This window comes from Equus asinus, chromosome 24 (genome assembly GCF_041296235.1).
Source record: "Equus asinus isolate D_3611 breed Donkey chromosome 24, EquAss-T2T_v2, whole genome shotgun sequence".
Lineage (NCBI taxonomy): Eukaryota > Metazoa > Chordata > Mammalia > Perissodactyla > Equidae > Equus > Equus asinus.
The window spans coordinates 21679221-21751309 of NC_091813.1; the positions used below are offsets into that span (position 1 = coordinate 21679221).

Below are 72089 nucleotides of genomic sequence, written 5' to 3' on the forward strand. Positions count from 1 at the left end.
TCTCAAACACAAGGGCCCCCAGTTTTAAGTCTCTTGCTGTGACTTCTTATCTATATACAGGGCCCCTTTCATCTTTACCCCAGTCCATTGGACAATTTACTTTCATTTGCGGCCAATGCCACTTGGTGGTTTTTCATCAATTTCGGCCAATAAATGCCTACAATATATTATACTATATTTAATTGCACTAGGAAATTGAACTTTGATTACAATTAAGTAGAACATATCAAATATAATGTCATTACAGCATAAGTTGGTCCAGCATCTGTGTTAGATTACATTATCCAAACACGTGAACCAGTCAAATTTCTGACTTGGCCATCCCCTGCAGGCAGTGACCTGCTGTGTTTTGTCTTGCCGGTTGAAGTCTGTCATTTTGTTATTGCTCTCACTGTCAGTGGATCATCCTTACAAGTCCATAAATGCTATTGGACTCCCAGTAGTTTCCTATATTTCTTATCTGTTACATTATTCCAAAATAAGATATTACTTAAAAAAAAAGAGAGAGAGAAAGAGAAAATGAACAAATGAAAAAAGAAGGCTGCTCTTACAGAAACTCACAAACCATTTTCAATCAGGATTTAGGTAATAGCTCAAATCCTAGCCCAAAAATAGTTCATTTTGTTTTTAATAAATTGTAATTCAAACTAAATTGTGTTTCAAAACAACTTGGCTCTAGGAAGAAACTGGGTTTGTTTCAAAGGTCCAGAAACACTAGAGATCAGCTGTCCGTATTCCTTTAACCTTATTGCAAGGCCGCCTTGGTTAATGCCACAGCTTCCTTATTATTCATAGCTTGGGAAAAGTCAATGGCTGACACGGAAACAGCTGAGTGTATTGTTCTAAAATGAAGTGATTAAATCATGAGGTTGAGGGTTAGATGTAGGAACCCTGGGGATGGATATATTTTCCTAGTTCTTGGCACAGATTCTTCCTATGAGAACTTATAACAGTTCCTTTAAAAGCAGCCTACACTTCATTTGATGTGACCATAGTAAACACTCTTCAAAGTTGAGCCTCAGGGGGAAAAAAAAGTAAATAGTTAACACAGATCTTTGCTGAGGAATTATAAGGGACTAGAAAAATGAGGATCATAACACCCACAGTACGTGTACGTTTATGTCATGGCTTTGGGGAAATGGTCCCCTAGTGCTGAGCAGAGAAGGAATAAGCACAAAATTGTGATAGAGGGCCAGGCTGGGAGAGCAAACTGGGCAGAATTAAATGAGAAAATACATGTAAACATGTCATAGAGCATGCCTGGCATTTAGTAAGCACTTGATGTCAGCTAATTCTTCTGCAGGAGCTGGATTGGAACCTAATGCTTAGGAATGGAAGCCAGCAATGGCAGAGGGTGGGGCCAGGAATCAGGTGGCACGCCTCCTAAGAATCAGGTCCCTGGGGGTTTGAATGATGCTCCCAATCCCAGGCTGTGGGGAGTCTTCTCTCAGGGCATCCAGATTGAGGCTCAGGCAAGTTTTAGCGGATTCTCATTCCTGCCTGAACTCAGAAGCAGGTATATCCTGCATCTCCATCCTCCAACTAGCTCCTGGTAAGGGGTGACACCATGTGCAAATACCTACTTGTAGATCTGGAGCTGCTGGGGTAGAAATAGGGACTTTTGGTCCCTAGGACAAAGAAGCTTACAGTACCCCTTTGAGAGGACTGCCCCTGTACAAAGCTGGCAAGTTATTCACGATCTTCCTAACATGAAGGATCTCCAGAGTTAGAGAAGGATGGTTCAGGGATGGCAACATCTTCCTTATTAAAACACCACATAAAACCCTCTAAATAAGTTCTGAGTCAAGTTCTCTCAACAGGATATCTTAAAGAGAACCCCTAGCTGGCAGGAGCTGGCCCTATCGGCACCTCTGACCTTTCACCTGAGCACTGCCTTTCTCTATGGTCTGTCCACTTTGATTACCTCTGTCATCACTAATTCTGGTGCCCAGTAGCCTCTCTACATTGTTGGCCTGTGTGTAACTGCAGACTTCCTTTGTTTCGTTATTCTTAGCAAAATGGATACACGTAGCATTTTAAAAATTAATGTGATTGAATACTAAACAAAAATTTAAAAACAGTGATTACAGGCAAGATGCCTCACATAAAGTCACACTTCCAAAGTGCAAGTTCTTTATCCTAAGATGAACATGATACAGCCCCCAAAAGCTATGAAATGTCCTGATCTGGGTCCTCCTCCCACCACCTCATCCTGCCTGCTACTTGGTCAAAGTTTTCTAGCTCCATATTTTTTCCTAATCTTTCCAAATGTGGTAAATGTTTAAACAATAGGTTGAAATAGATAAGAAGGGAACTTATTATCAAGGAGGTGAAAAGATCTGTTTACTGAAAACTATAAGACATTAAGGAAAGAAATTGAAGGAGACACAAATAAATGGAAAGATATTCCATGTTAATGGATTGAAAGAATTAGTATTGTTAAAATGCCCATACTACCCAAAGCAATCCTCAGATTTAATGCAATTCCTATCAAAATTCCAATGGCTTTTTTCACAGAAATAGAAAAAACAGTCCTAAAATTTCTGTGGAACCACAAAAGACAGCCAAGAGCCAAAGAAATCTTGAGAAAGAAGAACATCATGCTCTCTGATTTCAAACTCTATTACAAAGCTATAGTAATCAAAACAGTATAGTATTGTCATAAAAACAGACACATAGATTAATGGAACAGAATAGAGAGCCCAGAAATAAACCCATGCATCTATGGTCAATTAATTTATGACAAAGGAGCCAAGAATATACAATGGGGAAAGGACAGTCTCTTCAATAAATAGTGTTCAGAAACCGAGACAGACACCTGCAAAAGACTGAAACTGGAATCACTATCTTACACCATACACAAAAATCAACTCAGAATGGATTAAAGACTTGAACGTAAGACCTAAAACCCTAAAAACTCCTAGAAGAAAACGTAGGCAGTAGGCTTCTTGACATAAGTCTTAGTGATGAATTTTTGAATCTGACACCAAAAACAAAAGTAACAAAAGCAAAAAAAAAAAGTGGGACTAGATCAAATTTAAAAGCTTTTGCACAGCAAAGGAAACCATCAACAAAATGAAAAGGCAGCCTACTAAATGGGAAAAAATATTTGCAAATCATTTATCTGATAAGGGGTTAATATCCAAAATATAGAAAGAACCCACACAACTCAATAGCAAGAAAAACAAAATCTGATTAAAAAATGGGTGGAAGATCTAAATAGAAATTTTTCCCAAGAAGACATAGAGATACCTAACAGGTACATGAAAAGATGCTCTATGTCATTCATCATCGGGGAAATACAAATTAAGACCACAATAAGATATCGCCTCACACCTGTTAGAATGGCTATTATCAAAACAGTAAGACATAACAAGTGTTCACAAAAGTGTGTAGAAAAGGGAACCCTTGTGCACTGTGGTGGGAATGTAAATTGGTGCAGCCCCTAAGCAAAACAGTATGGAGTTTCCTCAAAAAAATTAAAAATAGAACTACTATATGACCCTGCAATTCCACTTCTGGGTATTTGTCTGAAGAAAACAAAAACACTAAGTTGAAAAGATATATGCACCCTCATGTTCATTGCAGCACTATTTACAATAGCCAAAACATGGAAACAACCTAAGTGTCCATCGATAGATGAGTGGGTAAAAACATTGGGGTATAAATATATATAGATACACACACACACCCCCACACACACACACACACTGGGATATTATTCAACCATAAAAAAGAATGAAATCTTGCCATTTGCTGCAACATAGGTGGACCTGGAGGGCATTACGCTAAGTGAAATAAGTCAAACAAAGAAAGTCAAATACCATATGATCGCTCTGATGTGTGGAGTCTAAAAAAACAGGCTCATAGATACAGAGAGCAGATTAGTGGTTGCCAGAGGCAGGGGATGGGAGAAATGAGTGATGGGGGTCAAAAGGTTAAAAGAACATTAAAATTAAAAAAAAAAGAAAAGATGACCTATTTCAACCTGGGTGGTCAAGAAAGACCTCTCTATAGAGAAGATAATTAAGCCAAGAACTAAAGGATAAGGGACAGCTAGCCATGACAAGTTGGAGAAAGAGTGTTCCTGGCAGAGGGAACAGCTTGTACCCAGGCAGACAAGAATCTAGTGTCCTGGAGGAGCTTAAACGATTCTATGGAGCCAAAGCATGTTGAGGAAGGGAAAGAGAGCATAAGATTAGGCTGGAGAAAAAGTCAAGGGCTAAATCTTGTAGGCCATGGTGAGGAGCTTGGATTTTATTATAAGTGCGAGAAGGCACTGAAGGCTTTGAGCAGGAGGGTGACAAGAACTGTTTTTCGAGCTGTGGGTCACAACCGATTAGGGTCACACAATCATTTTGGTGGTCTTGCCCAGTCAGAGTGAAACAGAATGATGTACAATAGAAAATGTGAGAGGCCGTCGTACCAATTCCTGACATTTCCTTTCAGCTTTTTGTGCTTATACATACAGATATGCAAGTACTAGATTGTGCTGTGAAGTAGATTTATCACTCTGCACAGTGATCAAAACAGCCACTGGCCTACACTAAGGTGGTGACAGTGAAGGCAAAAAGAAGAGAAGATCCATCCATGTAAAGATGTCTTCAAATACATGGAGACTGGAAAAGATGATCTTAGAAAAGTCATAAAGAGAGACGAGGCAGAGTTCTGTGATACATTTTAAGTATTATATTCCTATATTCATACCCTACCTATTCTTTAAAAAATTATTTAAAATAACTTATGCAGAGTAAGAATACAGTGATTGTACCATTTACAGGAAAATGACAGAAAATCCACCATTTTTTTTGAAGGGTACGTATAAAAAGAATTGGGACATAACCTGATGGTCACCAGTAGGTCTTTCTCTCACCTTTCGGCTAGGCATTACTTTTCTGTGTCATTGATAGATCTCTATCAACGAGTTTATAAATAAGCTCAGGATATTTACAGAACACTTGCACTTGGAGGAGGAAATATTAAACTCTGTGTCTGCTCAGACTTCATTCCTTTCGAGAGAGAATGTCCCTCGGTCTTCTGAGGTTCCAAGTCTAGCTTTGCTGAGCTTCACCACACAGTCTGATCTATGCTTGGTTTATTGTATAAAGTCACCACCATACAACTAACTGTTCAAAAACTTGCATCATCACTACAGGGAGTAATAAACACATATAGCCTTGGGTCAGTTGCCATATTTCTGTTGTATTTTCTCCGGTGTGGGGCCTCATGGCCTCTCTTAGAGAAAGGCATCTGAATGGATCTCTGTCCAGATCTACTTGAACAGCTCAGGTTTGAACTGCTATTGGGGATAAGTCTCTAACCTGACAAGAAATAGATCTATAATAAATCATCGCTGAAATTCAGAAACTTGCCTTGGAAAGAAAGGTACGTGTCATGGGCAATTAGCAGATGCAGAAATGCTTTAATTATAAATCCTGCCCTTACCTGAGGAACTTTATATTATGCTGACGAGAGGCTGAATCTAATAATAAGCCTTTTCATTTTACATACACATACACACACACCCACAGTCTATGAACATGTTAAGACTCATATGTTCAAACAACCTATTTACAAATTGCTAGATGAGACCAGCATTAACTCCCTACTCTCTCTGCCATTTGAACAAAGCAAGTTTACTATTTCATCACCTTTCTTCTTCTTGGGATCCTAAAAACATGCCTTTCTCCCTTCCTCCTATCGTGCTTTGAGGTAGGTGACAACTGAAGACTGTAGTTGTATTTTAATAGTTGACTCCTAATGATCTCCAGAGCCAAAAGAATGAATCTCTAATTGTAGAAAATTATCTTCCAGTGGGAACTACTGTGTTGCTATTTGAGATGCCCTCCTCATGGCTTCTCAAACAGGACCACCCAGGTGACTAACTGCATATGCTGAATGTCCATACATTTGATAAAGCCACTCGGAGAGCCCCTCCTGACCTGACTAGTTGTGCTGCTGCCTCTACTGTAAAGCCATTCCTGTGTCAGATGAACCACAGAGTTTTAGCAAGTAACAAGCTGAAGACCGGGCAGCATCATAATTTTCATTCTGTTTCTTCCTTCTCAAACCTCACAAGGTTGGACCTTTCTGCAGAATTTCAGTTTGGTTTTTATTACTCACTGAGGAAGTCTGGTATATATAAAAGCTTCCTCTTAGCATAGATAAGACTAACCGGCTAACAGTTCTTTGGGTAAGTAGGATTAATTATCAGGAAGCTGTTGATAGTTCATTGCTGACCTGTAAAAATCTAGTTAAGAATGAGGTCAGCTAAAATAATGGATCCATTTAAAGTTTGGGTCATATAAAACGTCATTAAGGATCACATTATTTCAGCAAAGAAAATATTGCAGAGAGCTTTCCTCTTAAAAGAAAATAGTTTTTCTGCTGGAGAGCTTCCAAACCACGCCGTTGCAAAACCTAAACACTTCAAACCATTGAAAGCTAATGTTTAACTGCCTGGTTCTGGTTGTCTTGAAAACCCTTTCTCCCTTGGTAATTGATTTTTGTTGAAATCCAGGTGTCATTTTGCTTTTAATCCCAATTATGTTCCTTATGCTGGGTGAAGGTACTTTCATTGCCAGGGGTTATTTTTTTACACCCTACATAATGTAGAGCACACTATCCCTGCTCCGTGTGATTAGGAGAAGTAGCAATCAGCATTTTACTAGAGTTGGAGAAAACTGTAAAGAGCAGGGCTGCCCAAGGCATGATTGTGAAATGCCTGAAAGTTTTAAAGCCCTTGCCTCCTAATTTGTCATTTAACTCTTTTTGTGCCCTGATCCCTGTGAAATTTTGTTCAGCCAAGAGCTTCAAGACCCCTCTAAGCATCGGTTCCCTCCTCTTTCGGAGGATGGACTGAGACCACGCAGATGTAACACAGGGCCTGATAAATAGTGGATGTTCAGAAATTGTCAAGTCATCCTCATCATCCTCCTAAGCCTTAGGACTAAGGGATACTTATAGTGATTTACGATGAAATTGCATGTAAGAATGTTTGCTTTTAATCACTTCATTCGTGAAGATTGGAAAACTTTCCAAATCCAAAGTAGTATATCTCTAATTCTGACAGTTTAGGCCCCATAGGAGGTGGAGAGGAGATGGGTAGCAGGTTGATGACAGCTGCCTGCTCACTAGACTGGCCACGTCAGAAAAACGATGGTAGTGTGAGTCAGGCACGGGGGCCAGGTGGTGTGTGGGATCTGAGCGCTCACAGTGGAGCTGGACCCCAAGTCCTGGTTCAGTGCCAGAACCACTCCCCCGGCAGCCCACAGGTCTCAATTCCTCCACCGCCCTCCTGCCACCAGCCCTTCCCGGAAGAGTCTGATTAGTCAGTGCATTTTTAAGTGCTGTAGTGGCAGGGGCAGATCCGGGATTTGTGAGATCTGAAATGTATACAATTATGGGGTCCCTCTTTAATAGAAAGAGTGCAAAATAATAGATACGAGTGTGATGTGACTAATCTGAATAAGAAAAGAAAAGGCATCACAAAGTATACATTTACAAAGCTGACAAATACCACAAACATCATAAAATCCGTAAAAAAAAAATCTGTCTTTTAATTACCTTCCTGACACACCTTATAGTGTATTTTTCCTACTTTTTTTTTGGTTGCGTACTCTGATTGCTCCCTCAGGTACTTCCTGATGGGAGAGAACTGAGTTAATCCCGCAGAGATGAGAAACAAAACTTTGCTTACAAGTTTTCATGTAGGATGATTTGAAGAACTTTCCACAAATGAGCTTCTGGCTCTGAACATTTCAAACCTTTTTTCTCCTCTACTCTCCACATACTGCTGGCACTGTAGGACATCCTTGTATTGCATTTCAGTCTATAACTCTGTGTCTTCATTCCATGACCCCAAATGAGTATGCAGTGGGAATATTTCTGAAAGTATTCCTGCATGAGGACAGATAGCAAAACTTAGCTATACCTGAAAGTGACTGCAATCCACATAAATACAGCCCACTAAACCCAAACTAAGAGGATTCCCAGTTCGATTTCCCATTAGTGAAATACCAAAAATGTCCACAGCCAGTCTGACACAACCCAGCGTGAAGGGGCATGGAGAGGAGCTTGATATGGAAAGAGAGAGTGGTCTTAGTTCATTGTGGTTAAAATGTTTTACTTTTTCAAGTTTTACAAAAATATATGCCTGAGCAAATGAGAGTCCCTGAAGATTTAAACTTCTTTAGCTTCACAGGAAATCCACCTCTTCACAGAGGGATTATCCTAACAGAATTCTGAGGATACAGGAGAGGTCCTACCCGCCCACACTTACGGAAAGAGCTCTTTTATGCTGAAGTACTGGGTAACCTAAAAACGCTTATATATATATGTAATAAAAAATCAGTATTTTTCCTAAAGTTCTTTGTGCCCAAGCATGAGGCAATCTCAGAGGCTGGATTCACGACATCTGGCTCCTTGGGGAATGGGGAGGAGTCTGAGTTGGCTTCTTCCTGGACCATGAGCATCCTGGTTCTCTCCTGTCCCCTCCTTCAGCGCTGCCCAAGGCAACCTGAGGAAGCAACCTAGACTATGTTAAGAAATTTTTTAATCTAGTTCAAAAATTTTAATTGTATGATTCTTTCAATCCTAACTCTACTCTGCCACTAATAAGCTGTGTGAGCTTGGACAGATTAGTTCGCCTCTATAAGCCTCAGCTTTCTCATCTATAAAATGGCAATAATAATACCTTCTTTGCAGAATTGTGGAAAGGATTAAGAGGACAGCATAGACTTACTACTTGGCACACCTAGTAGATGACTAAGATATTGTGGCTATTATTCCCATTGTCCACATTTCGAGTGGTAACGATAAGAGAAGAACCAAGAGGGGAATATTGGACAGCCAGGCTCCAGATGTAGCAAACACAGCATGGAAGGTCAAACTCTATAAATGCGAACAAGGCTGCTTTCGGTTTCAGCTTTTCCACTTTGCCCAGGGCCCAGTAGCAACACAGTGAAAGTGACCATGGCAACACAACAGCCACCACGTACTCGATGAACAAGATAATAAACATGAGGCTTTTAGGAGGCAAGAGTAGTTCATATCTGGCTCAGAGCTTCCTCCTGACATAGGCTTCAACTCTGAAATTGCATAAGATTTGGGAAATGTTCCAGCCTAAGATAGTTTGATATTTGAACAATAATAGCAAAATGCCCCTGGTAATGGCTGTGAAGACCTGGAACAGAGAGCCTGGCGGGTAGTAGGGGCTCTGTAAAGGGGCTCTGAATTTAACTCAAGTGATCTATCCTCAGAGGGGCTACGCACTGCTGCTTGGCCATGGCAGAGGCTCTGAGTAGCTGAGACGTCAGGTAATTTCAGGCAGCAGAGCACTGTCATTAGTGATTGACTGCAGCCAGACCACACTGGGCCTCAAGCCCCAGCTCTAGCACTTAACATCTTCACAACCTCGGGTGAGCTACTTAAATTCTCTCTCTCAGTTCCCTCATTCTAAAGTGAGGATATTGAGTACCTCATCGGACTGTAGTGAGTATTAAAATGAGATAATATTTCTGAAGGGCTTTAGAACAGTGCCTAGCACATTACAAATACTCGATAATGGCTAACTCTGATGTCAAATGGGAAGTTGGTGGAGATATCCAGCAGGTATTTGGTTTTGTGGATCTGGCACTCAGAAAAGAGAGAGTAATTAAAGATATAGATTTTAGATTTTCTAATTGTATTAGTTTCCTGTGGCTGCTGTTTAACGTGGGGTTTAAAACAACAGAAATTTATTTTCCCACAGTTCAGGAGGCCAGGAGGCCAGAAGTCCAAAATCACTGTCAAAGGGCCAAAGTCACAGTGTCAGCAGCCCATGCTCCCTCTGGATGCCCCCCAGGAGAATCTGCTCCTGCCGCTTCCAGCTTTGATGGTTGCCGGAGTTTCTTGGATGCAACCACATCATTATAATCTCTGACTCACATCGTCTTCTCCTCTGCTGTCTATGTGAAATCTCCTCTCCCTCTCTCTTATAAAGACACCAGTGATGGCATTTAGAGCCCATCTGGATAATCCCGAATAATCCAGGATAATCTCCCCATCACAAAACCATTATCGTAATCACATCTACAAAGATTCTTTTTTCAAATAAGGTAACATCTGCAGGTCCCAGGGATTGGGACCCAGTATCTTTGCAGGCCATTGGTCACCCTACTACACTAGTTAATATATGATACTGTAAGACATGGGTGAAGATGAAATTATAAGGAGAAAAGAAGTGTAAACATAGAACCCTGGAAACCATAACATATAACAAGGGAGCAAAGAAAAAGGAGCCACTATAGGGAAGTGAGAAGGAGAGAAGAGCAGCTAGAGAAGGAGACAGCTGGGTAGGGACTGAGGGGAGGGTTTTAGAGTCCAAAGATATAGTAGCTTCACAAAGGACAGCATGCCGCAAACACTTCAGAGAGTCGAGGGAAGTGCTGAAAAGGAATCATTGGGTTTGGCTATTAGGAAAAACATCCATAAATTTAGCCAAAGTGGATTTATTGGCTAGGTAGAGAGAAATCCAAATTGTGGGATTAAGTATGGAGTCACTCACCTCTGTGATACAGTACTTTGTGCTTCGGCAAAGGTGGGAGGGAAAATGATACAAACACACATCTTGACAAACCACTGTTCCACCCCACTCTTAATTGTATTTTCTTTGGATTCCTGACAACAAAAGCTCATCAAAGGCCCTGAGCTTGCCAAGGTGGATATGGCCCATGATTAGAAGGGGAAGGCACTGCCTCCTTCCCATGTAAATCTGTTTGCTCTCCAGCTTGAGAGAAGTCAATGACAAAGGCTTATTCATCCTTACAATTGCTCAACCTATTCTCTCTCTAAGGTGTTACTGACTACAGTAGTTAAGTAGCGATGTTTTTAATCCTTGTACTCTTTTGCCATATCTTCAAAAGGACTCAACACATTAAAGATAATTTTAATATTTTCCTAATATATAAACATTATTTAGCCTCTCAACAATCTTACAGATCACAGTGTGCTAGACATTATACTAGGGATAATATAAGATTAAGATAATATTAATAGCTAACATTCTAGTGCCTTGTATGTGATAGGCACTGATCTAAATGTTTTACATGTCAACTTATTTCAATAATTTGATGAGAAAGGAGACACTAGTATGATACTAGTAGTATTGCCCCTGTTTTATGCAGGAGGGAACTGAGGTGCAAAGATAAGGAAAAGTCACAGCTAGGAAGTGTGAAGTGAGGATTATCTGGGCCTGTTCTCTGAACTACTATGACATACATATTTTTCAGCATCTGCAAGAAAACATCTCTAACATGCTTATTTTGGGCAGAATTATACAAAGAAGCTTTATTTCAAAATGATTAAACAAAAATCATGTTTTGATTTTAAGAAAACCTCATAATACCACAAATCCTTATCCATTATTCAAATTCATATTTACAGAGTACCTACTATGTACTAGGCACTGTTCCAGAAAGTGAACTTTCAGAAATGAACAAAACACCTCCCCTCGTGTACAAGTGAGCTGGCTCCATCTTTTAATTTCATGTGATAATCACCACCACCACCATAGAACCAGAACACTCCCCTAACCGTGTATAAGAGAACAGCTTTGAATCATTGGAAGAATTATACTGTGGTAGAAACTATCAGTACTCACTGTGGAAATCATCTTTCTGGGGAAAATTGTGCTATACTGAACCATAGGTGAAAAATTACAGAAGAAGAGTGGAAAATCATACAGGGAGAATTTTTTCTTGCAGCTGACTGACCTTTCGAGCATCTAAATCAATAATCCAGGTTCAGAGAGGCACTGTCTTCACGATATTGAGCAACTCATTTGATGTTTCCGGATGTGTTTCCTGAGGATTGTATAACCTGACATCTATGATCATTTCAGTCTGACTTTCTCTGATCCTAAGTAACAAATATGAGGAGTTCAGAGGAAGCTGTAGGGCTCTGCATGTTCCACTTCCCGCCCACTCACAAGCAGAAATCTAGGTGGCCGGGCCCGGGCTTCCGCAGCAGAGCAAACGGAGCCCCAGAGCTCTGCAACCTCTTCCTCCCACACTCTGTGATACCCCCTTCCTGTCAGAATTTATCCTGGGAACTCGTTTGTCCTTTATCCCAAAGGAAAACTCAAGACTCCCTCTTCATCCCTCATGCCCAGGCATGGTTGCCAGGTAAAATACAGGATGCCCAGTCAATTTAACTCGACATCTTGTACTTTCATTTGCTAAGTTTGGCAACGGAGACTAGGTCTCTCAACCCCTTAGGAGAAAAGACCATAATAACCAGGAAGACTTCCTTTGTTGAACTGCAATCTCTCCTTCCTTAATACTCCCTATTTTACTCCTGGCATGTGATACATTTTATTTGATTGCATTTTGGTTTTTTTATTCTCTGTTCCCCCCCGCCCCCCCCAGGGTGAAAGTCTCACAAGACTACAAATATTTATCTGCTTTGTTTGTGCTCTATCTCCAGTGCTTACAATAATGCCTGGGACAGAAAACATTTGTGAATGAATCTGTAAATTGTGTCTATTCATTTGATGTCAAAAATGATATTGCCATTTTGATAAATATTATAGGTAAATTGAATAATAATAACTAATCACACAAATAGCTGATATTTATTGAGCATATAATGTGTACCAGGAAAAATGCTAAATAGTTTGTATGGATTAACTCACTTAATGCTCACAAAAATCCAGTGAGGTGGGGTCTGGCCGGTGGCACAGCAGTTAAGTGTGCACGTTCTGCTTCAGTGGCCCAGGGTTTGCCGGTTTGGATCCCGGGTGCGGACATGGCACCGCTCGGCAAGCAATGCTGTGGTAGGTGTCCCACATATAAAGTAGAGGAAGATGGGCACTGATATTAGCTCAGGGCCAGCCTTCCTCAGCAAAAAGAGGAGGATTGACAGCAGATGTTAGCTCAGGGCTAATCTTCCTCAAAAAAAAAAAATCCAGTGAGGTAGGAAGTGTTATCCCCATTTTACAGCTGAGCTAACTGATATTGAAGAAAAAAAGTGACTTGCCCAAAGTCACACAGGGTAACACTGAGATTCAAACCCTGCAGCCTGACTCTCAAGTGCGAGTTCTTTACCTGAGTCCTTTCCTTGAAAAGAATGCTTTTATCTAGGGACACTAAAAATATAAGAAAGGGATTAAATGCTCACACAAACTATTAAAATCTTTTCAATGAATAAATTACTGTTCCAAGCCAAAGAATTTTGTTTAATGGATCCCTGTATGTGAAGTAGAACCTGGATATGGACAAATTAAGACATTTTTATGTAACAGACAGACTTAAGCCATGTTAAGAGAGCATTTTGGTTGGAGGGGAAGATGAGGGAGTGAGGTCATGGCTGCTCATGTTCTTTTCCTCACTCTGAAGCTCAGACTCTTGACTCCAGTAGGCACCAATATGTAACCGGCTAAGATACCATATATCCACTGAGGATGTTTGTTATGACTTTATAAAGATGGTGAAGTGATTTGTAGGTAAGAACTGAAGCCACCGCAGATTGTAGGATAAAAACAATTTTCATTTTACTAACAATTAGTTTGAACACAGATACATACAATTCTGGATAGGACCTGGTTTAAATTTCTAGTTCTGCTTCACTAAGGAACAGGCTATACCCTTTACCACTGACATGAAGGGAATCCCCTCCACTCCTACCCATTCAGAAAGCCCTTTTCTTCCCCCTTTTTGTTGGCTGTTTTTAGTTCACACTGCTCTGTGCTGGGTTTCTTTTCCTGTATCCAGACGCTTGCTATCATTTTCACATTACTCTCAATCTCTGGTAAAAGATTCCAAGTTTGTGTTATGGACTCTCTATTTTACGGTTTGAAGACTAGCACACTACACCATTACCCGGACCCCAGTAACAACACATGGAAGCAGTTAGCAAGGCTGTTACTAGTTAACTATTACTTGCTCTTTTATGGACAATGCTTTGCTGGTCTCCTCCCAAGCATCTAACCTAAAGATCAGCCGTCTACAGCGGGCAGGCAAAATCCAGCCGACAGGCTGTTTTTCTATGGCCCCAGTACCTAGGAATGATTTTTACAGAAAAATGTTTGCAATCAGTTAGATGATAAGGGAACAGTAAGAGGGTTCAACCTCAATTAAGTAAAATGTCATACCAAAACACCCTAATAATCCATTCTTCTCATTAGCAGACATATTACGAAAACAATTCTACTCAATTATTATTATTATATTTTTGATTTTGTTAATAAAAATTGTGGAAATTTGTTTTCTATTTGTGATATAATATCTACTTATTATACCCAGTTTGGCCTCTTGGCCCACGAAGCCTCAAATATTTACTCTCTGGTCTTTTACGGGAAACGCTGATGATCCTTGGTCTGATCTTTTGTGTTGAGACAGCATGATTCCACAAAGGTCAGTTGGTAATTATTTTTAAAAAGAGAGCAACTACAGTTTCACCAATTCTAACTTTATATGTAATTTAAGTATGCTATTTTGTGGCATCATTTTTAAAATTCATATTTATTTGCCACACACAGGGTTTTGTTTTATCTTTTTTTAGATTGTTGTTATTATTTTTCATTTTCAAAGGATGCTCACATTTTCAGCATGTTTGTTAAGTTCCTGTTATCACAATTGACTAATTGTTACTAAAACGTTCCATTTGGCAGCTTGTTTGTAGTGGGTGTCAAATAATATCAGCGCAGTGTTAAAAGATAATTCAGAACATCTAAAAATGTGTGTCAATAAACACAATCTAGAAAGTCTTTTCATTTGGGATCATCTCTTGCTATCCACAGCAACAGAGATGTTAATGATTTTTTTAAAAAAATATTTTCCAATTGACTATAATCTCATTTTAGAAAAAAAAAATATTTTAAATGAAGAAAACTTGCTGAAGAAAATTGCATGAATGTCCACTCATACACCAAAGGAATCTCTTGAGCCGACCCCAAGAAAAGTATGAAGCGTCCTTAGTGGAACTATAAAAACACAGTTGTAATTTTCTCCCTATTAAACATTTCTTTTAAAGCTGTCCCTTTTCTTCTTGGTAGACCTTGAATAAGCAGGGGGAAGATGAATGCATGGGAGTGGCTGCATCTCTGAAGCTGTCTCTAAAGGCCATCACTGGATTTAGCCAAGCCAGGTTTGTGGAGCAAATACGTTCAACCTGGACCTCAGGTTGATTATTCATCATTTGCTAATCCACTCAACACACCTTCACTGAGAGCTCCTTGAGAGCACTAGGACAACAGTTTCTTCTTCAAAGGAATTTATAGTTAATCTAATCCTATTCCACCAGGGTTAACCCTAGGAGAAACTATAGTTCAGGTAAATATAGTTAGCTGTCTCACTTTGTTTACCTATATTGCCTTCACCTTTCGAAGTTACCAATATCATTATCCCTTAGATACTAAAGATATGTAGCCCAGCCCTGCCACTCCTGCCTTAGCTTCTGGAAGTCAGAACCTACTCCCTGACTCACAGCCTTCCCTATGGCTCTGATCTCTAGGCCATCCCCACAGCACCCAAAGCCAAGATTCCCCTTTTACTGCCCCATTTTACCTCTTTCCCATCTCATTCCTTCAGGATCAGATTGATTCTAAATAGTCAACTAGCACTTTACAAAGTGGACTAACTATTCAGAATTCTAGATGCTAATAATAGCAAACATTGATCAGTTCTGGTGCTTACTTGGGCCAGGCACTGTTCTATACATTTATCCAAATTAACTCATTTTCCTCTCATAGTAACCTTATGAAGTAAGCACTCATGTCATTCCACATTTTGAAGATGAGGAAATAGGTACAAAAAATTTCCATAACTTGCCCAAGGCTGCTGTGCTGTGAAGTGGAAAGGCCAGAAGACAAACTCAGCCAGTCTGGCCTGTAGCCCCTACTCTCTCCATTGCCTCTAAGAAGTAGATCATATACAGGTTTTAAGAGTTGATCAGCCAGAGGCAGTCTTCTAAATTTGGCCTAACCCTGGACAAAGACTACTCTGAGGAGGGGACTTTTGAGCTGATCATGAGGAAACAGGCAGCCTTCCTTGAGGTAAAGGCAGTTTTAGTAAAGAACATCCTACAATGGTCAGTGTTGAACCTGGAGTCTTTGAAGGAAAAGTTTGCATTCACAAGAGAGGCCAGTTTCTTGCAAAGTTGGAAATGAGCAGCCTTTTAGGCCTCAGTGCCCTAACCTGGCTCACCTTGTTCCTGTGGCTGGTCCTCCCCGTGGGGCCCGCCTGGGGGGCTTTTTCACAACAGCAACAGGACGAATCCAAGGCCAGGTCGTAGGCAGGTGAAGAGTCACCAAGTTGAACCAAGGACTTGTGACATGCCCACTTCAGTCAGGGGTCAAGTCCTTCAGAGAAGTCCACTCCTTTGTCACATCAGGAGAAACAGGCTGGAGACAGAAGGCCAATTTTCAAGTTTTCTGAGATACAAAATCCTTGAAGTGCAGGTCGTGTCATGTCAGACTAGGCCACTGAGGATGAATATGTGAATAAATTCAAACTGCCAGAATGGGTTTTTAGTTTTGACTTTTGTGTATGTGCTTGTCCTCCAGAAGCTGTGTAGAATGTGTCAAAAGAAGCCTTCACTTGTGGGCTCATACTAGATAAGTGATGGCAGACAAGTTGTAAGAACAGCTTCCACGGCATTCCTGAGCGTTCTTGTATCCCCTTCCTGCTCCTTCCAATGAGCTCTGGGGCTGACTGGCTTAGATTCTGGAAAAACAGAGATAACTTGGCCCCCCCATATGACGGAGAGTAGCTTCACGTACCTTCAAGGACAAAAATCTATGCCCCACAGCAATATGGCAAAGATAAAGACCAGATGAATTCAGTTACTGTCGCCAGATGCCAATCATTCCTCCCTGTTTTTGAGAAAAAGTTTTAACTTCAGAGCTGGCTTTTCAGGTTTTGACCTTTCATCTCACACACAGTTCTTTACTGCCCACCCTCTTGTTTTTAACTGATATTTGATGTTTAACATGGATAAGCTAAGGAGCAGGATCCTGATGTGTTTCACTGAGAGGTTTACTTGTTTGTTTGTTTTGTTTTTCTACTTGCAGACACCAGATTCCATTCCCCATAAATAAAGCAATTAAGGAGATTATTAGAAATAGATTTTCCAAGATGTTAGTTGTGGCAAGAAACTTTCAGAATTATCAGATATTCTGTGAAAATGTGCTTTATGTCCCAATGCACAGGACAGTATCTGCCAACACTTTTAATTGTGAAGAAGAATTTTGATTAGAGATAAAAAGTGATTAGAATTCAAGTCAATATATTAATAGGCTCTATATTAGATTTTGATGAGAGTGGAGTGAAGGCCCAACTGGACTGAGAGATTTCTAATAGGAAAGGCTTTAGGTGACGAGGCCAGATGCCACACTTCATGTTCTAGACTTCATCAGAGTTCTTCAGGGAACTTTAGAGGCGATAGGAAGAGAATTCAATCAGTTGGGTTAGTTCTATCTAAAGAAATAATCAATCAAGCCAGGGTTTTCTCCTTTGTTTTGCCATCTATATTTTTAAGAGACTGTAAGGGTAATATATTAATATAGTATTTCACAGTGTATCACTGTTTTTAAAGATTTATGTTATCTCATTAATAAACAGTAAATTATCAGAAAAGAAATAGAAGGAATAAAAAGTTAAAGCAATAAATAATTGCCAATATTTATTGAGCTCTTATCCTTGCCAAGCCATATTCTAAGTGTTTTTCACATGTGAATCCATTCCATCTCACAACATTAGGACATCGGATACCCTTCTTGTTTCAGTCATACAGGCAAGAAAACAGACTTGCCCCAGGTCACAAAGCCAATAAGTAAGAGGTCTGGATTCAAGCCCAGGCATTCTGGCTCCAGAGCCCACACTCTTAGCCCCGACACTACCTGCCTAGTTTTTAGTTCCAAGATACAGACTGATGAAACAGATGGAATCAGTATCCCAGGAGTATTTTATTCAACTTAAAGTCATTTTTTGGTAACTAACAAGCCTTAATTTAGGTTTATACGACATAGCATGAAGAGGAGAGTTGGTAATTGTCTTGTTTATTCATAATCATATGATTTTAGAGCTCAAAAATATATGGACCATCTAGCCAACTCTCTCATTTTACTGATAGAGAAATTAAGAGACTGGACTAAAGTCATACAGTTAGTTAGTAGCAGATCAGATACTAAAATTTGGGCTTCCTATCTTCCTATTTTCCAGTTGAGGGCTCTTCTTCTGCTCTGTTCTGCTGTACTGTTTTATTTTGTACTCTTTTACCAACCTGTCACTATTTCTCCGACCCTCCAGCCCCTGGCAACCGCTTGTCTACTCTCTGTTTCTATGAGTGTAACTTTTTTTTTTCAGATCGCACATGTAAGTGATACCAGGCAGCATTTGTCTTTCTCTGTCTGACTTACTTCATTAGCATAAGGCCCTTAAGGTTACCCATTTTGTTGCAAATGGAAGGATTTCCTTCTTTCCTCGTGGCTGAACAATATTTCATTGTATATATGTATGTATATACACCACATCTTCTTTATCCACTAATCCACTGATAGGTTGTTTCCATATCTTGGTTATTATGAATAATGCTGCAATGAACATGGGAGTGCAGATATCGCTCCAACATTTTGTTCTCATTTCCTTTGGGATATATACCTAGAAGTGGGATTGATGGACCATATGGTAGTTCTATTTTTAATTTTTGAGGCAGCTCCATACTGTTTTCCATAGTGGCTGCACCAATTTACGTTCCCACCAACAGCGCTCAAGGGTTCCCTTTTCTCCACCTCTCTGCTAACACTTGTTATCCCTTGTCTTTTTGATGATAGCCATTCTAGTAGGTATGGTGTGATATCTCATTGTGGTTTTGATTTGCATTTTCTTGATGATTAGTAATGTTGAGCATCTTTTCATGTACCTGTTGGCCATTTGTATGTCTTTGAAAAAATGCCTATTCAGTTCCTTTGCCCATTTTTTAATCACATTGTTTTTTGCTATTGAGTTGTATAAATTCTTTATATATTTTGGATATGAACTCTATATCAGAAATATAATTTACTGATATTTTCTTTCATTTAGTAGGTTTTCTTTTCATTTTGTTTGATTTCCTTCGCTGTGCAGAAGCTGTTAAATTTGATGTAGTCCCATTTGTTTATTTTGGCTTTTATTGCCTTTGTTTTTGGTGTCAAATCAAAAATCATTGCCAAATCCAGTGTCAAGGAATTTATCCCATGTTTTCTTCTAAAAGTTTTTAGTCTCAGGTCCTACATTTAGGACTTTAATCCATTTTGAGTTCATTTTTGTGTATGGTGTAAGATGGTGGTCCAGTTTCATTCTTTTGCATGTGGCTGTCCAGTTTTCCTAACACCATTTGTTGAAGAGATTGTCCTTTCCCCATTGTAGATTCTTGCCTCCTTTGTCGTAAATTAATTGACCATATATATCTAGGTTTATTTCTGGGCTTTCTATTCTGTTCCATTTGTCTATGTGTCTGTTTTTATACTACTACATATTGTTTTGATTACTATAGCTTTGTAATATAGTTTGAAATCAGGAATCATGATTCCCCCAGCTTTGTTCTTCTTTCTCAAGATATCTTTTGCTCTTTGGGGTCTTTTGGGATTCCATACAAATTTTAGGATTATTTGTTCTATTTCTGAGAAAAATGCCATTGGAATTTTGATAGGGATTGCACTGAGTCTGTAGATTGCTTTGGGTAGCATGGACATTTTAACAGTGTTCATTCTTCCTATCTGTGAGCATGGAACATCTTTCCATTTATTTGTGTCTTCTTCAATTTCTTTCATCAATGTCTCATAGTTTTCAGTGTGTAGTTCACCTCCTCGGTTAGATTTATTCCTAGGTATTTTATTCTTTTTGATGCAATTGTAAATGGGATTGTTTTCTTAATTTCTCTTCTGATAGTTCATTATTAGTGTATGGAAGCACCACTGACTTTCCTATGTTGCTTTTGTATCCCTCAACTTTATTGAATTTGCTTTTTAATTCTAACAGTTTTTTGGTGGATTCGTTAGGGTTTTCTGTATATAAGATCACGCCATCTGCAAATAGGGACAGTTTTACTTCTTCCTTTCTGATTTGGATGCCTTTTATTTCTTTCTCTTGCCTATTTGCTCTGCTAGGGTTTGCAGTATTATGTTGAATAAAAGCAGCAAGAGCGAACACCGTTGTCTTGTTCCTGATCTTAGAGGAAAAGCTCCAACTTTTCGCCGTTGAGTATGATGTTAGCTGTGAGCTTGTTATATATGGCCTTTATTATGTTGAGGTGTGTTTTCTCTAGACCCAGTTGGTTGATATCCTACTGGATTCTAATAATGACAACAATGAGTGTTCACAATGTGTTGTGTCAAGCCATTGATTTATCTTTTCTTATTTAATCTTCCCCAAAATCCTACTAGTTTTTTCACACTCATTTTATAGATGAGAAGACATATGGCCTACATGTGTATAATCCAAAGCCCATGCTATTAACCTTTACTTTAATAGCATCCTATGTACCAGATTTGTTACTTAATTTAGATAAGTTGAGACCTAAAAGATTTTTGTTTAGTTTTGTTTCAAGTTATTTCGTGTAGCTCTCTCTTCAATTCACTCAGTAGTTGCCCATCTCTCTGTAAGACTAAAGTGAGAACATTTGTATCCTATGCTATCTGTTTGTCTTTCTTGTTTACACAAGAAAAGGGAATGCAGCAAAAGGTTCTACAAGCTGAAAAGCTCTTCTAAGTGAAAATCCTTTCGAAAGGTACTAGAACTTATTTTTAGTTTCATGATTCCTTTCAAGATCCATTGTTATTTAGAAAGCAAATTTTAGGAGCAGAGCTGTACGTCTTCTCTATGTGCAGTAAAATCCAGCCCATGTCACGTGTGCTTTTCAAACACATTAATCTGGCTGCCATTATGGAGGAAGAGGGAAATCCTTCAATTTGCTCTGATTGCTGCATGAAGAGTAATAAAATGCCAGCCCGAATTAAGAGGCAGTGCAGAATTCTGATAACATTTGCAAATAATGCAGGCTTGTTTAATTCTACTTTTGGTTTTGTTGTTGTTCTTATTGTTTTGTATTCTCTCACTCCCATTGCCCAGTTCAATTAACTGTTCATCAAATCATCTACTGATGAGGCATTTCAAAATGAGCTGCAGGCTGGTGCTTTTGGCTTATAACCCAGGGGAATGTAAAAGGATTCTTTAACATTAAATGCAAATTAAAAATAAACTATTGTGGATTATTCTCTGATTGATAAATAAGTAAATAAGTGATAGTGAAAATAATAATTTGTATTAATAAATTAATATCAAAGTGCAAATTATCTGAGCAAATGAAACTCTGAAGAGGAAGTGAAAAAGGAACAGTGCACACTGAACATTTAAACTAACTTTACATTGACAATTCTCTATTAATATTTAAGGAAAAGAAAAACACAGGCAAGGGGCTGGACCCATGGCCAAGTGGTTAAAGCTCTGCGTGCTCTGCTTTGGTAGCCCAGGTGTGCAGGTTCAGATCCGGGGTGTAGACCTACTCCACTCATCAGCCGTGCTGTGGTGGTGACCCATGTAGAAAGTAGAGGAAGAGTGGCACGGATGTTAGTTCAGGGCTGCTCTTCCTCAAGCAAACAAGAGGAGGATTGGCAACAGATGTTAGCTCAGGGCAGAACTTCCTCACACAAAAAAATAAACACATGCAAAACTCAACAGTCATTCATTTCCAGAACTCTATATTTACTAGGAGCCCTCTGAGTCAATTACATTTGTTTGACCAAAGTCAAATGTTGATTTAACCTTTATGACATTTCATGCTCTGGGTGTAGCTTCACCACCCCCACAATCCCATCTAAAAAGCAAATATAGGGTAATATATTAAATAAATTACATCTTATAAAATAATTTTATACTTGTTACAAATCATTCATTATTCTTAAGCCAACACATATTACACATCTTCACACCCACATTGTATAACTTGTTAAATAACATTCAAAAGGTGTAACGTGAAGAAAATTTTAAGTACATTTGTAAAAATGAAAGATTTTTGCCAGTTTTGAACATGTATCTCTTAGCAATTAGGAACATGCTTGTATTAGTTAACTATAAATAAACCAAAAAAAACCCCCTAAAAACTGGAAGTATTCTGTGTTGTGTGTGATTCAACTCTGTGACCACCAGACTGGATTGATGATTGTTTCCTTAGCATGTGGACAGCTTTTTAAATGCTTAAATGACAGTTTGCATTTTAAACTACGTTCCCACTTGATAATGGCTGTTAATGCAATTGCTAAGCATAACATCTTTGCTTAATTTCAAGATTTGAGAGTCTCTTTAGAATAACTCTAACTCACATCCAGGACTTCATGTAAACTTCAGGAATGGGTCTTTAAATCTGGAGAAGGAAATTTCATAACTCTGCTGGTCTATTCTGGTAACAAGCTTTGGAAGACTGTATTTTCCTAAAGGCTACAATAGCCCCCATCCTACATGCTCTACTACCGTGTGTCCCCCCTCTCAAATCTGTGCTGCTTATGGTTTATTGGTAACTATCAGAATGCAGCAAAGTGATGCACATGACTTCCAAGGCTAAGTCAAAAAAGCCAATGCAGCTTTCGCCTTGCATACTGGCAAGCTTGCTTTGGGAGCCTCGAGTTGCCAAACAAACGTTTCAACAATCCTGAGACTTACCCCAGTGAGAGGAAGCCCTGGCTGCGTGAAGAGACCACATGTAGCTGCCCCAGTCAATTGCCCAGCTGAGATGTCAGTCAATATCCAGCATCAAGCACCATATATGTGACTAAAAGAACACCTTGAGATCAAGAATGTCCAGGAAGAATTTAATACGAACTACATATATTATTATTTTTTTTTTTTTTTGAGGATGATTAGCCCTGAGCTAGCTACTGCCAATCCTCCTCTTTTTGCTGAGGAAGACTGGCCCTGAGCTAACATCCATGCCCATCTTCCTCTACTTTATATGTGGGATGCCTACCACAGCATGGCTTTTGCCAAGTGGTGCCATGTCCGCACCGGGTCTGAACAGGCAAACCCTGGGCCGCCGAGAAGCAGAACATGCAAACCCAACCGCTGCGCCACCGGGCCGGCCCAACATATATAATTTTAAATTTTCTATTAACTACATTTTAAAAATTTTGAAAAAATACGTGAAATTCATGTTAATGTATATTATTTCACCCAATATATCCAAATGTTATTTCAATATACAAATTACTGATAGTTTAAATTCTTTTTTTCTGCTAAGTTTTTGAAATAGTGTGTGTGTGTGTGTAGAGCACAACTCAATGCAGACTAGATATATTTCAAGTACTTCAGTAGCCACATATGCTTAGTGCCTACTGTATTGGACGGTACAGCTCGAAATGATGCCGGCTTGCAGTCGTCAGTTCCCCCACCTCCTTGCCCCAGCATAGAGCCTTGCCAGCTGAGTGCTAGACCACGTGGAGGCCTCTCCATGGCTCTGACTCACAAGATTTGTATCTTAAGCTGCTACATTTTGGGATAATATGGTAAGCACTAATAGTGGAATGTAGGTACCCCCGGAAATGTTGGTTATGAGAATAGATGTGGTTTTGCCCCCTGATCAAGCTTAATTATTTTAGAGAAAGGTTAAACCATGGAATCCTAGAGGCCCTGAGCAAAGCCCTTAAAGAGTTTTTACTCCACCATCGCAGCCAGTGCCCAACTGCAATCATCCACCACAAAGGCTCTACTGATCTTTGCCTGGTTATTTACAAGTTTTACCTCACAAGAAAATGTACTCAATTTTTGAGCAACTTTGACTTTTTGAAATTTTTCTTTATATTGAATAAAAAATGACCTTGATAATTTCTCTTCAGCAGTTCTATGCTGGCCCCTGGAGCTATGTGTCTAATCTGTCTGATAGAACAGCTGCTCAGAGCTTTGGAGGCAATGAACATACTTTCCCTGTCCATATCACCCACCCTCCACCACCACTACCAATATTCATTTTTCCCGACTGAATATCCAAAATTCCTTCAGTTTCCCCTCATAAGGCGTAGTTTTCAGAACTTTAACCACTAGAATGAATTCTTGGCAAATCTCTACTTTATGACTCTTCAATATAATACTCAGAATAGAATATGTGCTCCAGATGTGGCCTGCCAATATACAATTCAATAGGATGCTTAGTCTTGTTCTAGATAACGTATTTTCATGAAGGTAAGTTAAGATTGCTACTCTGCAAAGGTGTCTTAATGAAGACAGGGCTCCTTCTATCTAACACACATAGTCCCTTAGCTGCATGCAGTGCGTTAATATATCTTAGGAGGAACCCAGGACTTAAAATCAGAAGACCTGACCTTGAGGTCAGTCAGCAATTTACTAGATGTGTGACTTTGGGCAAGTTGTTTATACCACCTGAATTAGAGTTTATTTATTTATTAAAAAGCGATAATATAGGAATATGCCATTATTTGGTAGGTATTGACTGGAATAAGTATGTGTAAATGATTTGCAATCTGTGAAAATCTATACCAACATAAAGCTCTTTTATTATTAATATCAACCTAACTGGACGCTTATTTCTGTTAAACTTTATCCTCCTGGTTTCAGCTCACCATCACAGCTCATGGAGAACTTCCCTTAAAATGTCACTCATTCTGGTTTAGTAATTCAATAAACATTTGGTAAGCCTTAGAAAGTCTATCAAACTTGAAAAGTCCCGAGCTCATCCATCAACTGCCCACAGGTACGTTAGAGTCTTTTAATCAAGAGGAATGATTTGATCTAAGACTTAAGATGCTGTTCTTTGTATCTGCTGATCCAGAACCCTGGATCAGGCTGCCCAGAGCAGCAGTAGCAGCAGTAGTAGCAACAGGTAGACCCAACTCCACCTTAGGGGCTGGTACAAGGAGGCCACCTGTATAGTTTTCGGTTCTATTCCAAAGCTCTAGCAGTCAAGAGTGAGGCGAACACCTAGCAGAAAGAAAAGTCTTTTTAATTAGTGAAGACAGTCGATCTAGAGACTCTGGGGCTCGGATTTGTGGGGCAGTAAGCAGTTAGGGGTCAGGAACTTAATCGTGGAGAGGGTTCCACTCTTTTGCAGGGCTTCTCGTGGCACCAGATGAACAAGTTGCAACATTTGGACTTATCACGCCAGTCTGCAATATACCCCACTGAAAAAAAGCCCAGAGAAGCACATTTTTCACTCTCTTTCCTTTTGCTTCATTTTGTTTTTAGTCTCATACAATAATATCTATATAAAGTATAGAAACTTTATCTAAATTTACTGTAGATAACATGGTAGAGAATGATAAAGTGTCTTTTAGATATGATGTGGCATAGATATATTACTGATTTCTCCTTGTCTGTAGCTCATATACACATGGAGGGACCTTAAGGATCATCTAGTATTACACACTCATTTTACAGAAGACAATTGAGCTGCAGTGGGTTACTTAAGACTCACAGCAAATTAGCAGCAGCACAGAATACAATTTCCTATCCAGTGAATTTCCTCTATGTCCTACTGGTTAAGCAGCTAAGGAGTTAAGCAGCTGAGAAGGTGACAGACACACATACACACACACAATCACACACTCACGCATATAGACATGAAGTTGGAGTGTGAGAGGAACTGGGACCAACATCACTTCTAATCTGACTCATGGCAGTTTCTCTTTGTAAATGGGAAATGGATGGACTAGTTTTGTATTTCTGGTTTTTTTTTTTTTAAAGCTGCGGTGAACTGATTGAAATTATTTAATGGATCCACTCTCATTATGCAGACACAGTCTTAGTTTCATGTGGTGTCCTAAAACTCCATCAATGTTACAGAAATATCGAATCTTACATGACTCTCTTCTAAGTGTGAGGTTGAAAATAGAATTAACAAAGAAGAATGAGAGCCAATTGTGGAAGGTTTTCCAGAGGACGTAGCTCTTTAAGGGGGTAAGAATAATGCGTTGCTGTAGAGAATGGTGGGTAATATATGAAGTAAACAGCATCTAAAAATATAGACGTGGAAACAATCAAGTGGTATGAATGAGATGGCAGACAAATAGTCTTGCCTGAGGTAGGGGGCAGACATGTGGAAAACTAGTGGAATGGCATGTGAAAAGGCGGTCGTTGGTGCAATGTTTTCACACTATCTGGGTATGTTAATATGAACAAGCCACCTCTGTGCTTCTTGCACAGGGCAGTAATTCCAAGAAGAAAACAGTTTGGGGACACTTTATATTTGTAGTATCTTGTGGGGCAGGCTTCAAAGTTAAATGCATACCTCCCAAACATGGAGTTGGTTAGGAATAATTAACACCAGGGCTATTGTACAAAATGAGAGCAGAAGAGCTCACACTTCACTGAGTTTTTCCATCTAAATCACTCTGTAAAACTCAAAGCAAGTACTTAATTTGAAATACCCTGTCAGGAACTATATTTGCTGTGCATTTATTAGCATTTCTCAGTTTACCAAGCACATTCACAGATATTGTTATATTTGACTCTCTCATCAACCTGTGACTTAGGCTATTACGACTCACATCTCACAGCTGGACAAAGCTCAGCCTTGAGAAGTTCATTGAATTGCCCGAGGTCACTCAGCATATAGGTGTCAGTGCTGGAGTTCAGACCCAGGTTCTGACTCCAGGTTAAGTTTTCTCTCAACTGAATCATTACAGGGAATAATCATGGGCAACTCCTTGGGTTGACTTCCTGTGGAACAAAGTCTTCCTGGCAGAAGACGTTTCTGTTCAGGTGAGGGAGACATTCCCTACTCCTATAAAGAGTTAAATAAATATTAGAACCAGAACCTTCTTCTCTGAAGGACACCTTTTTTTTTTTTTTTGATGAGGAAGATTGGCCCTGAGCTAACATTTGTGCCAATCCTCTTCTATCTTGTATGTGGGACACTGTCACAGCATGGCGTGATGAGCAGTGTGTGTAGGTCCACATTTTTTAATCTGTTTGACTGCTCACACGGGAAAGTCTGCCATAAACATCAGGGCAATAATCATATGAGTGCAAAGTTTATGTTTATAGGAATTTGGAATTTTTATGATTCTCTACGTGGATTGGAAATAGAAACTTGAAGCATTGGCTTAATATGACATAAGAGATTTTGACCTTTTTGTTTTCTGGGGAAGATAAGTTATGGAGGCAACAAAATGTTTGGATTTACTTTTTAATTGGCTTTTCTAGAATAATTAATTGTACCTTTGCATTAAATCTTCAGAAATTGCTGTGTTGCCTGTAGTTTTATGGTTTTACATCTTCTGAGGCAGAGACGTTATTGAAATATCCCTTGCTGCTTTATATTTTAGTGCTTTAGTTTCAGTTTCACTTCTAGTCAATTGATACTATTTTTAAAGATATACTAGAGTCATTTTCTCCACTACTGTGTCAACGCAATTTCCTTTTTTTATGTTGGGGTGAGGAAGATTGGCCCTAAGCTAACATAAGTTGCCAATCCTCTTCTTTTTGCTAAAGAAGATTGGCCCTGAGCTAACATCTGTGCCAATCTTCCTCTATTTTATATGTGGGACACCTGCCACAACATGGCTTGATGAGCAGTGCATAGGTCTGTGCTTGGGATCCAAACTTGCAAACCCTGGGCTGCTGAAGCAGAGTATGCAAATTTAACCCCTATGCCATCAGGCCAGCCCCTGAAGTTTCCTTTTTGTTTTTACTTTATTTACTTTATGTGAGATGCTTTTTGCTTTGTTTACTCAAACACGTTCTTATTTATTTTGTGCTTTCTGATAACTTTTTTTCCTTGCCCAGTGACTATTACTTTCAAAATTCACTAGTGTCAGTTTTAAATCAATTTTTAAAAAGAAATACAAGTATTGGTTTAAACTCCTGATATTTCTTTCAATGCGGCATATCCTGTCACTTATGTAACCGGCTTGGTGACCAAGCGGCTTTCTCATAGTCTCTCCAAAGCAGGTGTTTCCCCAGGACTTGATTTTTCCTCAAAGAATCAAAGGTGACTAAACAGAAATCTTATCAGGAGAAGAAAATGGTCATTATATAATTCTTTTTAAAGGAATGATAATTCGCATTACTGGCAGTGTAAGAAAAGTCTGTTGATAACATTGAAAAACTTGGAATATTGCCGTTTTGATTGACACTACTGCTAGACAGGGGTAAGCAGTATTTACGCAGTCCCAGAAACTTCAGTTCTCAGGCTGAATCTAAAAATAAAATCCAAAAGGTCTATCGATTTTTATTTCTTTAATTCTCAGGCTGGTATTTTAAAAAACATTGAAAGATAAAATTGGCTTTTTGATAATAGCACTATAGTTCTAAATTATACGTCCCACTTAGAGAAATATACTCTGAGGACAAAACTTTGACACAGAGCTTAGCGATTTAAGGTCTGTAATATCCTGCATTTGTAGAGCATATTTAATTTACAAATATTGCTTTAATACTGGTAGCAATCTTAACAGGTTTGCAAAGAGCATACAGTATTAGTCCCAGTTTAAAGCGATGAGAAGTGAAGATTATAGGGGCTGAACAACTCGCCAAAGGACAGACAGCTAATTAGAGATCCAGGTCTCATGTTAGTGGCCCATATTACTTCTTTTTCTTTTTCTTTTTCTTTTTCTTAGGAAGATTAGCCCTGAGCTAACTGCTGTCAATCCTCCTCTTTTTGCTGAGGAAGACTGGCCCTGAGCTAACATCCATGCCCATCTTCCTCTATTTTGTATGTGGGACGCCTACCACAGCATGGCTTTTGCCAAGTGGTGCCATGCCCACACCGGGATCCGAACCAGTGAACCCTGGGCCGCGGAGAAGCAGAATGTGCAAACTTAACCGCTGTGCCACCAGGCCGGCCCCATGCTCATATTATTTCTACTATTTGTGTCGAACCATTTTTAAATTGCTGATACTAGTACATTTTTCGACCAGTTAAAGGGTAAATTTATATGGTCTCTCAAATACGTTTCCTAGAATGAACATTAGTTGCAGTTGTTTTTTTATTGGGGCGGAGCAGGGGGAGATGCAGTAGAGGAAATAGGTTTAAATTTTATATATTTGCTAATTAGTTTGAAAATTTTTGGCAATCTTATGACTTCCTGTGCCTTTTCCTTCTACAAAGCAAGCGTTCAATTAGTTAATTGTGATAATTATTAAAGCTAAGATGAAAATATTTTCTTAAGTGAGGTCTGGATGTTTACAGTATGTGTGCTGGGTTTAGCTACACAGTAATAGAGAGTAAAGTGTTTTAATAAAGGTTCGACCTCAAGCAGATTTGACAACAACTTTCTGGCCCAGATATCTCTGAGCACACTCAGCCATCCGTCTTTCAGAGCATCAGTAGGTCTGTATCACTCCAGAAAATATCAAAGAAACAATTCAGTCATCACTTCTGGATAGAGTCAATCTGAAATGTGATTGTAAGGAAGTAAAAGCATCTATTTTAAGGTCAAACTTTATTATCAAAGCAGTTCATGCTATGCCAGAAAATTCCAAAAATTATAAACCTATGGGGTTTAAAAACTGGTGATGAGGAAGATATGTCATTGACTTATGTTATCAAATGAAATATTTAATCCAAATACCCACTTTGTACTCTGATCTTCGTGAAAACAGTTTATTTCTTTCTATATCTGAGATTCTCCATTCTGCTGGACTCTATCTCTGATTTACTTTTAAAAGAAATTTCGGTAGCAATCAGAATGGCAAGTCAATAACTCAAACCTAATGGAATTGAGAAAGAGAATGTGGAAAGAGTTCTAGCTCAGGAAGTTGTCCCCATTCAGTGAGGAAACAGAGAGCTCTTCATCTAAAGGGGAGTGCTTGCTCCCAATCAGGTGAGAGAGGCTTCGTTGCTCTATCGCTTGAGACTCCCCAGCACAGTGCCTTCCTTCCAGCGCAGCTGCCATCTCTGACTTCAGAGACCAGCTTTACTGAAGCACTCTGGCCTTCACGGAGGAGCAGGGAAGCAATTCCTCTTTAATCAATTATTTAGTGTGTCATGCTCCCAGACCAGCAGGATCCATGTACTCTCCACTCTCTTAATGCCAGAAAGATCTCTTTATTCGTAAACAACATGTTCCAGGAAGCTCTCTATACACCTGCCATCAATAAAGCACCGTTCAGTATCTCGGAAGCCGGTGACTCAATGGTGTTTGTTCTATTTCTTTGATTGCCGACCTTTGTACAAAGAAAATTAAAGCCTAAAAAAGTAAGACAGTCAGTTCAGCCAATACTGCACTGATGACAACTGTCCTACTGATTCCCATTTGCCTCACAATTCAACCAAGATTCTTAGTGATTTTGTCTCAATGGAAACTGATTGGTGTTTTGAGGGACAAATTGTGCCTCACGGCACAGCAAACACAATAGCATTAATGCTTAAAAGCAAGGGCTTTGTAGTAGACTGCCTAGGTTTGGATCCTACCTCCACAGCTTACTGGCTGTATGACCCTGAGAAAATTCCTAAACATCTGTGCCTCAAATACCTTATCTACAAACGGAAATGATAATACAGTCATGTGTCGCTTAACAACAGGGATATATTCTGAGAAATGCCTCATTAGGTGATTTAATCATTGTTCGAACATCATAGAGTGTACTTACACAAACCTAGATCGTATAGTGTACAACACATCTAGGCTGTCTGGTACTAATATTATGGGACCACCGCCGTATACGTGATCCATCATTGACCGAAGGGTCGTTATGCGGTGCATGACTGTAATATATCTTAACAGGGATTGTATGAGGATTACATAAATTAAAACATGTTAAGCTCTTGAAATAGTGCATAGCTCATGGAAAGTGCTCAACATAGACCTGTCATTATCATCAGTTCAGGCGCCCAACCATCCCAGTGATAATATATTCATCTTCAGAGAAGCAACACCTCTGTATAACTGTACTGCCTCTCATGGATGATGGCCACAGAAATTATAAATCAAAGGTCACCTGAGCTCCTCATTCAGAGTGTGCACAGCACAATGTGCTGAAAGAGCTCTATTCTGGAATGAAAAGACCTAGATTTTAGTCTGTGTTTGCTTTCACCTTGCTATGAACTTGGGCAGGTTACTTTACTTTTCTGTACCATCTTTTTGAACTATAAAACTAAGGAAATTTTCCCAAGGCCAAACAAGACTTACTGTGCTACAATTACTTGACCTTTGAGTGGTAAAGGGAAAACTTGAATGGCTGGGTAAACTGGAAACAATTTATTCTGTGAACATTTTATTCTGTGCCACATACAGTTGTGGGTCCTGGCTTGGGAAATGCATTGAACTAGACAGACAAGAATGGTGCTCTCATGGAATTTACATGCTAGAGAAGAGAATCTATCAATCAACAATAGAATAAGAGATAAACAAGAAAATTCCAGGCCAATAAGTGCTATGAGGAAATTTACACAGGGTGAAGGGATATGGAGGGAGAGTTACTTTAGATTGGGTTGTCAGGAAAGTTGTCTTCAAGAAGTCATTTAAGTTAAGAGCTGAAAGGAAAGAAGAAGTCAGCCATGTGAAGACTAGAGGAAGAGCATTCCAAGCAGAAGGAACGATGGTTCAAGTCTGAAGGCAGACTCTAGTTTGGAATATCTGGGGACAAGGGGGAGGTGAAGACCATGGGACAGAGTGGAAGGATAGGAGGCCCAGGAGGTGGGGCAGACTCCTGTAATCTTCGTAGCCATTGCGAGGAGTTAAAGTTTTATTCTAAATGTGATGAGAACCATTGGGCAGTTTCAAACAGGGAGGATTGATGACTTATTCCAATCTGTGGTTTATAGGGCATATTTTAAAAATGAGAACTAGTCCTAGAAACCACATTGAAGGAGGCAGTCATAATTTCCTGACTAAAGGTATGAATTGGTTACTTATTAATTCAATGGTTCTGAGTTCTTGTCTCAATTTAACTCTTATTTGAGAGGGCAGTTGGGCAAGTCATATAATTCATAATTGCCTCCTTTGGTATCAGAAAAATAAGAATCAGAGTATTTTCCCACTGTAAATTTGGAGGTATGACAAGAAGAACTGAAATTACAGATGCGAAAACCCTTTGGGTTGCTTTAAGGATAATGTGTCTCACTGTTTTAAAGTGTTTCATATTCCTGTGGGAAATAGTAGAACAAAAAGGCTAGGAGGGGACAGAGTGGACATCTGCAGTAGCAGGTCATTAAAAATAAGGACTTAGGAGCCAAACTACATAGTCAATATCTATGCAATCCTGAGAAAGTTACTTACCCCATCTGTAAAATGGGAATAATAATAGTGATAATAATACCTAACTCATAGAGTTATGGTGACTATTAAATTAGATAATGTCCATATAAAGTGCTTAGCACAGTGCTTTGTACTTATTAAGTACCCAATTAATAACCACTTCTCCCTGTGGGTTCTCCAGCTTGCCCACTCCATTCCTTTTTCAGGGGGGGTCCCATAGTGCTGTGTTTACGGATACCTTGCCATCCACTGCGGAAGCTGAGCACACTGTTTCTCTCCTTTGTTTCCTCTCTAGCAGCCAAGTGCATATGATTTAGTCTGGACCAATCAGAGTTAATATGGTACAAAAGATGATGGCGTTACTGGATTTTATTCGTGTTCAGCCTGTTATTGCTAAATGAGAGATCTTGTGCTCTCCTGCATCACCGTTTTTCCTGCTTCCTCAAGGTGTTTGGTACCTCCTATATTTTCCAAGTTCAGTCGTCCAGCCTCCCATTGTTACTGTGAACCCCTATTATCCCACCAATTATTCCCCTTGGCTTTAGAGAGCCAGAATCAGGTTTATTTAATTGCAAACAAGCCATTCCTAATGAATATAGGCTAGAACCTTCCCTCTGGCTCTGCCTCCGGTGCCTTCCTCTCCTTTCCTGGATTACATCATCTGACACGGTTGAGTGGATGGATGACCGTTAATGATACTACCAGAGCTGCCCAGAATGCTGTACAGTAAAAAGTCTTCCTTCCACTAAGGATGCTTTCTCTAAATCTCTCCTCCTTCAGGAAGCAGAGAGACAGGCTCCCTCCCACCTTCATATTCCAACCTCTCGAGGTTAGAAATCGAGAATAGCACTGATCACACTTTGTTTTGCATCAGAATTACTTGAGTATACATCTATTTCTCCTCTAGATTGATAACACCTGGAAAGCAGTAATTATGCATTACTCACTTTTAAGTTAATATTTAATATATATTTAATTCATTAGTGTAATCTCCTTTAAGAATTAAAACATTGTAGATAACAGCTAAAGTTTCCTTTGACAATTATCTTTAACACTGGTCCCCTTCTCTCCCCTAAGCTAACCAGTCATCAGATTGGTACAGGGACATCAGGGATGGCTGTGAGACTGCCATCAAATAACTCATCTCCAGCGTGAACAGCACTCCTGGCACTGTGCAGTTGGAGGACATAGGTTGGAGGGTATTTTTCCAAGATTGTTCGCTATGCATCTGATGATTATGGAGAAAATATATAGTCTCGTGTGTGTTTGCATAGAGTACCATACTAGCTGTATTACTTTTTATAGTTAGTTTTTCTCTAACATTCTGTCTCAGAGACCTGTCCACATAGAAATCTACCTCACTGTTTACAAATGGTGAAGGATTTTCCATTATTGGGTATCTCATAGTTTATTTTGCCAATATCTTATTGAAGGCATGTAAGTCATTCCTGACTTTTCGCTATTATAGACGACACTTCAGTCAACATTTTGGTACATAGCCCTTGGGTTCAAGTATACTTTCTAAACTGGATAAGGTAAGAATCACTGGCTTTCTCCTTCATGTTGTATCCTTCTCACATCGTCTAGTATAAATCTCACTTGCAGTAAGCCCTTAGTAGATATTTTTTAGACCGATTTGAATGATCCCAGCTCACACCACCCATTCTAGCTTGTGTTTCCTAAATGGGAACTCAGTGCAGAGACAAAGTGAGATGAGACCCACACTGCCTGTGCTGAGAACAGAGGCGCCTCCTCACTTCTAGAGAAGTCTGGGAAGCCTTTCCACTAGAGGACACGATCAGGTCTAATATTAATCATCATTTTTAAAAGACCTGTTGAAACAGGCAGAAAACAAAATTTAAATTAGTCACAAGAAGCAATTAGAATAATTTCTTTTTACAGCAACTGAATTTACCAGCATCTCCTTTTCTGCAGCCCAAATGTCTACTATTTGCAGATGAGAAAATTATTGTTGTCTCTATCATAAATACTGAATTATATTTATATAATGCCCTTCTGCTCCACAACTTCCATACACTTCATGTGACTTCATTCGCTCACAGCATAGGCATGTTGATAGCAAATGCTGAATGATGAATTATTTCTCACGGGAAAGACAGTTAATTTCACTGACCCCTGTGTGTCACGATTCAATGCCTCACCCTGTATGAGGAAGCAGACCTGTGGAGAGGAAACCACAAAAAAGACAAATCAATGCAAAGCTCTGTGATCCAAAGCTAAGGTCATTTTTAATGGAATAAAAAGGCACTCCAGGGCTTTAGTTATTATACCACAGTCACATGCCACTGTGCCCTCGACTGTAATTAGAGCACAATAATACATATCCTCTGCTGTTTTCTTTAAGTGGCACTGAAAGCTGGGGGAGGGATGAAAAAGGACTATTTCTCAAGTAAGTACTAAGATTAAAAAAAAAACATAAAATGCAAGATTGATTAAAAAAATCCATTTTATGTCTTCTAAAACAATTTCTAATTTTCCTTTGCTTGTCCCTCCTCTGCTAGTCATCAGATACAGAGCATCTTTCCCCTAAATAACACTGGTATTAATGAACCTATTTCTGTGGGGTTTCAGACAGTTGGCAAGCAGGAGGCCGTTCCTATTTTAGAGGTGATCTAGTTAGACTGTGAGCTCCTTAACGGCAGGGACCGTATGACATGTTTCTTGGGAGGAGCAGTAGGCTGAAGTGGATAGGAACTGGGTCCTTTCTGGGACTTATGAGAGCAATGAGTGCAAAAAGTCCTCCTAACACTTCAGATCCTGGTGGTCTTCTGGTTCTGCTACTATGTTTATCCTTCATTAAACATCTTTTCTTGAAGTGACTTGGGTCAATTTGTTTTCCTTATATCCCAAAGTCCCCAGCTTGAAAAACAGTAAAGTGTCAAGATTGATTATAAACTATCATAAAGAACAAGTGAATACACTCCTTGGACTGTGAGGTCCTCTTCATTAATGCCACTTGTGTCTATTAGCATGGAGCCACATTTTTGTCTTTCATTCCAAGTTACTTGTTTCTGTTCATATTTCTTAAGCTAAAAGTAATTGAAGCTAGAAGGCAGAAGAGCATCCACAGAAAGGTACTTCTCCTAAGTAAGCTTACTCCACTCGACCTCTGTCTAGCAAGCAAGGCTACATATGTGACTGTCTGAAAGGTTCCTATTAAATCAGACTATAGAGTTCTAAGAAATCACACACTGTTTCTTCCCAGGGATTATAATTCTGCTCAGGTGGTGAGGAATAGATTAACTGAAGCATTTAGGGAATATGTTATTCTCAATTCTTTCTAAGTTGTAATTGTTTCTTGAAGGAAGAGAGGAGGCAAAAAAGGCTGGACAAAATTCAGGTTAAAGGGGACTAGGAAGAGAGGATGTGAAAAAGATCACAATCAAGAGAGAGAAAAAAGTGTGTGGAAACGGATATGAACTAAATGTTCCTTCTTTGGGGGAAAATACGGAAATGGGAAAAAAAGAACAAAAATTTTGACTAAGTTTAAGGCAAACGGTATTTTAATTTTTACTTCTCTTTACGTAATACCATACTCAGAAAGAATTCAATTAATGGTTCTAAGTTTTTTTCATTAAAAATGTAAATTATGGGCCAGCACAGTAGGATAGTGATTAACTTCTCATGCTCCCCTTTGGCATACAGAGGTTTGCAGGTTCAGATCCTGGGCACGGACCTACACACGGCTCATCAAACCATGCTGTGGTGGCATCCCACATACAAAATAGAGGAAGATTGGCACAGATGTTAGCTCAGCGACAATCTTCCTCAAGCAAAAAGAGGAAGATTGGTAGCAGATGTTAGCTCAGGGCCAATCTTCCTCACCAAAAAAAAAAAAAAAAAGGAGTAAATTACTAAGTCACAAATAGAATGCTTTGTACAGTTCTAGGCAATAAATTTGAGATTCTTAACGAAAATAGATTATTTTTTAAGAAAATACGTGTAAACAAAACAGCAAAGTGGGCTAAAGAAGAGATGGGAAATTCCAGGAAACAAATAATTATATAGAACATGAAGACAGGTATTGAAGAATACTCTCCCCTTGCCCTAGGTACCTGACCCAACTGGATGTGTGAGTAGATTTTCCCCCCAAATATTCCCAAACAAATAATTCTCATGTTATTTAAATAGTTTTAGAGGACAGAAAATGAAGGAAAGCTTTAGAGCTTATTTACGTAAAATTAGCAAAACCCTATGGTAGCACAATCTCACATTGGAATTAATGCCAAAATAATAAAAATATTAGCACATGTCAAAATAATAATAATATCCCACTAAGTATTCATTCTCCAAATGCAAGGATGGTTTAAAATTAAGACAGCTGTTAATACAAATATGATTAATATGGAATATAATTATATTACTCCTCTTACTTAACATTATTCTAGATGTGATTGCCAATGCATTCAGAGGAGGACATGAAATAGGAGGTATGAATATTGGTAAAGTGAAGATAAAATTATCAGTATTTGCATATGGAATGATTATTTTACCTTCCTGGAAAACCCACATGAGATGACTTTAAAAACAAATTAGAACTAATAAGAAAATTAAGTAAAGTTGTTACAAATTTAATAAATTTTCCCATATTCTAGTGATAACCAGATAGAAAACATGAAAAATGATCAGTTCATAACAACGCCCCAAAATAAAATAATCAAGTAATATGCAATACTTCTTTACTGAGAGACTGCATGGAAATTTTCCACATTGAAAAGAAGTTAATCATTTCCAAATAAATCTAAACATTTTGCTAATTGTAATAAAAGTCCTCATATCCCAATGTGACTTCTTGATACTTGATCAAGTAGTGATGGTGGACTTAACTTGTAGATTATAAGATGTGTCACAAAGCCAATATTTAATAAAATATAGTAATATTGGTGCAGGAATAGAAAAAGACCAATAAAAGAGAAGAACATCTTCGGAAACACTCAAATAAACATCAGAATTTGGTATATCATAAAGGTAGCACTTTAAGTCAGTAGGGAAAGACAAACTACTCTATGAATGGAGTTAGGATCACTGGCTAAACTTAGGAAAGAATAAGGCTAGTTCTTTACCTCACCTACTTTCTTACTTTGAAATAAATTCCAGAATGCATAATGATGTGTGTTTTTTAAAAAGAAAGAAAACATAAAATTACTACACAAAAACACAGATAAATCATTCACATGGGGAAAGCCTTTCTAAACATAATATTCAGTGTAAAAACTATAAAGGGAAGAAAGTGTTAAATTTGCCTATATGATAGTTTGAAATGTATATATGTATGTCAAAAAGCATTTTTAAAAAAGTTAAATGGCAAACCACAAATTTTGAAAATATTTGCAACATACATGGCAATATTGCTTTCTTTTATATGTATTAATAAACACATAAATATTTCAAATCAGCTAGAAAAAAAATAAAGAAATCCTCATACAAAAAGGGGCGAAAGATATACATAGGAAATTCACAAAGAAACACAAATTCAATAGAAATACTCTCCTTATAAATAATCAAAGTGCGAGTTAAAACAAGATACCAATTTTGGACTTCCAAGTTGGCAATAATTATAAAGGAAAATACTCGTGTTATTTTCAAGATTGGAAGATGGGCCTGCTCGCATAATTCTGGTGGGAATGATTAGAAAATAGCATGACATTTGTTCTTGAGAAGAAAATATGTAGCAAAAGCATTTAAAAACTGCATATACCCTTGGCACAGCAATTCTAATTCTTATCTCAAATAAATAATTGGGAAAATTCACAATAATGCTTATATAAGGATGCTTATAGTGGTTAATAACTGTAAATGTATTAAAATCCTACCTCTAAATGTGCACTTACCGCTTGACCCAGCAATCACACTCGTGGGTATGTTCGTCCTAGAGAAATAAAAATTTACATTCACACACAAAAACCTGTGTACATTCACAGCAGCTTTACTTGTAATAGCCAAGTAGTGGAAACATCTCCAAATTCCATTCAGCTGGTGAATAGATGAAAAATCTGTGACACATCCATTCAATGGAATACTATTCAGCACTGAAAGGAACGAACTGTTGACCCGTGCAACAGCTTAGACAGATTTTAAGGATATTATGCTGAATTTAAAAAGCCAGTCACAAAAGGTTGCATGTTGTTTGATTCTGTTTATATAATATTCTTGAAAATGGAGAGATGGAGAGCAGACCAGTGATTTCCAGGGTTAGCACTGGAGGGAAGAGTGTGCGGTCAGGGGGTAACACAAGGGCTTTTCTTTGTGGTGCTGTAATAGGTCTATGTCCTGAATGCCATGATGGTTACACGAATCTGTATGTGTGATAAAATTCCACAGAACTATAGACAAACGCACACATATTCACACACAAATGAGTGCATGTAAAACCTGGTGAAAAGGTCTTAATAGGGTCTGTGGCTTAGTTAACAGTATTGTACAAATGTTGATTTCCTGGTTTTGGTAGTAATAGAATGGGATTATGTAAGGTTATCACTGGGGAAAACTGCATGAGAGGCACATGAGAACTCTACTATTTTTGCACTCCTTGTGAGTCTAACTTACCATAAAATGAAAAGTAAAAAAAAAAAAAAAATACTACCAAATCCTTATCAAATGGTGTCACTTACTTGAACCTTTTCCTGTCACTTGTCATATTTTCCCATTCCAGTATTCCAGTTCTGATTTGATCTCTCTCTCCTTTGAAGCACTTCATTCCTCTTGTAAGGTGCTGATAATATTCAGCTTTGTAGTTAGTATGCTTTTTGTCTTATTACCCTACTAGATTTTAAAGTTTTGGGGAACAGAGACAATACCATTTGTGTCTTAATATCTCTGCATATTTGCCGTTTACATCGAATGTAAAAAACACTCTCTCCAGCATAGTTTATATTCAATAATGTTTGTTCAATTCATTTCATTAATTAAAATTCCCCCTAGTTGTAGAAGAGTGAAAGGGGCTGAAATGCTTATTCCACCGCTTCCACTTTGGTGAATATCCTTAACTACTCGGAGTATACAAAGATAAAAGTATTGAAACATACGTAAGACATTTAGCACATTGTAAAGTTCTCAATAACAGTATTTACTGGATTAAATTAAAATTATGTTTCACTTTTTGTATGGAAGAAGTGAGATTTTTACGTTAAGCCAGTGTAACGTCTCTCTGGATTCTTAAACTGTTGATATTATGTAACAAACCTAAGAGGTTTGTTACCTAAATTTAATTTTGGTGATGAATATTGTTGTGTTTTTGCTATAGCAGCTCCAAAACTCAAAGCAGAAAATAAAATCACCAAGTTTCTAAATGTTATGGTATATTTGTACTGATTTTTTGAGGCACAGGATACAAAATGATCCTGTTTGAAACTTTCCATTGTATACAGCCTGTTTAAGAGTTTCTTTGGAGGAAGTCAAGGAAGGAAAAGTTTCCCATTGCCTTCCAAACCTGGTAGTATATTGGGATGGATTCATGCTGCCATCTTCTCACATTCTTGTTGAAGAAATTGTCCCTCATACTTAGCTATTTTGATGAATTGGAAGGAGAGGCAAGAATATCCTCTTATTTACAGTTAAAACAAAGAACAATTGTGTTTTCTTTTAAGGAAAAAGGAGCAATTTCATGCAGTATTTTTCTGTCAGAATGCTTTTTAGCAGAGATCATATAAATTCATATTGGTAGCATTTCATACAACTTCATGGGATTTGGTCCCCATTATATCCAACATTCTATGACAAGTGAATGGCAAAGAGTCATAATTTTATTGTGCCCTTTTCTTAGAGTGTAGGTGGATAAAACTGAGTTACTGTTTGTAAGTTATTGTCAGGGCCAAATTCAGCCACGCTTTAGAGACCCACGCTATAAAGATTAAAACAGTCTCCTATAGTCTAGCTTCCTTTCATACTGCATGCTGAGTTCCTTTTAGGTACGATAACAGAAAGAGGGATGGACATAAAAATCTTGATTCTTCCATTTGTCGTCCTGAAGATCTTGACTTGTTCTCTGATTCTGCTTTCCCTTGGATATCAGAAACAGAAAGTTGTGGAAACAACAGCTTGAGGTCAGTGGGCTGTGACTTTGCGTTGTTTTGCTAACTGACATAAAATGCCAGTTGGCTATGGCAATATGGAAGGTGTGCCTAGATAGGAAACCAAAAGTCCTACACTATGGGTCTTGTTAATACCAACTACAGAGCAAAAGGAGGACAATTAATTGTTGATTAACTGATTGTTGATACCAGTCCAGGTATACTCTCCACACAGCCCTCTTCCCAGGGCAGCAGCTGCCCTCTGTAGACTCCACATAAACAGATTTCCTTGTCCTCTGATTTCCGGTTATCTTTGGCCAATGGTAAGCAGCATTGGGAGGTTGAAAGGCAAGAACTGAAAGAAATTGGAGTATTTATTTCCCTAGCTCCCTCTCTGCCAGGCTTACGTTGGCAATGGCTATGTTCCCTACCCAAGCTCCTACTTGGACATCCTCCCTGATCCCTACAGCTCTCTGCTGATTCTGGTAACCATTCTTCCGCTTCCCTCTTGGGGGGCGTGATAACTGCCCCAGGTATTTTACCATCCTTTATTGGTGTTCCTGGCCTGCCTCCACACTCGTAAAGTATCCCTTTATTTAACTCCTCTTGGTTGTGTCAGTAGGGTGGATCACCTGTTTCCTATCAGGACTCTGACTGATACAATATGGGGATGATTATAAATATTTTATTACAGCCATATGATGGCTATTATGCAATCATTAAACATTATTTTTACAAATAATACTTAATGTCATGAGAAAACACTCAGAATGAAGAAAAAAGTTATAAAATGATAAAAAGAGTATGATCTCAATTTTGAAAAGAAAAAGTGTGTGGGGTGTTTGTGTATAAGCAAAAGTTTTTTAAAAAATGATTGGAAGGAAATATAAATATATTAAAAATATTAGAAAGACTTTAAATAGAAGGCAATCTTTATCTGAGTAGAATAATAATTATTAAAGAAATAACAATGATTCTTACTGTTTCTATAGTACTTTTCATTTTTAAATCCCTTGTACATACAATGGTCCATTTTCTTTTCCTAATAACCCAAGGAGGGCTTTGTGTTCCCCAGGAAAATTTTAGCAGCATGCAACACTCTGAATTATTGTCATTTAAAACTCTGGAATCCACTTGCACACGTCAGTTTTCAGGGCTGACTAAATGTGATTAGTAAGGTTACAGGTTATGGGTAACTGAACATTGTTCAGAAAAATTTTGAATATATAGAGGAGAATTGTGACAGCAATGTTTCAACTGTTTCATAGTCTAATCCATTTTTGGTAAGAAAAGAGATTTCATTCATTGTTATACATTAAAAGAGTTAGTTATTAAATAATTAGGAATACATAGGGATTGGAAAAGAAATCAGAAAATGAGAGAATAAAAGATAAAGCAAGAGCTAGTCATCATGACCTAATTAATATGATGCTGATTCCTGGGATTTACCTGTTATATGATCAATGATCTAAATGCCAACAGGGAGAACAGATTTTTTTCCCCAGGTTTTGTTTTGTTTTGATTTTTAATCTAAAGTTTTATTTCGAGATAAGTTTATTGTAAGGTATATGAAATGGAACACTCTGCCCATGGCAGCTGAGAAGGGCAGGTTAGGAACAGAATAGCTGACAGTTTCTCCAGCTCAGTCAGTCTCATGCACTGCTCTCTATCTAGTTAAGTCCTTCAATTTTGTTTAGATACTCATTGTAAAAAGTAAAAAAGTAAAAGTTGGATTAAGTAAAAAGGTAAAAACTTTCCCACTCTTCCACACCAAACCTACTTCTCTGGTGTAACCACTATGAAAAAATAGTTTGGGGGCCAGCCCAGCGGCACGCATGGTGGTCAAGTTCACATGCTCTGCTGTGATGGCCTGAGGTTCGTGAGTTTGGAGCCTGGGCACGGACCTACACACCCTCATCAAGCCATGCTGTGGCGGCATCCCACACACAAAAAGTAGAGGAAGAATGGCAACAGATGTTAGCTCAGGGCCAACCTTCCTCACCAAAATAATAATAATAATAATAATAGTTTGATGTGTATTGTTCCACATGGTTTTGTGTGGGCATCTGTGTGTGTGTGTGTGTACCTTTGTTCCTTTTCACACAAATCAATCACACTATTCATACTGTTCTGTAATCTAGGTTTTAAAAAAATTTAATAATAAATGATAGATCTCTTTGCTTATCAGGACATATGAATCTATTTCATTTTTCCCTTCCTCACCAAATTTATCTATCATTTTAAATTACATAAATATATAGAAATACATTCTTGTTATAAAATCTGTCTCAATTTTCACTGCCATCTCTCCAGGATACCTATGAAGGAAGGTCATGTCCTCAAAGACTCTACCCTATGACCCCATTTTTCCCTCCTTCCTCTACTTCCCTGATTAGATTTCCTCCCTTGGTATATCACACTCCAGCACAACTGGCAAGTAAAAATGCATGACACGACTAACCCTGTAGAGGCTTGATTTCTAGGCATAAACAATGTTCTGTTCAGGCTAAACCTCAGCCAGAGTTCCACATTATTTTCTTTTATTGGCAGATATGAAACATTTTGGTGCTGCCACACTTCCTGCCATTGTTTCATTCATTTTTCTCCTCACAGCTGCGTCCTCAAGGTCACATCCAGACCTAGAGCCGACTCCTCAGTTAGAACCCTCACCACGGAAAGGGTCACGGGACTTTGCACTTCCCCTCCATTATGCAACTAAAAATAAAGCAAAAATAAACCACTGAATAAATATATTTTTTCTGGATTTTTGTGAAATTTGTAGGACTTGTCTGCTTTTTTAAAATTTGTAATCTATTGTGATTTAATTTTTAATTCTAGAGAAGTATCAACTTTTATACCTAATTTTGAATTCGTGATTTTGTCCTTTTCCTTAAAGAAGGCCCCACACATTGCATAAGCTTTAGATAAAACCTAGATATGTCTGTGACTATTATTTTTCTTATACCTATATGTAGTTTATAAATAGTTCAGATATGTTGAATATTTAACAAAACTAATAAAATTTTAAAAAGAAAAGAAAAACGGGGCTTTTTGCCCTAGAACTGCTGATCCAGCTCTACTGTTCTTTTCCAGTTCCAGGTTCTGTTCCTCTCCTAATGACTCAGTTCCTATTCAATACTTAATTCTGATATCTGTGTTTCTCTCTTATTTCTCCTTCTCACTCCTCACCTATCATTCCACCACACCTTTCCACACAACATCTTCCTTCATCATATCCCCTTAAGTCTCAATTCTTTATTCCTCTGGAAAATCATCTTTTGAGAAAATTTTACTCCTGCCTATCCTTGAAATCTTGTCTGCGGCTTGATTTCCCTGACACTTCGTTTACAGCCTGGATCCGTCTGTTGCCTTCTTACACACACCACACCCCTGACCTTCCAGGCCTGACCTGGACGCCAGTGATGGGACCTCCCTGACCCCAGCTCTCTGCCATACTGCCCGCTGCTGAGCACTTGCCATGAGTCCCACCCTAGTCCATTTTCCTAGACTTTTATGGGACCTTGCTTGACCTCACCTTGGGAAGAATGTCAGTCCCTTCCCAGAGACAGTACATACACTGGAAAAATCACTACTTGCCTCTCTCCACCTGCCTTATTTTCCATGAACACTAGTGGTATCATCTGCTTTCTCAGGCTCTAAACCCAGAGTCTACTTTGCTCTGCCTTCTCTTTTGCTTCCTACACCCAGACTAGTCTTGCCAGTTCTTCATTTTTCCTTCCATTCAGTTTCATCTCCACTTCTATCACTTGGTTTCAAACTTTTATTGCCAATAATATAATGATGATCATTATTTTTATTATAACTTTCTCTGGTTCAGGCACTGTGTTTTTTACCTTTATATTTCACTTAATTGTCACAAAAACATGATGAGAAAGATGCCGTTATTCCTTCTTTCTTTTTTTTTTGCATGTGAAATTCAGGTTTAGAGATATGAGTAACTGGTGAAAGATCATTCAGGTTGTAAATGGCAGAGCCAAACATCAAATTCAGGACATTTGGCAAGAATATCGTAACCGCAACTCTGTCAGCCACTCTACAACTCGCCTTATCTGCCTAAACTATGGCTTCCATAGATCATATTAACTTTTCAATGGCTTCCCAGGGCCTACAGGATAATGCCCAAACTTTATTACATCAACCCTAGGCTAAACTCTGTGTACCCAGCCCCTCCTCCTTTATCTAACCGTATTAAATTTGAGTCCATCCTTCAAAGCATGTCTCAGTTCTCACTTTCCCTATGAGGCTGTTCCCGAGCCCCCAATCCAGAGCTGTCTCTTCAATTCCTTAATAATTGTCATATGCTACTTTAATTATTTTTATTTATTTCTTCTTCATGTGATCTTTCTTTTTCGAATTAGTCTGCAGTATCTCTAAAAGCAGGTATAAGGGGCTTACATATCTTTTTATTCTTCACAACACTTAGCAAAACGTCTTTCATATAGTAGGAGCTCAACAATTATATGTTGATGGATTTACTGAATTTCCTATTGCAGACTATCGAGTCTTATTTTAGTAATTCACGACAGTTATATATAAGTTAATTTGAAGGGTTTTTTAATGTGATGTTCTAGCATGTTTCCCCACGCCAGACAACCCCTCAGTGGTATCTCTCACTTGTGGCTAATCATGTCCTCTGAGGCCACTCAAAAAGACAATTAATCCTAGGGACCGAGTCACAGCACCGGGTGTTCTGAAGTTCCCAGAACGTCTTTGTCACCATTTCTTCCAAAGCAAATTGAAACTATTGTTGTAAAGGAGCATAAGACTAAAAGAAGACAAGAAATGCAAAGAACCTGAAAACAACCCAAAAGGCCAATTTTAAGGATGATACAACACCCCCATTGCTCTGCCTTGAGTGACTTTCAGCCTCACAAAAGACTTTGGGTAGATTCAGTCACTGGAAACCAAGATGATGCCAAGGGAAAGGAGACAGCTAAAGTGGCAAGGAGAATGTGTCATCATCACCCTTTCTTAACTCCTATCACACACTTACAATCAGGGCAAAGGCAGTCCCACCTTGTTTCAACGAGACCAAGGGTTTGATGAGGATGGGTTGTTGGCCCCCAGGAATTTCCATCAGTGATCCTATAGCTACACCCATATAATAAATTTAAGCAATGTGAATATAAGCATCTTCAGAAAACTTTGCATTTTTATTGACCTGAAACATACATATGAAGTAAAACCACTGCTTGCTATGCAAACCAAGTTTCCAGATGAGTCCATAATGTACCTTCCAGTCATATTGTTGTCATTGAACCCATTCTATGTAGAATTCTAGAGGTGCCTCTAACGAATGGGCAAATTTGTTGCCATTGATATCACTTCCCTTGCAATCACTCTTGAAGAAGTAGCATATTCTGCTCCCCATTCATTTTCTAAAAAATGCATCTTTTTGGAATCAGCAAGCTCCTTCCAGACCACTGTTCCACCACCATCATTGAAAATCCTTTTGTATATAAGTTCATGCTATCTAGATTTTCATCTTTTCTTCATCCTCCTTATCAACTCCTCCAAGTCACCTCACCACAGTCTCAGGACACCTGACTCACCATTTTCTCTTCTACTCTGTGCCTTATAGAATCTAATCTAAACAATTGTCCAACCAACAACCGAGTCTCCTTGATTCCTTAATTTCAATGATTTTTATCTTTATATCTGTTAAAAAATTATAGCCACCTAGAACTTCTTTACTTTTTAATTCTCACCTCAGAAGCTCCCTTCTCTGCTCATAGCTTTCTATACTGGCTCCCATTCCTATATTCCATATTGTCTTAGTTAGGGTTCTCCAGGAAAACAGAACCAATAGAATGTGTGGATGGACAGATAGATAGATAGATAGATAGATAGATAGATAGATAGATTGACTGATTTCAAGGAATTGGGTCATGCGTTTGTGGAGGCTGGCAAGTCTAAAATCTGCAAAGTAGGTATCCTAGTCGTATGAAGATTCAGGCTGCTATAACAAAATACTGCAGACCGGGTAGCTTATAAACAACAGAAATTTATTTCTCACAGTTCTGGAGGTTGGGAAGTCCAAGATCAAGGCACCAGCATGGTGACATTCTTGTGAAGGCCCTCTTCCTAGTTCACAGCCTGTGACTTTTTGTTGTGTCCTCACCTAGTAGCAGGGGCTAGGAGGTTCTGTGGGGTCTGTTTTAAAAGGTACTAATCTCATACACGAGGGCTCATGAGTTACACACCTCCCAAAGGCCCCACATCATACCATCATCTTTGGGGATTAAGATTTCAACATATGAATTTTGGGGGACACAAACATTCAGACTATAGCAGTAGGACAGCAGGCTGGACACTTGAGGAAGGGTCTGGGTTTAAGGCAGTTTGCTGACAGAATTTCACCCCCTTTAGGGGAGGTCAGTCTTTTTCCTGAGGCCTCAACTGATTAGATGAGACCTACCCACATTATTGAGGGCAGTCTGTTTTATTCAAAGTCTACTGATTTAAATGTTAATACCATCCCAAAAAATACCTTCACAGAAACATCTAGAATAGTGTTTTACAAATATCTGGGTGCTGTAGCCCAGCCAAGTTAACAAATAAACGTAACCGTCACACACATACCAAGTTTGTTCTTTGAACTCACCTAGGCTTCTGGTGGCCCGAGAGCACATTCCAGCTTCACATCTTTCCCTTTCAAGCTGCAGGTGTCTGCTTTGTGGTCGCTCTTACCTCAGGCTTTCTGCCTCATCTCGTCCACATTAACTCTCCACCCACACTGTCATCACTTGTTCATACTCACCTCCACTCCACCCACACCAAACAACTCACCCTCTCACTTTTCCAACGATGCCCCATGAACTTCACGCCACTCTTCCTATAATGCCTTCTTGTCCTAACTCCCTGCTCTCATTCAGCTGATATATTTCAGCAGAGACTTCAACCAACTCCCATTCTTCCTTCCCAAGCACCATTTATGCCTCCTTCTCTTAAACAGCCTTGGATCTTTATCCATAACAATAGAACCGTTGTTCTCATTGCTAAATTCTGAGCTTCATCAGGATATTGATTTCATCTTTATAGGCGTATAATAAATCTGTAATAAAATGTATCTATCTTTGAGAGAGGCAGTTGTAGTTTTAGTTTTAGTTTAGTTTTAGTTTAGTTTTTAACTAAGCAATCTCTATGTGCTTCCATTTCTTCATCTGTAAAATAGAGACACAAATAATGACAATGTGTACCTCACAGAGCTATTACTCCTCACAGAGGAGCAAATGAGATTATGAATCTACAATACTTAGAACAATACCTGGGATCTAGTGAGCACTAGACGTTTGGGAGCTATTATTATTATTATAACTAGAACTGTCAGATGTTTCCAGCATCCTTCAGCAGATGTGTGCTGGAGCTAGCTCATTTGATTGTTAATATTTTCAGGAATTTAGTGAGCTAATTGTTAAACTCGCTATCAGTAAAGATTAAATTTTATAAATTAACAATTCACTAAGTTATATTAAAAATAAAGGTCATAAATACTCAAAATGCATCACATCCCAATTATTTTGCTCTGTTTTAATATTATCCATGCTCTTGAGGTTATTTAACTCTATTGTATCAGCATGGGGGAAATACCATATGATGATGTGCTACTGGGCATCTGTTCCAAGTTCCATTTTAGTGATGCCTTGGTAGTTTGAAAATGGTCATGATGGCAATGTTTCACCACAGAAAGTAGCTAATGTTACAAATCAGGGCTTGATTTATTGTTTTATTGATTGTTTAGTCTAAAGAAGGCAATGGAGAAAATGTTAATAATGCAAATTACACTTAATGGTGTGTTGTGTCTAGTGCTGAAGATGAAAGAGTTTTCATTTAATGAACATAACTTTTGTGCAAGAGTTACAACCCATTCAACAAGAAATCATGTATGAGATTTAATGATAAAAAATTTATTGGAAAAAGAGGTAGCAGGTTGAGATGTAACTTCATTTGTCAAATCATAGTTGCATACAAGAGTTCTACAAAAACTGGCAAAAACAGTCTGTGAGAATCAATTAGATATGTGGAACTTACAAAAAAGCATTGTATATTTTATTATAATTTATGTGTGCTACCCATCCTTTGTATATGTAAAATTTATAATAAACTTATGTATGTATGTACATATATACACACACATTTTTTCCCTAAGAGCTTTGTTGTGAAACATTTACCAACACAGTGCTGCCTTCAGATTTTCCTACCAACCAAAGCATAAAAAAGAAAACAATAATTTTGCTAAGGCTAGAATTTCATAGTGAAAGGAGAGGGTGAAAAGGAAAAATGGGTATCACCTTTGGTAAATCATGGAATCATTCAAATAAGAATATTTGTTATTAGTTAGTTATTGTTGAGTAACGAACTACCCCAAACTCAGAAGCTTAAAATAATGAGAATTTTTTTATTGTTCACGAGTCTACTGTTCGGCTATGTAGTTCTGCTCAACTGATCCAGGTTTGACTGAGCTTCCTTATGCATCTACAATCAGCTAGCATATTGCTGGGACCTACCTGGTCTAGGATGGCTTCACTCACATGTCTGGCAATGGTCTCGTTGTTGGCTGGGCTGATAAGGGCAACTGGACTACATGATTCCATCTACGAGCAGGATAGCTCCAGCTTATTTTCATAATATCTGGGCAAGATTAACACAAGGCTTCTTGAAACCTAGACTCAGAAGTGGCATAAACTCACTTCTCATTCTGTTGGCTAAAGCAGGTCACAGATCAGCTCAGATTCCGGAGGAAGAGAGATACATTCCACCTTTTAATGGGAGTTTGTGAACTCACATTGCAAAGTGTGTAGTTATAGAGAGTCGTGAACAATTGGGATCATCAGTCAACCACAGTATTTTCTGCCATCTACATATATTCATCTCAGGACAGAGCTAAAATCTTGTTTGCCTTGGTTAAGCAAACTGCCTGTGAATGGGGTCAGGCCAGCTGTAAACAAAGAAACAAAAATCCTCTTTATCTCTGGATTATGATCCTGCTCTTTCCCCAAATTTTCTGAATATTAGCAATTTAGCAGGTCTATTTTAGATAAGGATAAAATAGGTAGAATTTATAGTCATGGTTCCTCCTTTTTCACAAAAAGAATTCCATATACAGTCATGCAACACATAATGACTTTTCGGTCAATGATGAACCACATATACAACGGTGTCCCATAAAATCAGTACCATATAGCCAAGGTGTGTAGTAGGCCATATCATCTAGGTTTGTTTAAGTACACTCTGTGACGTTCACGCAATGACAAAATCACTTAACAATGCATTTCTCAGAACATACCCTCATCGTTAAGTGTCACATGACTGTGAGGCAAATAAGGAAGTAGAATCAAGTCAAGAGGAAAAAACAAAAACAGATTTAGTAGAATTAAGGGAGGTGAATAAAATTTAACATCTCAAACACCAAGAAAAATATGTGTGAAAGCTGCGAGTTTACAGAGAGTGAAAGACAGATATACAAAATAAATGTGTAAAGGGAAAAAGAAATGAGAGAAAAAAAGGATTGCCTTACTTCCAGTAGAAGGCCTAAAGTTACAGGAAGGACCTACATTGTGAGAATACCCTTTCTCTTCCATGAATGCTCTTACCAAAATTTGTAATTATATATTTATTTATTGGCTGGCTATTTTTTTGACTCCTGTATCCTTAGCGCCAAACACATCTGGCACTGTAAAGACTTGAATGTTTAATTAATGCCTGAATGTATGAGATGACAATGATATTCCTAGAAAATTGAAAATCACGTGTGCATTACAATAACAGTATTTTAGAATCACTTTCTGCATAGTCCTCAAAAGTAAGAGGGGCCCCTCTTAAATTTTGTAAAACATTTGAATACGGGCATGGTTCTCTCCTTCTGGAGACTGCAGAAGAGTTCCAGAACAATACTAACCTCAACATTTATTCAACCTAATCAGTCCTGTTCCCTCAGCACAGCAGCGTAATTCACACAAAAAATACTCGTGTACCTCTGTATAGTGCTGCTGTAGGCAAAGCACATTCACACATTTGGCTTTAAATCACAGTAATGACTATCTCTCGGGTTGTTTAGTCAATCATATAAAGTAATCCTGCCCACTGATTCAGAAAAGAGTTAAGGAAGAAAGGGGAAAGGAAGATATTTAGTATTCATTAAGTGATTAATTGTCAGGTCCTATGCTAGAGACAGTAAATACGTCATCTCATTCGATTCTTTAAAACAATTCTTCACAATAAGTATTATAATCCCCATTTTACAGGCGAGAAATCTGGGGGTCAGAAAGGTCAAGTAATTTGGTCAAGTTTACAGTTCATAAGTATCACTTGTGGAGTTTGTACTCCAGTATGTCTGACTGACACTAAAGCTTTCCTTCTTTCTATGCTCTAACTATACCATCTCATCTGTTCTGTCTTCCTTAGTCAGAAGGGGTCCATATTCTTTATTTTAATTTTAATTGAGAAGAAGCTTTATAATTTGTTAGTGGAAATGTCACAGAAAAGAAAAAAAAAATTCCTAAACCTCTCTTTCTGTTGATGGTGCTTCTGAAAGTACTATTATCCAAGATTATGCCATGTTTCAGCCCTTGAAAATGAACATTCTCACCAGTTATGGCTCATGCTGAGGCGGAATTCTGTATTACCCATGACTAAAATACACCCTTCCTTCTACCAATGAAGATCCCAAGTCTCACTTTACCCCTGGATCATTCATCCAATTCTGGTTGGCACTACTCCATGGCTGCACTTCCAGAATCAGTACATTCTCAAGCCAAACCATTCTTCTATTTCATATTATGTCTGCTTTCACGCAAGGAGTCTCAGAGAAAAGGAAACAGATATAGGCTGTGTAAATAGAGCATATTGTAGGGTTGGGAGTGAAGTAATTTTAGAGGAAGTTTGAAATTTTGCTAAGTAATAGCAATTATAAAGTTTAAGCACAATTACATGTAACCACCATACGTAATATGAAAGAGAAAGATACTATAAGCAAGTGGTAAGAGAAGACAGAGGCTGACATCAGCGTGCACACAAGGATAAGGAAAGAGCCTTCAGAGAATTAATGTAACTTCTTTTGGAGGCAAGCACAAGGCATTTTAATTCCACTCATTCTTCTATTTGACAAACTTATTTGTGTGATGCTATTCCTAGCCAAGTGTTCTCTAATCCAGTGCTTCTCAAACTTGAATGTGCTTCAAAAGCACCCAGAGAGCTTGTTAAAATGCAGATTCTGAACCAACATCTCTGGGGTGGGGTCTGAGATTTCTAACAAGCTCCCAGGGGATGTCCATGTTGCTGACTTGGAACCTCACTCTGAGCAGCAAGGCGTTTGTCCGTAAGATACTCTATTGGGGAGTGTGACTGAAGAGAGGAATGAGAAGAACTAGAACCTTAGAAAATGAGGTAAAAAAGAACATTTATACACTTTACGTTTTTTCAAGTTCTCTACCTTGGACTATGAGCATTGACATTCCATATTAGATTGATTTCAGAAACCTCTTATGCTTGCCTTTTTAAAATAAATACTATTTATTTATTTTGCTGACTCCTGGGATTTGAGACCAGTTAGTTCCTCAAATGTTAAGTCTGTGTTTATGTAACTGAAAATGAATCTAGACTTCTACTTTGAAGAGTCTAATGAATTTGTGAAGCCACAGAAATAAAAATCAGTTTCATTCATTTCGTATGGGTATACATATGTCATCTAAATCAAAAGTGTGGCTTTTAAGTAAAAATGCATGCAACACAATTCTGGAGTTTCTTTTTGACATCAGTAATAAGTTTCAGTCTAGCCAGAGAGAAACAAGTCTAAGAAAGGCTCCATAAACGTTCGAGGGACGCAGATTTGTTTCTTCTCTTTCAGAAGCTTCAGATTAGAAGAAAGAATCCCAGAATAAGATTTCCATTTGGAAGATAAAGCAATATCTTTATCAGTGGCATAGTAAGAGAAAGGTTTGATGCTTCTCGTTTCCTAGTTTGGCAAAAGCAAGGCACAGAGAGGTTAGTCAACTTGTTCAAGATGGCACAGTTATCAGCTGTAGGGGGAGCATGAAATCGGCCCACTAACACAGATGGCAGGGTGCCCCATCTCACACCATGCTGGGAGCACACTTAGAGTCCAATCATCTTGGCTTTCTAGTCCCCTCGACTTCTTGCCCTCACGTACATCATTGGCCTCTTGGTAATTATGTCTTTTATCATTTATCACTTATCATAACTCCTCCATATGCTGGAGTTTTCCCAGGCAGTTTCTAACTCGGTTTGCCAATGAGATGTTAAGATGTGGGTCTCAGGAAGAGTGATCATCCTATTTATCATCAATATTTTTGCATTTATACACTGGCATTCATAGTAAAGTTCATTTGCTTCTACAGTTCCTCTCATCCATAATGAGGGTTTGAGAAACTCAGTCTCTGGCCTCTAATCTTCCTCACTCACCCCAGCCTACTCCCAATCTTTTCTTGTGATTGTTCCCAGCCCAGTTCACTGAAGCACACAATTCTGCCACCCACCCAGTTCAGTTATTCAGAGTCAAGAAGGAAAGAAAAAGTGAGCTGTCTTATTTGGAGAATCTTCTACCATTCGCAACACAACACAACAATTTGCTCTGTTCTTCATAGCGAGGGTGATCAAGTAATTTCTAGTCTAAATCAGTACACTTTTGAAAATGAAAGGAGTGAGATTGAAATCAGGCCCAGATTATCAGCATAAAATGGAACTGTGCTGGGCACATGACAGCGTATGGCCACCCTATCCATTGGCTTACGTGGGCCTCTTATGTGGACCCCTTTAAGATACCACTGGAAAAGGTCTTGAATGCCGGGATGTGTGGTGGGCGCTGAGCAGTTACCTATGAGCGAAATGTGGGCTTGAGCCTTTAGAAGATCCGCTACATTATAACCTTCAGGCACCAATTGGTTTAAAATAACTTTTAAGAACTTAAATTATTATTATAATGAACATAGACACAAAGCAATGGACTGAAGGAAGAGCTGAGTTTTATTTTAACCTTATTTTTTTTGTTCTTGCTTCTACCTGATTTAAAACTATTGTTGGATAAAACATTTTTATCCTTACTGAACACTTACATCAAAAACCAATGTTGGTTAAGAGGAGAAAACCAGAACAGTTTATATTTAATTAACTTTGGCCCTCGGTCCCATTCTTTGTTAAGAGTCAAGCTTGTGTTTCATTTAAAAAGAAAACAAGGTTCAGAAGTGATTAAATTATGCTATCTAAGTAGATGCTAAAATGCTTTTATTTTACAGCATATTTTAAAATAGAGAGGTTCTCCTGTGGAGTGACATCTAATCACCTAGTGGACAAATGCCAACAACACGGAGGAACGGAGTGTTGTATCAGCTTAAGTTGCTTTATGGATCCCGCTTCTAAAATATTTTCCCATCTACTTCTCCACAGCTCCAATCTTTGTCTCCTGTTGGTCTTCTTCAGTTCACCTGCAGCCCCAGTTATCTTTTGCAAATGTTATTTTAAACCTGTACCTCTCTAGTTTAGATCCTTTCAAGGGCACATCATAAAGAAATTTCAAGATCTTTAACCCAATTTACAAATCCCTCTATCCTCTCCCCCACCAGCCTTATCACTGAGCAAGTAATTTGCTCTCATTTGTTTAATGTTTGTAACTGAAGATAAAAAAGACATGCTAAGGCCTCTCCCTTAGAGTTTACCCTCTTTGAACAGATAATTACCCTGCTAGTATTGAGATGGACTGAGGCTCCCCCGGCTGGTTTGAGAACAGTTTGTATTATTGTTTTGCTGATCTGGGTAGTAATTGGGGAAGCAAATAGGAGGAACTGCAAGGGGACTGAAAGTGTTTTAGTCTAGAAAGCAGATGGAGGAACTGGATCTTAGACTGTGGAGAAGAGCTGAAAACTGGAGAAAAGTGGGAACATCGTAAGGGAAGGCAGAAGGGAGACCGAGAGTAGAGAAGAACATTTTGAACTATTTTTAAATCTCTTTCAGTTTGTAAGAGCTCATTCAAACAAGAGAAGGCTTACGTTTTGTGCCATAAATGTGGATCCTCTGACTCAGTGATTCCCAATTTCGGTTGCACATTAAAATCACAAGGGGACTTTTAAAATGCTAACTCTCAGAATTTATCTTCAGATGCTTTGATGTATCTGGTCTCAGGTGGGGCCCGAGAACCTGAGCAGTGTTTAAAAGCCCCCAGGTGACTCTTGTGAAGATTAAACGAAATTACGCATGTGAATGTACTTTGCTCAGGGCTCTCTAAAGGTTAGCTGTTATTGATAGGATTACTAAATCAATAGCCACTGAATTTCAAAGCAAAAGGGAGAAGCAGCACATTCAGGGACTTAGCTAGGTCATAAGCTCAGTTCAAAATAACTGCGTCTTGAACCCCAAGTTAGGTAAAGAAGGGGATCACGTAGCTCAGGAGAAGGAAGAGCATATGCAAAGGAGGAAAGGTAAGAAATAGCATATTCTGTGCAGGATACAAGTTTCATTTTCTGATTGATTCACCAACCATTTATTGCCTGCTTCATCCACATTTCACTCTGTCCTGTTCATTGAAGGCATAAAGGTAACTGACAAGAAATTCACAAGCTAAGGTGGGTTGGAGGAAGCAAGGTCCTCCTCCCTTCTGGGGTGCTTGAAAGGATGGCTTAGAAAAGTCGAACTTTACAGGCACCTTTAGGAGCTGGCTTCCTACAGTGAAATTCTCACGTATCAGCTAATCCAGAGTCAGAGATGAATGTCAGGAGAAAGGATTGAAAATTTCCTGTGTGATTAGGCCTTACAGGAATAAAGTGGGTAATACATGATGGAGCGGGACATACATCCTCTTTTTCAGACACTGCAAAGTACTCTTCAAATGTGTAATAGCATTATTATTATTATTATTCACTCTTTGAGATGAATGCTACTAAATTATTGAGAGGAAAATCTATTTTTGATCCCTAGTGTAAATATTAATCCCACAGAAAGTTTAATATTTAATGTATTAAAACTGATACATTTAGTCAGATCTGAAGATGCAAAGTGACCCAGTCCTCCCAAGTTTTACTAGTTGCCTCAAACCCTTTGTGGAAAGATACATAAATTGACAAGCACATACACAGACTTATTGAGATTGCAACTCTTCTCAGACATGTTTTTCCCCCAGAATTTCCATTTTCCTGAGGAGACACTTGTAAGAATCAAGGGCAGATGATTTGGTCAGCCCAGGGGGAGCCAGGACCAAGGACAAGGGACCCTTTGGGCACTGAAGCTGTTCCATAAGGGATCAAGAATTGACATGGAAGCTGGAGATTCAAGGCAGACCAACAGCAACACATAATAAGTTAGTGCAGTGATTTGCAAATATGGTCCTGGGACCAGCTGCATCAGCATCACCTGGGAACTTCATAGAAATGCAAATTCTCAGTCCCCACTCAGGATATACTGAATCAGAAACTCTGAGGGTTAGATTCAGCAATCTGTGTTTTAACAAGCCCTCCAGGTGATTTGACGAATGCTAAAATTTGGAAACCGCTAGATTAGTGGTTCCTACTCCTGGCTACTTATTGAATCTACTTAAGGACCGTATTAGTTTGTTAGGACTGCCATAACAAATACCACAGACGAGGTCGCTTAAACAACGAAAAGCATTTTCTCACAGTTATGGAGACTAGAAGTCTGAAATGAAGGCGTCGGCAGGGTTGATTTCTTCTGAGGCCTCTCTCCTTGGCTTGTAGGTGGCCTTCTTCTCCCTGTGTCTTCACACGGTCTTCCCTTTGTTTGTGTCTGTGTCCTAATCTCCTGTGATAAGGATACCAGTCATAGTAGATTACAACCAAACCTAATGACCTTACTTTAACTTAATTACCTATTTGAAGACCTTATCTCCAAATACAGTCACATTGAGGTGCTGGGAGTTAGACCTTCAGCATATGAATTTTGGGGGGGATACACTTCAGTTCACAATAAGGACTAATTTAAAAAAAATCAATGTCCCACAGAAGACCAACTAAATCTGAATTCCCAGGGGTGAGGCCTAGACATAAGTATTTCTTAAAAGTTCACTTGTAGTTCAAGTGTGTGGCCAGGACTAAGAACCAGGCTATAGTAGATAAAAGTCCGAACAAGTGAGCACAGGTCAGGGGATCTGATCCTAAGTGGTCACATGCTGCACAGTCAGGCAGGTGGACACTAGCAAGGATCATGAGACACCAGGAACTCAACTATGGCACGTTTGGCTTAGGGCAGAATATCCAGCCATTCGTAGAGGCAAGAGTGGACAGGTTGAGAATTCAGGTAATAAAATTGAGGTGCAGGTGAGGGCTAGTTCTTAAGAAAGCAATATCAGAATGGATATTGTGATTAGAACTCAGCTGTGATCCACACAGCTGATGACTCTGGGAAAACAAGTTTCTGACCAGAGGCTCCTGACCAGGAAGTAGTTCCTAGGGCTAGAGGATGCTGTAGGAACCCAAGAAATGGGGGTGAAGGACGTCAGATGGCATCTGAGGCTTTTACAAGACATCCTACATTTTAATACCCCCAATACATCTAGTTAGAGGGTTTATAGAAAAAGAAAACTAGACAAACGGCAACAACAACCAAACCACTGACCTGACGATATGTGTGTGTGTGGACTTCTGATGCTGTGTGAAGAGCTATACAGTTCTAGTGAGTTCCTGGACTTTACTTCATGTGGGTGCTCGGGCATCTCACTGAGTGGCTGATTAAGCTTCTAATTACCTTTGTTATAGCCAATAATGTCTGCTTTGTTCTCCCTCACAGAGAGGAAGCCAGTCTTGTTCAAACTGTCATTATTAGCTCAATTTCCAACAACACAAAATTAAAGGACTGTTGCAAAAAATAAATGGAATCCAGGAAGAACACGCGATCTCTTGGAAACAGTTCACCTCCTCACCCCCATCGACCCACTAGGCCCAGAGACGGAAGAATTACAGGGAACCCAGCTGAGTAATAATGTTATTGATTCCCCGCTAATCGGATTTTTCTCAAGTCCGGCAACAGTCAAGTGTTTACAAGACTTCTCTTTTCAAAACAACTCAAAAGTTATTCCCAGCAGAGAAGCTAGAAACCAGAAAATCAATTATACAGGAACTGCTACTACGGATTTTCATCTACCCAGTGAGGAGGATATTTATTTATAGAAAAACTGGCCACTCCAGTTTAGTGTGGTAATAACATGGTACAGCTAGTTCAAAGAGTGGCATGGTTGAACACAGCCTTGTATTATGCCCACTGTAAATGGTCTCTACGAGGAAAAGCCTATAATTTAGAGAGATTTGCCATGAATGGTAAAGCACGGGTCATTGTAACAGATACTTTTTACCAGCTCTATTTGTGGAGAGGGCATGTAAAAAGGAAGGAAAAAGGTTAGCCTCAGGAAACCTGGAAGGGAAAAGTGAGCCTCATTTGGTTTTACCTACATGAGAGCTATGTTATGCACAACCTGAAACCTTGATGGTTGAAGCCTTATTACAAAAGTATAAAATTTTTTTAATGGAATATATATGTTTTGCTCCCTAAGGAAGCATTTCCCCACTGTCCTACTTAGACTTTATCGCTCTTTACATGCTCCATGAACTCTGAGAAAAACTATGTACTTTTTTCAATTGCATTTTTATAATAAGGTTTATCATTGGGTGGAAGCCAGGAACTGACTCAAAATGTTAAGCTATTTTCCAGGGAAATCCTTGGACCGTGGTTCTGTTGACCTTCTGTGGTGCATCTTATCAGTCTTTGTGGTTACTGCTGGGAAAGCAGGAGGTGCCAATGGTAGGTTTGGCTTCTTCAAATCCAGTCTCTGAAGACCCATGCAGCAATCTTTCAGACTTATTTTAAAAATAATCATCAAGTAAATATTCTGTCAGGAATTAGGGAATTGTGGATCTGAACTTTAATCTCTCTATGCCTGTCTACCATTGTCATTTCAGTTTCTATCAGGCAGCTGTGATGCAGTCCCAAAGATGACATTTGCCCAGTGGTATGATGATAAAGGTTTAAAACTGGCTCTCCAGGGAAAGTAACCCTGATGTGTATTGTTTGACAATTTCCTTGGTGTAAATATTATCAGCTGGCCCATTTAAAGCTATCAACATGAAGTCACTGAAAGTAGAGTTAAGAAAACATATGCCACTATGTAGTATTTCCAGAATATAGATACAATTGAAGTTTTAAAAAACCCTCAGAAGACCACATAAATAAGATGTAGTGAAATAATTAGGAAGTAATGTGTTTTGAGTATTGATGACCTTGTTTTTAATATAATTTATGTAATTATAAGTCTATGTAGTTTAATTTTAACAATGACTGTGTTTATCATCTAGCTTGTGAGATTCCAGAAAACCTAAAATTGTTTCTCATGAGCCAGTAGAAGCTAGTTCCAGTACACCACTGATCCTCCAGAAGGTGAAGCCTGGATCTATGAATTAAAGGAGAACCCAGACCCACAACATCAAGCACAAGGGACTATGCAAAACCTGAGCTTGTGAGCAGAGATGAGAATGATCAAGTAGTGTGACAGGGTTGGGAATAAACCCAGAACCAAATTTCCACATTACTGCCTGTAAGGCAGAGGTCACCAATTAGAGACCTGGAGATATGTTTTGTTGGGGAGTTCTGGTGCCACTGGGCCAGCCTATACATTTTTCTTGGCAGAAATCAGCGGGATCTGAGAAGTAGCTGCCACTTTGGGGCAAGATTTGTGAACTCTAATTTCCACGTTCAAACCACTCCTCATTGTCTCTTTCCCATGGCTGTTTCACTCATGTATATTACCTCTGAAGGTTAGAGCACTTTAGAATCAGCACTTCAGTAAATATACCCTCTCAAGAGGCTTCTGCCTCACGGCTTAAGTAACGTGTACATGCTGATGACTCCCACATTTGTATCTCCAGTCTGGACTTCTCCCTTGAACTACAGACTCTCACATCCAGCTGCCTACTCACAATCTCTACTTGGATGTTAATAGGCATCTTAAACCTAACATGTTCAAAACTGAACTGCTCCTGCCACAGTCTTCACCACCTCAGAAAATGGCTACTCTGTCCTTCCAGCTTCCTGGCCAAAAATTAAGAGCTTGTCGTTGACTCCCCTGTTTCTCTCTGTCCCACATCCTATCCAAATCTTGCCAGCTCTACCTTCGAAATACCCCCAGAAACTCACCTTTTTTTTTTTTTTTACCACACCCAACATAGTTTCTATATCTCTCCCTTGTGTTATTGCAACAGCCTCCTAATTAGTTTCCCACTTATGTCTTTGTCCACCTACAGCCCATTCCCACAGCAGCCAGTGTGAGCCTTTTATAATTTAATTTGAGTCATATAGTTTATCTTTTGAAATAACCTCAGTGTCTTCCCATTTCACTTAGAGTAATAGAGTCTTCAAGCCCTTGCTTCTGCTGTTTCCCAGCAGGATATTCATTCTCTAGTTGTCCACACAGCTCTATTTCTCATCCCCTAGGACTTTCCCAAACGTAACCTCCTGACCCCTTTATTTAAAATTACAATCTCCATCAAAATTTCCCCTTTTAAACTTTTTTCTCCATAGCACTTATCACCAGCTGAAAGACTATAAATTTCACTTGTTTTTGTCCCACTAAAATTTAACCTTCTTGAAAGCAGAGATTTTTGTCTGTTTTTTTCACTGCCATAACCCCAGCACCTAGAAACAATGCCTAGCACAGTAGGGACGCAATAAATATTAGTTGAAGGAATGTATATCCTGCCAGCAGGTATTAGATATACTTCAGGACAATTAGGGAGGGGTGATAGGATAGGAGAAGAGAGGGTAAGGAGAAGGGAATTGGGAATGTAAAGGAAGACAGATCACTTCACTGGGCAACAGGAAACTAACTTCTTCAAGTTCCCTTCTGAGAGTCAGTGAAGGTTGTGGAACACTAGAAAACTCTAACTCTCTTCGTCTGGAATAGGGGAGTATAAAAAGAACTGTGTGCTGTGCCAGAAAGATTATTACTTTCGAAGTCAGACATATGCTGTTGCTGCTGCTGACTATTGTTATTTTCTTGGGTATGTGACTTAATCCCTTTGAGGCTCTTCTGGTTCTCCTTTCTTTGAATTCTCCTCGCCCTTTTATGCAGTTGGCTTCTCTGGCATCTTTTAACCCCTTGGTTTCTTAAATGCTATATCTAGCACCCTCCCCATGCCCCTCTTCTCTTCTGACTCTAGCCTGATAGGACCACTCTTTTTACCTCCAGGATTTTGCTCAGGCTATTCCCTCAGCCTGAAGAAAACAGACAATACAAATTCTACTTCCACCCTCGTTTTAGATCAAACTGCCTTTGTGTTCTTAGGGTCCTTTCTCACCCATGTCTCTCATAAGTGCAAATGTCACAGGAAAGTGTCAGACTTAGAGAGTCGAGTTCATCACAGGATCATCATTTCATAGCCATGTTGATTTGAATCAATCTCTTATACTTTCTAAGCTTCAGTTTTCTCACATGAAAAATAGGTAGCAAGACCTAGCGGTTCTGGCAACAGACTTTGATGGTTGAATTGTAGCCCTGCTACTTTTAGCTGAGTAAAAGAGCAAATTAATATCTTCAAGTTTTGGCATCTTCCTTGACGAAAGTGTGAATAATAGCACCTACCTCGCAGGGCTGTTGTGAGGATTCAATAGGCGTAAAGCACTGACACACTGCCTGGCGCATGGTAAGCACTCAATCCACATTAATACCACTATTACTGTGGGGCTATTGTATAGACCCATGAGCTGTGTACATGTGCTGGAAATCTATTGGCCTCTCTAGATCTACACTCCAACTTTCTGTCTCCTACCCTATGCCCCATGAGGCTGAGCTGGAGGGCCTCTATCAAAGAGCTTCTTTGTCCTCTGGCTCTGGTCAGGTCAATGGAGGCACTAGCAGGATTGGGCTCCATCCCTGGGAAGGCTCCATTGGTCATATTCTCTCTACTAAAGGCCACGGCTCCTGTCAGAGGGCTCTCTCCACAGGGCTCTCTTCCTCTCTGGGAAGGATAACCACTCTCTCCCCTTGATAATGAATTCCTGCTATCATGAGCTCTGGGGTACTTATACTATCTTGGTTTTCCTTTACTCTGTCTGCTCGCTTGTAAATAGTCTCTTTACTAAACTCTGCTCAATTTGAGCATGCTAGCTGCTTCCTGCTTGAAACCCCATTGATATAGCGTATGTCAGAGTACTTTGTAAAGTTACGACATGCGTCTTTAGCCTACATGCTTATTTTCTCCTGCATCTCTAGCAACTAACAGTGTTAAGCACTTGCAAGATTAAAACAAAACCAATTTTTTCAGATTAAAAAATCCACTGCCTACCAAACATCTCCCAGATTTTCTATAGGAACCTCCAACATGTCTTCTACTGACTGATCGTCTGCCACCTCATCAATCTGCTCCTCCTTTCATATTCCTAAACACTGTTGTTAAGAATAGCACCGCCATTCCGACTGCTCCTGTGAAAACCTCAGGTCATTTTGACCTCTCTGTGGGACCCCATAGCTAATCTGTGCAAGGGGAACAAGGAGTAAGGCAAATATCAAGAAAGCTGGACTGAGCAGGTAGTGTTGATCTGGGTACCATTTACTCCTCCTCCTTCACTACTACGTTTGTGATACTTTCTAGCACTCTCTACAGCTCTAGTCACAAATCACTATCATCTGAAAAATATCTTACAGCTCTTTTTTACCTCTACAGACAATAAAGCATGAAAATATACCCACTAGAGGGTAAAAAGTTTTGAGGGTAAAAGTGTGTCTTATTCTGTTTATTCTAGCACTCAGCAGAGCTCCTGGCACACAGTAAATATTCAATAAATGAATGAATAAAGAAAAGATATGTAGAAAGAATTAACTTTTTCTAAAAAAATTCTGTTCTTTTTCTGACTTTTCATGACACAGGATTGCAAACAAGTCACTTTAAAAGAGTCTGACTTTTTGTAGAATGACACTTCTCCCTCTTAGTAGGCATTCTTTGCTAAGCCATTTATAAGAAGTATTAGCATCTTTCATCAATACTAATGGACAAAAACCATTACTAGGTGCTAAGTGCCTCTACAAAGTGAACACCTTACAGCCAGTTGAGAACCGAGGATGCCTACATTGCTCCACAGGACTTTGCCTCTGTGACTTCCCTCCATCACCTTCAGTCTCAGGCCTCTTTCTCTAAGCTTCCAGGTTAAAGTCCTTTTGCTATTTTCATTTGTTTGCTTGAACCATAGTTGTTTCCAGCTGTTAGCCGTAGTGCAGTAACCAATTAAATCACACTTCCTCCTAGAGATAATTCATACTAATGAGGCAAGAGAGAATCTATTTGAGTAACTGATAGAGAAGTTTCAATTTCTTTTCTTGGAAAATAAAACCCCCAAATGTGATCATGTGTGAAAGTAAGCCATTTCAATGAAAGGAACTGATTTAAAAAAACAATCTTTTGTCACTAAACTTCTGCATCCAAACAGAGAGAGTGATTAGGCCAAGGCAGCATAACTGAGACTTGTGTTTATTACTCCCTTGGTCTTGCCCTAATGGGTTCATGAGAATTGACTGTGATGAACAAACAGTGGTTCTGATGTGAACGAGTTTATTGGTTAATTCATAAAACATATGGCAGGCTTCCCCTGCCAGAAGTATTTGGGCAAAGGAAAAGCAAATGAAAATCAAGAATAAATAAATGACATGACAAAAAACAATGTTTTAAGCAGAGCAGAAAGGTCAACTAATTAGGGTTTCATTGATCTGGAAAAGAGAAAAATCCCAGTTCTTCTCTAGGTACATTTGCATATAGCTCAGCTTCAAATTAGAGATGAAGACTGTGTTTTCATTAAAACCCAATGGATGCTGCCCCCAATTCTCACACCCTCCTGTATATTATCACAGTTCTGCTGAGTAAAATTCATACTGCAGAATTAATTAGTGCTCTACCCAAGGAACAGTTACCACCTTCTTATTGGTCTGGATAAGTAGGTCTATGCTGTGCTATCAAACGACTCCAAAATCACAGTGGTCTAACTTTACAAATGTTTATTTCTGCCTCACACAAAGTGTACTGCGAGTCCAGGTTATTCTTTAAGGTAGGCTATTTGATCTTGTTTTACTTCCATGTCAGCATGTACTTCCAAGATGGTTGATCACTTCACCAGAGAAGAGGGTGCTGAAGGGTCTTCTCTAGCCTGGAAGTATCACATTGTACCTGATGTCCAAGAAGGGACTCAGAACCATTACCATAACACAGAAGTGCTATAAAGCTGCAGTCATTACTGCCCGAATTCCCTCATCTCCAAAGTCCAGATCATAGTCAAGCCTCTCCTTAGCTTGTGTTTTCTTCTACCTTGGAGGATGGTACACTTTTACCAGAAGATCATAGTAGGAGAGACCTCAGTTTGACTCCTGGCTACACTAATTCCAAGGTGAGTGACCTTGGAAAAATTATTGAACTTCTCCAAGTCTCATTTTCTCATTTGTTGTATGGGGATAATAGCAGTATCTATCTTATAGCCATTGTGAGATTAAAAGGGATATTATATGAAAAGTAGCCAACATCAAATAAGAACTCAATAAATGCTTGGCCATCCCAGAAAGTGCAGTTGGGCCCAAATCTGCTCTTTCAGTTAGGCCCAAATCAGGCATTCACTGAGACATGCCTGTGAGAGAAAGAGATTAAGCAGCACTAGCCAGAGAAGACTGAATTAGAGGACAAACAAATGTCTGTATCTAAAAATCTCAGTGTGAAGACTAGGAAGTGTCTGTGTCACTAGAATGAGAGTTGTTTCTGATCCCTGTAAATGCTGCCCTATAAATGGACTTCAGCGAGAACTTTGCAAGTTCTTTGGAAATGGTGGTGATAGACAACAGACAACCTGATTCTCTGGAACCAATTCAAAGCTGGTTTAAGTTTACTCTGAAATATAAACAATGGTCTATATTAGTCTTGTAGATAAAGCCTACACAAGACTTTACCCAAAAGTACACTTTGCCTTTTAAACTTGTTTTCAGGAAGAGGTGTAGATGTAACTCTATTTAAACGAAGTCCACTATATGAAAAATTTGAATTTATGTAAAATAATTACAGGTATGATCCCTCAGTTTACTACAGGATTCAGGATAGAAACTATTTAAATAGCAAGGCTTTGCATTTTAAAATGTTCTAGTTTTCCAACAAACTTTTAAGAATACAACTCTAACTGTACAGGCTTCCATGAGGCCTGTGGCTCACCACTAGAAGACTTCATTTCTCTTCTTCCTTTCTGCAGCTTTCTAAAAGAATCATGTCAATATCCGAGTGAACATAATCATGGGAATTTAAATTACAATGATTTCCAACCCCTAGAGATGGGAAGATTCTTATTCCCAGAATTACTATGTTATAATATTGAAAAGGTCCAGTTTTCAATAAAAAAATCATGAGACATGCAAAGAAACAAGAAAGTATGGCCTATGGAAAAAAGCAGTCTCTAGAAACTGTCCCTGAGGAAGCCCTGATGTCAGCTTTATTAGATAAAGACTTTGAGTCAGTTACTTTAGATATCTTCAATGTACTAAAGGAAGCCATATCTGAAGAACTAAAGGAAAGTGTGAGAACAGTATCACCAAACATAGAATATCAGAATATCAGTAAAGATACAGAAGGTATAAAAAAACAGAACCAAACAGAAAGTCTGGAGTTGAAAAGTACAGTAACTGAAATGAAAAATTCTGTGGAGATGTTCAACAGCAGATTTGAACTGATAAAAGAGAGAAACGGTGAACTTGAAAACAGGTCAACTAAGTTTACCTAGTCTATGGAACAGAAAGAAAAAAGAATGAATAAAAATAACAAAGTCTCAGAGAATGGTGCGATATCATCAAGTATATCGATATAGGCACATTGGGAGTCCCAGAAGGAGAGGAAAGAGATAAAGAAGCAGAAAGAACATTTGGAGAGATAATAGCTGAGAACTCCCCAAATTTGATTAAAAAATATTAATCTACACATCCAAGAGGCTGAATGAATTCCAAGTAAGATAAACTCAAAGAGATCCACACCATGACCCATCATAATAAAACTGCCAAAAGTTGACGACAAAGAGAAAACCTTAAAGCAACAAGAGAATCAACTCATCACATACATGCAAGGAACCCTTGATAAGTTAACAATTGATTCGTCATGAGAAACTATGGATGCCAGGAGGTCATGGGATAACATATTTAAAGTGCTGAAAGAAATATATTGTCAACCAAGAAAAATAATCTTTTAAAAATGAAGGAGAAATTAAGACATTTTCAGATACACAAAACCAGATAATTTATTGCTAGCAGACTTGCCCTATAAGAAATATTATGAATAAGTGTATGCTAAAAAATTAGATGATCTAGATAAAATGGACAAGTACTTAAAAACCCACAAATCCACCAAAACTGATCAAGATGGAATAGAATATCTGAATGGACCAATGACAAGTAGAGATTGAATTAGCAATCAAAAAATTTCTGACAAAGAAAATCCTGGGACTAAATGGCTTCACTGATGAATTCTACCAAATACTTGAAGAACATCAATCTTCCACAAACTCTTCCAAAAAATAGAAAACACTTCAGAACTCATCCTATGAGGTCCAGATAACCTCAATACCAAAACTGGACAAAACTAGATGTCACAAGAAAGGAAAAGTATAGACCAATATCTCTTATGAATATAGACACAAAAATCCTCAAAAAACAAAAAACTAATCAAAAAACCTAGCACACTGGATCCCAAACATATAACGAGGATTATACCTCATGACCAAATGGACTTTATTGCAGGAATGCAAGACTGGCTTAATATGCAAAAATCACTCAATGTAATATATGAAGAGTTGGCTCCAAGCAAAAACTCTATGTGTGATCTTTTAGGCCTGAACAAGGGCAATTACAAAGGCTATACCTGACAGGCCTCATGGGGGAAAGCTGCCCTCCAGTACACACGCAAGACTTGGTACAGCCGCTGTACCATGATCTCTGGTGGAAGTGGCAATAAATGAGTCAGGCCCCCCTGACCAGCCTTTCTCTTATGAGTAACTGCGGTCTTACCTCAGGAGCCTCCGTTCAGAGGCCTCTTTATCAGAGGAACCTCAGCTCAGGCCTCTCTCAGGTGCCTCTGCCAAGCTCATCTTATCTAGGGGGCCTTGAAGAAGCTTTTCTCTACTTTGCCTCAGTATTAAGTATTTATCCACTCCCAGCTCGTCTTCCTCTCCTTCCCCTGAATCCCTGGGTCCACAAAACAGCAGGACCCTTTTGTTTGGGGTTCCCTTAGCTGTAGAGATGATTTCCCTGTCTGCGTTGATACATCTGACCTCCCAGCACGATTTCACAGAGGAAAATAGAACACTGTGGGAGCTGGCACTATTTTCTGTTTAGCTTCTTGCTTATACTATCACCATAAGTGACTGAAGTCTTGACTGTTCCTTTCATTTTGGCTTTTTGTCTTATATGACCATCTAGAACCTAGACACTTGGCAGCTCAGCGGTCTCCAGCTCAACTCTGGATAGTACACCTTATTAACATAATAAAGGACAAAGACCACATGATCATCTCAATAAATGCAAAAGGAAAAGCATTTGTCAAAATCTAACAGCACTTTACGATAAAAACACACAATAAACTAAGAATAGAAGGGAATTTCTCAACCTGGTAAAGAACATTGATAAAACTTCCTGCTAACGTCATACTTAATGGTAGAACACAGAAAGCCTTCCCCTCAAGATCAGGGACAACATAAGGATATCTACTCTCATCACTTCTATTCAATGTCATATTTGATGTTTTAGTCAGGGAAATTAGGGAATAAAGAGGAACAAAAGGCACCCAGATTGTAAAGAAAAAAGTAAAACTATCACCATTCCCAAATGATACAGTCTTGTATATAGAAAATTCTAAAGAAGCCACCGAAAACAATTAAAACTAATAAATGAGTTCAGCAAGGTTGTAATATATAAGATCAATACACAAAAATCAACTGTTTCTACACACTAGAAATGAACAATCTGAAAACGAAATTAAGAAAATAGTTGCATTTACAATCATATTAAAAATAAAATATTTATCAATAAATTTCACGAAAGAAATGCAAAACTTGTACACTGAAAAGAACAAAACATTGTTGAAAGAAATTTAAAAAGATATAAACAAATGGAAATACACTCCACGTTCATAGATTAGAAGACTTAATATGGTTAAGATGGCAGTACTCACCAAATTGCTCCACAAGTTCAACTCAATCCTCCTCAAATTCCCAGCTTCCTTTTTCGGAAAAATTGACAAGCTGATCCTAAAATTCATGTGGAAATTCAAAGAGCCCAGGAAATCCAAAACACCACGGTAAAAAAAGGAGCAAAGTTGGAGAGTTCATGTTTCCTGATTTTAAAACTTACTATAAAACTACAGTAATCAACCCAGTGTGATACTGGCCTAGGATAGATGTATAGACCAATGGACTAGAATTGAGAGTCTAAAAAGAAACTGCCACATTTATAGGTAACTAATTTTCAACAAGGGTACCAAGACAATTGAATGGAAGAAAGAATAATCTTTTCAACAAATTGCCCTGGGACAATTGGATATCCACATGCAAAATAATGAATTTAGATCCCTACCTCACACGATAAAAAGTTAATTCCAAACTTTACATGTAAGATCTAAACCTATAAAACTCTTAAAAGAAACCATAGGCATAAATCTTTGTGATCTTATTAGATTAACTTAAGAAAAGACTTCCTAGATATAACTCTAAAGCACAAGCAACAACAATTAAGAAAGTAGATAAATTGATTTTATCAAAGCTAAAAACTTTTGTGCTTCAAAGGACACCTTCAGGAAAGTGGAAAGATGAAAAACAGAATGGAAGGAAACATTTGCAAATCATATATCTGGTAAGGGACTTGTATTTAGAATACATAAAGAACTCTTACAAGTCAAGAACAAAAAGATAAATAAACCAATGTAAAAAATGGGCAAATTATCTGAATAGACATTTCTCAAAATAGTATATACAAATGGCCAAAAAGCACATGAAAAGATACTCAATATCATTAACCATTCTGGGAAATGCAAATCAAAACTAAAATATATATAACATCACACCCAACAGTATAGCTAGAATCAAAAAGACAGACAAATACAAACATTGGTGAAGATGTGGTAAAATTGGAACCCTCAAATATTGCTGATGGCAATGTAAAATGATGGAAAACAATCCACAGGTGTAAACTGTGGAAAACAAGTTGGCAGCCACATAAAAATTAAACACAGAGTTACCATAAGATCTAGCAATTCCACTTGTAGGTATATCCCCAAGAGAAGTGGAAGCATGTGTCCATGCGCAAACTTATAGCAGCAGTATTCATAATAGCCAATAAGTAGAAACAACCTAAATGTCCATCAAGAGATGAATGGACAAACAAAATGCAGTACATTCATGCAGTGGAATATTATTCAGCCACAAAAAAGAATGAAGTACTGATACGTGATACATAGTAGATAAACTTTGAAAACATTATGCTAAGTCAAAGAAAAGGGACACAAAAGACCACACATTATATGATTCAATTTATATGAAATGTCCAGAATAAGCAATGTCACAGAGACAGAAAATTGCTCAGTGATTGTCACAGGCTAGGGGCAGGATGGACTAGGGAATGACTGCTAATGTGTACAGAGGCTCTTCTGGGTGTGAGGAAAATGTTTTGGAGTTAGATAGAGGTGATGGTTGTACAACCTTGTGACTATACTACAATCCACTGAAATTTATGCTTTAAAAGTATGAATTTTATGGTACATGAATTATATGTCAATTCTAAAAAACCTATGGAAAGGTCTAAAAAGAAAATTAAAACTATCAATAACTTTACAATCTGGGGACAAGCACTGCTAACATTTTTTAATTTTCCATTCCAGTTTCTTCTCTTTGTATATACATATTTTTATTGTCAGGTTCACCTATATACACATATATATGCTGTTACACATATTTTATTACATATTATATATGTATATACATATGTATGTGTATATATGTGTATGTGTATGGTATTTTATATATATATATATATGTATAATGTATATATGTATATAAAATTTTCCCCCATTGGCATTATATTGTGAGGTGGGGTGTGTTTTTTTTTTTTTTTTTTGCTGAAGAAGATTGGCCCTGAGCAAGCATCTATTGCCAATCCTCCTCTTTTTACTTGAGGAATATTGTCATCAAGCAAACATCTGTGCCAATCTTCCTCTATTTTTTATGTGGGATGTCGCTACAGCATGGCTTGATGAGCAGTATGTAGGTGCATGCCTGGGATCTGAACTGGAAAACCTTGGGCCACTGAAGTGGAGCACATGAACTTAACCACTACACCACTGGGCTGGCCCCACGAGGTTTTCTTTTTAAGGACAAAAATTTTAAGAAATATTCTAAGGAATCCCGTTTCTGAAAAGTTGACTAATCTTGTGCCAATATTTCAGTTCAAGCTCATCTACTGCTTGGGCAAATGTAAGAAAATTCTTTCCAGGGGCAGGTCTGCACGTTGAAATTAATTTTGAAGAGTAGTAAAATTGAATATCATAACTTACTAAATGCCAAGATGTTATAGGAAAATGGTTCAATGTCGTATTTTTGCAAAACTTTTTTCTTTCTCCCTCAACATCCCCTCCTTTCATAAATATCCCTGTTCTTGAGTACAGGTGTATAGTCAAAGCTGTATGCTGGCTAATGATTAACTAGCTGCCCAATTACTTGCCAAGCTAACGTTGTACAGGAATATTGCATGTTGAATGATAAAATCCTTGGATACCGCACATTAACCCTGGTACAATATGTATTCTAAATGTCCCCCATTTGAGTAGGAAAGTTCACTACATTTTAAGTGGGTATTTTTCTGTTTGCATTTCACTCAGAGACTACAACACATCATACATTTCTAAGAGCACAAACAGCTCCAGTGTCCTAATTTAGCAACAAAAATTAGCAATAGATGAAGACACCAAATTAAAATGCAAAAGTACTGTGATTCTTCCTGGGCATGTAGATGATATAAAAGATTTTTGAGGCAAAGCAATGGCTCTTGCAAAATAGATTCTACCTGTAGCATTGTAGAAGCATTTCAGAAGATGGTTTGGGTTAAATACATGGTAGAGATGACAGGCATTAGAAAGCATTTATCTAACACTTTGTTTTCTAGGCCCTAGATGATAATTAATTGGTTATCAGTTACCATTACCACACAGTAATGGCCCACTTTTTAGAAAAGGCAATTCAGATGCCCATGGTTACATTTGCTCAAACCCACACAGCATCTCAGCAGCAAATTGGACGTCCTGGTTCTTTAACTTCCAGGCTTGCTTCTAATGTGGCTGGGTCACAAGGACTTTATAATAGAGCTTCAAAAAGCTCATTTTATGTGAGGCAACTAGTTAGAAAAAATATGACCTTTCAAATAATATGACTATTTTCCACGTAAAAGCCTCAGCCAGCCTTTTAATTCACGTGACCTTTGGAAATCACAAAATCACTTCTCAGGGAGAGTTGATGTAGATTTGATTGGGGTCCTATTCCTTCTGACCCAGAGTGCATAGCAGCCAGCCATCCACAGCACAGCCTGGGAAATGTCGAAATCCACTCAGCTTAGGGAGAAATTTGCTGCCTGAGGAAGACGCACCTGAGTCCTGCGATGAACTTCCTAAAGACAGAGTTGGTTTTGCCAGTTAAAGGTTTCATCTTTAGCTCTTGATTGCAAACCAAAGAAAACCTGTTGACGTACCTACTGCCTGAAGAGGAATGTTTCAGAAATGTTAACAAATACAGGGCCCTATAAGCGGAAATGCTGGGGGTATTTATGCATAAAAATTGAAGTTATCATAAAAGGAAATGCTGCCTGATAGGAAATTGGTATATTTAATGGAATTTCTGTCTTTTAATAAAGCAGTTTTACTTTAGAACTTGGTGAATGGCTGGTGAAGCAGGAAAGAGGAGAGGGCTTGGAAATTTTATGTCTTAATATCTTAAAAAGGTATCCTGTTTTTAATACAAAGCCTTCTTTATCCTATAGGTGCATTATAGTAAATACTAAAGAGCTAAATGAATAGAAAAAAATACAACTAAACTTTTTAAAATTTATGTACAGTGCTTTTTTCAACATATAGATTTATGTACACAGGTGAGATCCTATTTTGTATATATTTTTATCTACTTTTGTTCACAGAACATTATAATATAACATTTCCCTCGCGTGATTACAAATTCTCCAAGAATATCATTTTTAAACTGCTGTTTAACAATCCAACATGTAAATGTACCATAATTTAGAAATATTCCATTGTTGAACATTTAAGCAGTTTTCAATTTTTTTGTATTATAAATAACAATCCAGTGAACATCTTTGTGCATAAAAGGTTTTCAAGCATTTCAGTTTGTTTTTTGGAAAAGAGGAATTTATAATGTGTTAAATCACCTTCCTCACTGAAGATGAAAATCACCAACAGCATTTGCTTTTTCTCTAGGTATATTGCAGTCTTCTTTTTGAATATCTAATCATTCACTTTGGGCTGTAAGCCAAGAAACCAGCTTTAATACTGCATTTTCATGCCGTTGGCACTCCATAGGTTTCTTGGGTGATACTTGCTCTGCCCTGAATAGCACCACAAACGCATGTAGGCTATGGAAGTGAGCCTGGAACAAAACTCACTGGAAGAATTATGTAAGAAAGAGACAGAATAAGTGATGTTCTTGGCTCTGGTGATTTTTAAGTAGCTTTGAAAAATCTTGTCATCTTATGTTTTATTGCCATAAAACTTAAAACCCTACTGGGGCCTGAAGGGACAGTTTTTCAAGTACAGTTTTTCTTGTACAGCTTCCCCCAAGAAATACCTTGAGTTCTCTAAACTACATCTGAAAACTCA

The 72089-nt window shown here is 38.5% G+C and overlaps 1 long non-coding RNA gene across 1 annotated transcript; it reads right to left on the bottom strand.

Annotated features, from left to right (window-relative positions):
* Window positions 1–7275: 7275 nt before the first annotated feature.
* On the bottom strand, window positions 7276–46995 carry LOC139041823 (uncharacterized). Its single transcript, XR_011497800.1, has 4 exons — window positions 46817–46995; window positions 38014–38051; window positions 16185–34342; window positions 7276–7899 (listed from the first exon to the last, which is right to left on the bottom strand). It is a non-coding gene; the product is annotated as an uncharacterized lncRNA (long non-coding RNA).
* Window positions 46996–72089: the final 25094 nt, after the last annotated feature.